The following is a 72,089-nucleotide window of genomic DNA, read 5'->3' on the forward strand; positions in this document are numbered from 1 at the left end:
TCAGTAGAGATTCGAGGTAGAAATACCTGAGCCAAGGCTTCTGCTTGTTGATGCATGTGCTTGCTCGCTGTGAGATGGCCTTGGACGCACGAGATCATCGGCCATTCGCTCGCCACGGGAGTTCGTTGCGCCGGCCGTCCGCGCACCACGGGAGCTCACCTCGCCGGCCGTCTGCGAGGTGGCTGCGCCTCAGGTCGCCAGCAGTACGAGAGGAGGCCGCGTCCGTCGTCGGCCGTTCGCGAGGGGGACCGCGCCCCAGGTCGTCGGGCGTCCGCAAGGTCGCCGCTCAAAGCCACCCGATCTGAATTTGGAGACTTCATCAGGACAGGAAGCTACAGATCCTAGTTCATGCAGTACTTGAGGAGCTGGACATGGAAGGGCATGGCCTGATTTGGTGGAAGGGGGGAGATCGGGGACGGAGATGACGGAGGCGGCGGCGGGCGGAGTTTTCCAGCAACTTGCGCGAAGGATACGAGAGGTTGAGGAGGACCGAGATTTTTAATCCATCATGGGACCCACTTCTATGGCCAGGTTGAGCCCTATACATTGTGGCGTTTGGAATAACTAGTGCCATCTGCTGTGGGACCCATTCATATAGACTGGTTGATCCCTGTATATTGTGGTTGCTCTAAAAGGGGTTGTAGATGCTCTCTCGGGAGTTAGTTGGAAATCATTAATTCATTCTCATTCCCAACACGTTTGCTCATCCTAGTATACAGCGATCTTTAATGTTGTTGTGTTGCGCCAGAAGGGGCTCCACCCGTTTCAAGCGGATCCTCTGCGTCCGTTGCGCTGAGGCTCCACATCTACCCATTGGCGATAGCTTCGCCAACAGGCAGAGTTGCCAAGCATGATTAAATGTGATAGATTGGTTCCCAGCACACTACATGACTTAGACGAAAGACAACTAGTGGTGAAGAATGCAAGCAGTTATGCAAAGTATCTCCCAAAAACGTTATTCACCCTCTCTCCCAATGCAGGATCACGAGAAATAATAAACTACAATTGCGGCTCATTATCCCCTACAGACATTTATTTAGAGAAATAAAACCAAAGTAAGTTGTGCTTTTAGTGGAGGCTGATAGGTCGTATATATAGAAGAAACCACATTATTCCATGCCGCGCGCAATCACATTCTAAGCTGATTAGATTTCCAATTTGCAGACCTAAAGCCCAAGTAACCAAAACTCCTTGTTTAGTTCGCAAAAAATTTTGGATTTCACTATTGTAGCACTTTCGGTTTTATTTGGCAATTATTATTTAATTATAGACTAACTAGACTCAAAAGATTCGTCTCGCAAATTACAAGTATGTTGTGCAATTAGCTGTCTTTTTTATCTATATTTAATACTTCATGTATGTGTCAGAAGATTTGATGTGACAAGGAATCTTGAAAAAATTTGGAAACTAAACAAGGCCTTAACTAAAAAGGAAGTTGTGCTCACGAATGAAAAGCCACATGTGTACGCCCATGCATTCCCTTTGTCTGTTCTGAGATTAAGATGGCAAGCGAACAAGTGTGCTTGTTCCTTTTTTCTATTCACACACATGACTTAGGCTAGTCTCAATGCATATTCCATAGGAGTGTCATGCACATTAAATAAGATGTCATATAAGTAAAATTGTTGACTTGACAGAGTCATTAAATGAAGGAGTTTCATCAAATAAGAGAGGAGTTTCATCCTTAGGCCAGTCTCAGTGGTCCGTTTCAATGCACTGTTTCCAAAACAAATCCGCTGACAGGACATCAATGAAACGAATAGTGAAACAACCTCCACCAATTCTAGTCGTGCCACCAAAGGGCCAATTTCTCACCACCAATTCTGACTCCTAACAAAGATCGACCACAATTCTCAAAAAAAAATTAAAGAAACAAAGATCGACCACGTAGAGAAGATGATGTTTCATGGTGGTACAGGACACATGTGTGAGGGGTGGGACGGCATATATGAGAAGACTCAAGACATCTAGGGTTCCGCCATATCATAGCTGCCATAAGAGCTAACAACATCAACCAATCCTACTGGAAGATGTGTTTAAGCATCGTGACAAGACACCTTGGCAAACACTTTCCCTGTAACACGTCTAGTCGCAGGAGTATGGTACGTAGATGTTTCCTGATGATTCTGGTATCCTAGACAGGAACACGTTTTGATCAAGTTTATAGTTCAGTTACTAATTAATTGAAGCCCACAGAATGCTGAAGTCATCAAAGCAATTCTAGGTTGGAATTGATTATCATAAAATTAATATTTAAATTTATGTAAATGAACTACCGTACACTTTCCTGACATTAATGTTTGATGTTTCAACTCAGCATAACTGTTTCTTTTGAAAACAGAAGTTTTATTTTAGTCTTCACTAACTTGCGTTCATCAAATCTTTATTACATTTCTAGCCTCCGAATGATAAAAACAAGCTAAAGAGGTCACAGGATGCAAATACAAAAACAACAATCTAAGTATGCAAATACAAAACAACAATCTAAGTATAAGTATATCAGAAGCTTGTCATCTATTTTTGGCGAACATCTCCAAAAATACATTAATATCACTTAATATTTACTAATCATAGATTAATATATTATTAATTATTTAACCCTACAACCCGCGAGCCTGGCCTGGCAGGAACAGCTGATTCGGACATTCTTGCCAAGCCTGGCCGCGCCCTTCCTGCATGGCCATAGCCTGGCCTGACGGCATCAGCAGCCAACCAAATAAGATTGCCATACATTCAGCTAGCCTAGTTCAGCCAGATGCAGGAAATCAGGTATGCAAATATATTAGAAGCCGGTCATCTATTTTTGGAAGAGCTCTCAGTATGCAAATATATTAGAAGTCGGTCATCTATTTGAAGAGCTCTCAGTATGCAAATATATTAGAAGCCGGTCATCTATTTTTGGTGAAGATCTCCCTTGGTGTTGTCTTTAAAATATGAGTTGCTCACTTAACTTCAATGTGTTCTATTTGTTCCGTAGGCTGCACTGAAACGTATCCGATGAGTGGCCCTGAAATAAAATATAGTATCTTTTCTGTCAAAAACCAAGTTATTTTGACTTAATAAATAGACGAGATAATTGTGTTTTTTTTCTCACACAAACTTGACACTGCAAATTATGATCTACTTATTGAAGCAAGAAGAAAAATATTTATATCAGCGGGGTCATCTGGCTGACGTAAACCAAAACAATTTAAAGCGCCATCCAAACAAATTATGGTACGTGGCAGACGTAAACTTAGTTGCTTTTCATCGAAATTATATCCATCATTTAGCAGTTTTTTTCTTTTCGCAGACAACTGGTGCTAGAATTTTACTGTTTGGTTGCACGAGTGAAATGAAACAGAGAAATAGACACAAAGAAAAAAAATAGCCATAAAAAGAAATAGCAGGAATGAAATGAAATGAAATAGAGAAATAGCAAAAAGCAGCAGGCAAAGAAAAGGAAAAAAATGCAAATGAAGCTGAGAAATGGACACAAAGAAAAAAATATATCCATCAAAAGAAATAGCAGGAATGAAATGAAATAGAGAAATAGCAAAAAGCAGCAGAGAAAGAAATAGCCATCAAAAGAAATAGCAGGAATGAAATGAAATAGAGAAATAGCAAAAAGCAGCAGAGAAACAAAAAAGAAAAAAAATGCTTTCGTTGAGAGTCGAACTCAAGACCTCCCGCTTACTAAACGGGTGCTCTAATCAACTGAGCTACGAAAGATTTTTGATTTGAGGTTTAAAAAGTCTAATTTTAATAGTTTAGACCTTCAATGCTTAAGATCCCCAATAGAAAGCATAGGCAGGCACCAATTGGCATGCCATTTATGCTCAGTGTTGCGAGCTCTAAATAAAACCCGTACTTCAATCAACTAGTCAAATTTCTACACAACGATTACTTTCAATATTACAATCCAACCATGTTCGTTAAGTCTTTTCTTGCAAGTTTAAACATGTTTGGATGGCTGTTATTTGACTCTCTAGGTAGTGATCGGTTGCCAGGCTAATTCTTAGCACTACGATTGACGCAAGTTTGAACATGGGCTTGTTTGGTTATTGGTCGACTAAGAAGGTACTCGGTGAAGCCTAGAATAATTCTTGGTTACCCCAAGGAAGCGCTTCTAGTCAATAAATTGCCTTATAGGGCTTTTACCACTTCTTCCACTTTGTATAACCCACACCACTTCGGCTTCACCTTAGTCTCTATCCCCCCTTCAGTTCACCCACCCTTGATTCTTGAACTTTTGACTCCCTCGCCCTCTTCACTATAGCCTCTATCACCGTCTCCCCTCACCTCTGGCGCCATGCTCACGATGAGCCTATCCCTTTTCATCCCTTTCTCATCAACACGAGTGCATGACAACACTTGACTGCATTGTTGGAGTCATGGTCACAACCAGCAAGTGAGACAAAGGGTAGTGCACTAGGGTGATAGCTATTTCAATGATCACGTTCGCCATTGTCATCCAGGAGTTTCAGTCCCCTATCATTGGGGACCATCAGATGCGATAGGTACATGGTGTAGTAGACAAGCTCCAGCGACAAGTTCTCACAACACATTGGGGCTAGTTTCAAGGAAACTCTACTTATGTTGTTCTTGTCCTATTGTTCTTTTTGTCTTCATTGAAGATGTGATTCATGTTGCATGTCATGATGTAGCACAAATCTATATCATATTGATGCGTTCATTGCAGATCTGGTAAGGGTTTATTCACATTCACTATCATTCACATACCATCTTCGATCATATGTGGTACTAGTATGATGTCCTAATATCCATGTCGTTGGTGATCAAAGCATCAATGCCATGTTGAATTGGATTAATTTTGGTTAGGTTGTTTTATTATATTCCAATTTGTTATGTTCATGATCTAAAATTACTTTTGTTGTCTATGGATGAAAGCATGATATTGTTGAGGTAGTAGGACTAGATTCTGGTACTCGATTGAGCTCTCTTGTGGTCACTGTTCATTTTTTTGTAAATGGTTTCAGTTAGATTATTTGTAGTTTGCCAAATTTATTCTGTTCATGTTCTGCCTTCCTCAAAATGGTAAATGAGCCACATAACCCACATGGAAAAAATTTTAGATCTACCATGTCTGAACCATGATGCAACAATAATTGAACAAAAATACACATAGACCAACAAGATGTATCAAAGGAAAGGTGGAGGGTGAGAGAATTAATGATGAGTGCCTGGAACACTCTATATCAAGCTTGAATTAAACACAACCATATTGGATCTGATGACCAAAGCTACAACCACTGGTTGGATTTGAGTTGGGATGCCAACTGGGGCTCAAGTTCATGTAAGAAATATAGGGAATAACTCAGGGAAGACTAGAGTGGTGGCAGCCAAATGGATCTAGTGGGTAACCCTTAGGAGGGTTTGGTAGGTCATTCAGTGCCCATGTGAGTTCTGCCACCTAGCATAGGACCAAGCTAGTCCGAGACTAGCTGAGCGGCGAGGAGGGCGATTTGAACACCCTAGTGGAGCCAGATTTGGGCATAGAATGGCCTTCGTCGGACTGACTCTAAGGCCATCCTCCGTGCAAGTTTTATGACACAGTTTCCAACACAACCATATTTTAGAAATGGTGCAAAAGAGTTTCATGAGGATGAAACTCTCTCTACTCCCATGATACTCTTATCATCTCTCTCTTTATTAATATAGTGTCATATCAGTATATTTAATGTGCATGAAACTTCATTGAGACTGGCCTAACGCCCCTAGCCAAGCATCTAATCAATGCGAGGGTGGCCCCATGGAGATGAGCTAGGGCCTAGGGCCACAAGGGGTCAGCCAGACATCCAATCTCTGTACCATATTGACATGTGGTAGAAAGTGGCCGCCAATGCACAGGCATAAATCCCATAAAAATTATAGGTCTATCACCGCTAAAAATGATTTTGCTTGGATAGTTTGCCTCTAACAATAGCCATATTTTCATATGCTGATTTTTAATAGATCCACTTCTAAAGTCAATTTCTATAGAAAGGGTTATGGCCATTGTGCCTGTTGACTATTTTTAGAAGACACATGTTTTGTTCTACTACGTACCTCCGAAAATAAAATAGGGGTTCTTTAAATTCTTTATTTTTGTATTAGTGAGTAGTGTGTATCTGGTCTCCACCACCTGGCAGGCCGCTATCATACGTGCGCGCGTGCTTGATGGTAACAGCTCCCATGATATTTGCTCATCATTGAACGCCTCCCAGATAGTCAGATTTTCTACATATATGTTTTGGCAAGCAATTCGGCCGGAGTCGTCCACTCTTATGCTGACTATGTACAAGAAGTTTATGTGGCAATCATATATATATCTGTGCAGAAAAAATAGCTAGCCTGATTATTGGATCGTGTCGTGAGTGATGCACGTGCGTCTCCAATTTGAGCTGTTGAAAAAGGGCAAATAATAGGTGGCCATTATTTTAGCGCAAGTATCATGCTTTACACGCTAAAACATGCACTCCTAATTTCACTCAATTCTAGTAGCTTAGCTAACTTCCAAGCTGTGGCACCCATCCAGATCCAACACGGACAAATTCTCTTCATCAAAAGCGTTATCCATGGCAAATTTTTCATGTACATCCACATCACAAGAGTGACACGTTACACGTAGATCGAAAGGCCTCCGCGCGGCTATATATCAACCACTGTTTTTTTTAAAAAATATTAGCCACTGTTTTTGAGTGGATGCATGACTCACATGGTCAAACACATTTCCTGCATGGAGACTAACCCAATTATTTGTTTTGCTTTGTTTTCCCTTTTGGTGTGATACATCACATGAATGACAATCTCCAGATTTGCCGGTCTAATTCAATTTTTTGGATGCTTATAGGGGTAAGGTGTGTGTGCGTGCGTTTATAAGGATAAGTGTGCGCTTGCGTATGTGAATGTCTGCGTCTGTAACTGGGTCTTGCAAAAAAAAGAATGACAAAGATATGCTCAAATAAAATGTCCTCTTGTTGTATCCTCATCTTCATGATCAACTTTGAACTACTAGCTACATTCGGTTTTAGGACACAAGTGTACTCAGTTCTCTTCTACATAAACAAATACTTATTTTGTTTTTTAAAAAATAAATACTATAAATGGCATGCATATATACCTAGTTCAAAAGGTGTATTTTTTCCTTAGTAATTAACATGTTCCCCAATAGATTTTTTTGAAGCGCCACTGATTTGTTTAATAAGACCATCTCCAAGAATACCCTATTTCCCTTCCCAATTCTTGGTTTTTAGCAACATGAGAAAAATCCCCTCTCCAACAACTCCTAATCCTTGCTACTAAATTTTACACACTTGGAAAATCCTCCGGTCGCGCATAACTTTACATGTAATCGAGGTTGCACGGATACTGCTTTACCGTGTGTAATAGTCCGGTCAATCTAGAGGTGAAAGGGAGTGAAAAAGAATGTTTCTGAAGCAAATTTACAAGAAAGAGAATATATAAAAATAGTTACAATAATTTAGAAATAGTATAAGATTGGTGACGTAAAATTGTCTTCTATATTTTAGGAGTGGATTATTGGGAACTCTTGGAGATGACATCCTTTTTTCTCTCAATATCTTTTTAGGAGTTGTAAAATTATATATTTTTGGAGAAAAAATAGGATACTATTAGAGATGCTCAACCTTTTGGCTACCAGCACAAGATACCGGATCCTTTACTTGTCACGTGCACGTTAGCACATGAATCCTCTTCTCATATCATCTTCCACCTCTAGTATGCATCTTTCCCAACTTCTCCATCCTCCATAGGCCGCCCCTACCATCTAGGTCGCCGGCGACCTCGCCACCCACCTTCCCCACCATCGCTACAACCCCACCATTCACAAACACTACACTTGGTCGCCCTAGCCGCCGACCTTACCCACCGGTTGTCCTCCGCCGCCCTTGAACTGCCACCACCGCCGGGCCGCCCACCGCCCCAGCCATCCCTGTAGGGCCGGAGGAGATTTCTTCAGAGCTCCAACCCTAACCCTAAGCTCGTCTTCCCCGCCACCGCCCTCCTCATTCACAGCCCTGCCCTTCTGCCACTCGCCCCGCGCACTCTCCTAACCAAGAGGAAGACGACATGCGTCAGTAACAGTACCAGCGCATGCACATCCAATAAGAATTTAGCAAGATATCCATGCTGATAGAAACAACAGCCATCACCGAATTTATGCCGCCGTCAATGTCAATAAGTAGCATAACATCAAAACTATCCAAATAAAAAAATTCCAGAGAAAATTTTGTTGGCTCCATCTTAGAATCAGCACAGGTGTGTCTATTTTTTTTATTTGCACCGACACGGATGGTCGGATAGTTAGTATCCATGCCGCACATTAGGCCCTGCCAAGTGCCAACCCCACGAGACCACGACCCTGTGTCGGCTGGCGGATCGCCGCCGATGGGCCTGCAGAATTACTGATCCATGCTAGAGTAACATCGATGGGCCACTACTGCTTTAGCGAGAGGTACTGAAGATATCTCTCCTGCTCGGCCAAAGTTTCGACAATAGTCAACTTAAAGTATCATCCTCTTTCATGATCTTGGGCCTACTTCTTTATCTCTTCAATCTATATATACTTATTAGCTTCCATTTATTTGTCAATTGGGAAGTAGTTCAAACATTGAACAACTTGTCGTTTACATATATTCAAAATATCATACACTCATTGCCCCATAATTAGCTTTATTTTGAGAAGGCTAAGAATGTTAGGTGCGTTCAAATCATTGAAAGGAGACCAATGATGCTATGGGACTTGCTAGTGTATATATATTTGGTCAATGTGGAAAATATGTACAAACATACACATCCCTTTCAATTACATGACATGACATGGAACCAAACAGTAAGCTAGAGTACTATCATTGCTCCCTGTTGACAATAATAGGGAGTGCAAACTAGTGGCAGGTGCACTAGCACAAAATGCGAGTGGTAGGCACACTATTGCACGCGGCAAAAATGGTGCACGAGTGCCTTTCTAACCTGGATCAGTGCTTATCCACAAAAGCAGAAGCAAGAAGTTGCAAACTCTACTAGCTTTTTGGTAAAGTTGTAGGGTCAGGTTCCCCATTTTTATTTTCAACTATAGTATGACTTTCCACTTGGTAAGGATGGATATATACATGCACCAAAAGCAGCCATCCATTGGCGGATTAAGGGGGGGCTGGGGTGGCTGCAGCCCCCCTCTTGGACTCAAAATTTTGTTAACATATTTTCTTTTTAGCAAAAGACTCCATGTATTTGGTATTTTTTCTATGTTTATTTTATGAATCTTTGCTTTTGAGCACTTTAAATTATTAATCTTAGCTATATCTATTAGTATACTGGATTGAGCAAGAAAAAAAAATTTAGCTATGTTATTTAGTCCCCCTCTTAGTCCGTTTCTGGATCCGCCACTGCAGCCATGTATACTACTATATGGTGGGTTGCCTTTTGGTGTACGTGCATGAATGCATGATGATCACTATATAAAATATTTTCCACTAACTAGCACTTTAGCAGTCACGTTAATTAAGCTTAACTTTTTATATATATATATATGATCCAAATGGAAGAACAAATTACACGAGCACGACGCATGCAGTCGACATCTATTTAGGCCTTGTTTAGTTCACCCCGAAAATCAAAAAGTTTTCAAGATTTCCCGTCACATCGAATCTTTCGGCACATGCATGAAGCATTAAATATAGACGAAAATAAAAACTAATTGCACAGTAAATCACAAGACGAATCTTTTGATCCTAGTTAGTCCATAATTGGACAATATTTGCCACAAACAAACGAAAATGATACATGCGAAATTCAAAATCTTTTCGCATCTAAACAAGGCCTTAGATAACTTGAAGGCGTTTCTTTTTTTTTGAAGAGATTAGAAAACTGGATGGTAATGGACTTTCTGACTCTCTTAACTTGTCGACAAGGAGTTGAGAGTGTATACATCTCCGTTCACGGACATTATTGACGAGTAACTTTTTTTAGTGTTAAAAGTTTCAGAACGAAAGGATATTATTATTAAGAGTAGCATCTTCAAGAGTTTTTTCTAAAATTTACTCTCTATAAATTATTATTTGGAAAGTCATCGTCTATAGGTTACAATACACATAAGTTGGTTTGAATATTAACCAATACAAACAGTTAGACCGGGACACCTACAAATACATCCGTACAACGTCGATTCAGTTTTTGATCTCACGTATGCATGCATGTTCTTTTTCGGCTCTTAGGGACATCATCATCTATAGATAACTTTTTGGCATTAGTGACTATGGTGATGCGGTGTCGCTAAAAAAACAGATATATGTACTCTTATCCTTTTTTTTGTTTAGATTATATTAGAATTTATACTCAGATTACTCAGGCAGATCGAGGGATGTATTGGATATAGAATTCCTAGTTATGCAGTTTACCGCAAGAAGTCCTTGTTATTATATATAAAATAGGAGAGTTGTAAATAAATAAACGGAGATAATTTTCAATTTTTACATTCACAAAGTTAGTTTTTGGGGAAGGCCACCGGACGGAAAATAAAAGAGAGAAATTTTTCTTGTCAATATAATGTATAAATATAGATTAATTTACTAAGTGATTTTACAGAAACAATTTTTTAAGTGAGCGTCGTTTTTCATTTGTGTAGTCTGCATGAGTGAGCATCATGTTTTAGCAGGAATTCACGTGCGTGCGTGTGTACACGGACGTGTGCATATATACGTATATGTGCTCGAGGGCAAGTAGCTGGTGGAGTGTGGACACTGATGACCTAAAGACACACACGGTGTCGTCGTCGTAATCAGCATCTCTCTCATCGTCCACAGGGTACGGTGTAGTTGAACATATGAGCAGAGTAAATTTTGGCTGGCGACAAAAGCTGCGGGCTTTGCACCTTTATTAGATTCCCAATTTTTTTATATTATATCAAATATTTAGACGTATGTATAGAGTATATTAAATATATATATATATATAATTATACAATTTGTATGTAATCTATTAGACGATTTTTTAAGCTTAATTAATCTATAATTGAATGTAAGTTATCAAATAAAATGAAAATATTATAATAACCAAAATTCAAAAAAAAAATCGTGAAAGAAGGCCTTAATTTGCTGCATCCGTAGGTCGTGGCTTGGGACATGCATGTGCAGTAGTGGCAGTGTTCGGCGCAGCGAGCTTTGACATTTGTCGAAAGCGATGTGTGGTTGAGGTCAACTCTGAGTGTGAGCGTTTTGTGCTCCCGCATCCTGGCTGAACTGTACCGCAACAAAATCCAGTTCAATCGCCCACGTCAAAAGGGGATAGTCTGTTTGGTTGCACGCCACTATTTGCCACGTCATAAACAGCTAGCAGCCTCAAAACAAAATTTGTTGTTCCGTTGGTGAAAAGGTTGAGACAAAGAAAAAAAGAGAGTAGAAACTTGCCACAGAGTGTGATGTTGGCTTTGGACGTCACTTCCGTGATGACGCCGCGGCGCTCATGGAGTGTGGTAAGTTATGTGGCCCCTAACCATACAACCTCTAGACTAAATGCATCCACCACACATATATACTTCATAATATTGTCATGATGTTGCTTTGCTTGCTTAGCATCATGCATATAGATACACAACTTTATTTTTTCCTTACAAATTTTGTGCACCAGCTTTGTCATCTTCATGTATATTCAATCTGATTGAGTATTAAATTCTTAATTTAGACTTATACCACTACTCTCGCAAATCCAAATTGTAAGATATTTGACTTTTCTAAATATAGTGTTTTTATTATGTATCAACAATTGTCAAAACTGACTTTCAGGTGTACGTACCACAATTTTCTTTAAGGCCTTGTTTAGTTCGCAAAAAAATTTGTTTTTGGCTACTGTAGCATTTCGTTTTTATTTGACAAACATTGTCCAATCACGGAGCAACTAGGCTCAAAAGATTCATCTCACAAATTACAGGTAAATTGTGCAGTTAGTTTTTTTATTTTCGTCTATATTTAATGCTCCATGCATGCGACCAAAGATTTGATGTGACGGGGAATCTTGAAAATTTTTGCTAACTAAACCAGGCCTAAGAATCTATTTAAGTATTTCTCAAAATAGGCGTGTGACTGCTCCTAAAAATTGATTTCTACAAAGGCGAGTACATTATCGACCACCCTAGAGGTTGTTGACCGTACTTGAAAATTGATTTCCATGTATCCCACTCATGTATATCACATTTTACATAAATAGTAAAAAATAGTAAAATAAAATTAATTATGCAACTACTAATGTGCCCCTGCGTAGCAAGTCAAATGATTTTTCATGTGAAATATATGTGTGTGCAATTCCTAGGATTCGAAACTAGTAACCTCAAGCATAAGGCCCTATTTCATCACACAACACTTTTGATCTCTTTATTAGAAATTAAATGCCTTTATTTTTTTGTGACGGTCTATATAATACCGCTTTAAGAAATAATATTTCTATGGTTGGTTTACAAAAACCATATGTGAAAACAGAGATATTTTTACATATTGTTGGTAACACCAATAATCTCATATTGTTTTTTATAGGTGATCAGACTTTGGAACCATTGCTAGGTTTTAGATCCTTGCGTGCCTCCAAAAATTCGTTTTCACTAGTGTACACGTGATCGACTTCATGTGACCCGGTTCTGGTCACCAACTCACTTAGGTTCGCTACCATAACATATCATCCCATAGTTTTTTTAGCAACTGTTTATTAGTTCAGTGATATAACTACGACGTGCCGCACTTTCTTAGCACCTTGTCTCAAATGTCATAGACTCATTTTTTCCGAACTTTGCCACAAGTGTGACTTTAATTTTTTCCACCAAATTTTGTGGTAGACAGTTTGACGAAGGTTTGACGTGGCAAACTGTGATACCAACCAATACCACTTCGACAAACCATGACACCTTTGCATTTTTGTTTAAGGCGGCGTCAAACCGAATTATGATTTCTAAACTATTGCTAGTGAAGATTCAATCTAACATAGAGCCCGTTCCGCTTGTGTCCTTAGCCAGCCAAGCAGAACACCTATGCACCATATGTATGGATTAATGGATACATGCCAATTTAATACCATGGTCTAAATATTACCCCCTTTATTTTAAATTATAAAACATTTTGTTTTTTCTAAATATATTATATTTACTATATATTTAGACATACTGTATATCTAAGTGCATAGCAAAAATTATATACCTAGAAAAGCTTAAACATCTTATAATTTGAAATAGAAAGAGCATTGGCTACCTAAAATTAGTCAAAAACTCATCTAAAGAGAGGAACAATGGTTATTTTTTATGAGCCTCAAGGGCTGGCTCTAGATGAAGGACAACCAGTACGACTTGGGACAGAGTAGCCATAAACATATATGTAATTAGTAGATAAATTAGACAGATTTAATTTGGAGGCCCAATAATTAGCCCATTTAAAAATTGACAAATATAAGACATCTAAATCTGTAAATGGATATATATAATAACTAGGCTGGAAATGTGTGCTCTGCCACACGTGCAGTTAAAAAGTTGGAAACACCGATTTTAAACAGGATATAACAATATTTTAAGTAGTTTTTAAGGCCCTATTTGGATGCAAAGTAACTTTTTTGGAGTTTTGGAAAATACAATAGTTTTGTAAAATACTTTGATTTTATAGTGCCATCAAATGTTTGGGTGCAACAAACTTTATGTTTTCAAATACCATGGTATTGCTGAAACTATAGTATTTTTAGGGTTTTCTCTAGATCTCTTTTTTTCTATATCACAGTTTTGCACATAAAATGGCTCTAAAACAACAGTTTTTTGATACTATGGTTTGTAATACTATAACAATCAAACAAGGCCTAAACAATATGTGAGTGAATAGTAAATAGCACGTGAACAATGTTTTCATGGGAACAGTAATTGACGTGACCTCAACGGTAGATTGCACATAGATAGGCGGGGAGGTTTTCTAGATACATAGCTTTTGTTATACATCTAGTTATATATACACTATTATCTAGTTACATTGTAAAAGTTATGTATCTAAAAAAAAGATAGAATGACTTATAATTTAGGATGGACAAAGTACGACATAAAACATAAACATATTGTATTCTTAATCTTATTTTTGAAATGTCACTATTCAAGAATTTTGGATAAACTAAAGGAGGAGAGAAATTGATTAATAACGGCATAAAAGTCAATGCAACCATTACTGTGCATAAAAGTGGCTACGGTTGGGAGGGAAAATTATGCCAAAGAAGATTCTTATGCTTATATAGAGTATTTTCAACATCCATAAATACTTGAAGGAATATTCTGGTGCATAAAGGCATTTAATCACATATGCTATTTTTGTGCCATCGGAGCAATTCCATTGTCTCCTCTCCGCCGCATCATCTATCACATTCTCCGAGTGTATCACAAATTTGCAAGTCAAAGTCCAACTCTCAACGCTGCAGGGTTCCTTTCAAACATTCTTCCCCTAGAGGCGGTTGTTCTTTGTCAAAACAGTACAAAGTTGGGAAATCAAGGAACTGAGCTAGCTACAAATTGATTCAGACAGAAACTACTAGTACTTATCGTCCCGTTTGGTTCAAAGTAAACTTTAACTTATATCATATTGGATATTTGGCACATGCATGAAGTATTAAATATAGACTATTTACGAAACAAAAAACACATTTAAAGAATAATTTGCGAGACGATCTTTTAAACCTATTTAGTCCATTATTGAACACTAGTTGTTATAGTTATAAATATGCTATAGTACTTGTTAAACTTTACTCCCTCCAACCAAACACGCCGCCAAAGATCTCTATCCCGTACATGTTTGCAAATTTTACGCCTTGAAGTAGAGAAACAACTATTCCCTCTTCCCTCGAAGAGATGTTGCATGTTTGTACCATTTCAATTTACTATCTTATTCTATGCAAAGATATGTTTCTCAAATGCACCAAAGCATCTTTCATTTTACGACAAACATATAATAATATATAGGATAAGCAAGTTTTGTATTACAATACTCCCATCGTTCCAAGTTGTAAGGTCCTATTTGGAACACAGGAATCACGTAAGAATTCACAGAAATCAGTTCAATTTCACGGGAAAACACATGAACATGATTTATGGTTCTGGTTTTTTAATACATAGCTTCAATCACGTACATAGACATAACATGTGTCTAGGTGCATAGCAAATGAGATTTAGAAAAAAGCTAAAACAAATTACAATTTGGTAGGAAGTGAGTACAAGTCACGCATGTATCTACTATCTACACGAGGATAATAAGATGACGGTTTTTGCTCAGTCCTGTGGGCAGCCGTAGAGAATCCGAGGAGCAGGAGTCCTGTGGGCCGTGCCGGTGCCGTGCTGTTGCTCCCCCTCCCTTCGTCTCGTCTATAAATACCCTCCCGCTCCCCTCCGCCTGCTTTGCTTCTTCTCCTCCCCCCCTCTCTCTCTCTTCACACTCGCCTCGCCATTAAACGCAAAGCTCCAAAAAGAAAAAGAAAAAAAAAGAAAACACTTTGTGCGGAAAAAAAAATTCATCTTCTCTCTGCTCCTATCCCCATCCCCTCCTAAAATCTTCCTCTCGAACCGTCCCTGTCCGCGAATTCCTTGCCCCCCGATCGCCGCCGATTTTTTTTCCTGGATTTTCTCCGATTTTTCGAGGTATTTTTCGGTGGGGAGCGGCGGTTCCATTGCCATTCCTCGACGGGGGTTAGGGTTAGGGTTTGCGGGGATGAGGGTGCACGGGGAGGTGTCGGACGATGAGGCTGGGGCCGCGGCGGCGGCTGTGACTGTGGTCGGGGAGACGGTGGTGCCTTCGTCCCCGCCGCCCGCCTCCGCTGCGGGGCAGCAGCAGCAGCAGCCGCAGCAGCTGGTGGTGGGGTACGCTCTCACCAAGAAGAAGGTCAAGAGCTTTCTGCAGCCCAAACTGCTCGCGCTCGCCAGGTAAAGAAAAGAAGAGACCTGCTGATCCCCCCCCGCGTCAAAGCCTGGAAATCTTTTGTGTGGTTCTCTCCCCCTCCCCATGAGAAGAGGCGTGTGGGGGTGCTGTGGACTGTGGTGCCCGATTTGGTTGACTGACTGAAAGTGATGTGGTTTCTGTTTCATTTAATTTTCCCTGGACCAACGCTAACGAAATGGAAATAGTGGTTAGGAGGCTTAAGACTTTGGGTCAGGTGGGTGGGGGATTTATTAATTGTTCAATCTGCATTCTGATCAGACTATGGTGTTAACCTTGTTGGACAAATCCTCCTAAGGGAAGTGAATTTTGTTGATTCAGCAGGGTACGAATTGGGGTTGTTGGGGGGGGGGGACTCATTTTATTGTTAACTACTTTGATTTCTGTGGTTTTGGATGCAATGGAATTGACTGCGTAGTTTCTGTGGACAAGGAAAGATGATCTCGTGACACTTAAGTGCATGCCTAGTGGCTTCTACCTGAGTTTTCATAGCTTTGGACTTAAGTGTTGGGAGAGGGGGGACATATTATTTTACTAGTGCTGGAAGCAGTCTGGGAGGCTTCTTGTCAAATGTTAATTCTAATTCAAGCTTTCAGTATCCACCTAATTTTATATATACAAGTTACATTTGGATGGCATCTTGGATTCTCATATTGGAATATTCTTGTGGATAACTACATCACATGTCTTGGATATGTGTTTAAATTGACCAGATGACCAAAATAATCTGCCTGACTGTTTGCCAAAGTCTAAAACTTCCTTGAATTAAGATTCACCCCAAATTATACTACAATGTGGATATTAATTATGACTTGACAAAGACTTGGTACATGCTCACATCGATAAAAGATGGTGGAAAAAGGAAATGAAATAATTGGAACAGGGACATCTTTGTTTTCTCTGTGAGAAGAGAATATTTTCATATTTCTTTTGTAGCATAGTTTGTATAGATTTTGCGTGTTTCAATAGTCTCTGAAGCATTTAACTTCTGAATCAACTATGTTTGTTGTTGTAGATTTTTTTATTGCAATTATGATGTCTCATGTAGTCATGTACTTGAAAATAGGAAAGGTTGGATGCTTATGGTGTACCTGTTAGCTTCCAGCGAATTAAATTGTTAGTATTAGTGTGTGTATAATGTGTAGGTGAAGCATATTAGTCATATTTTTACATCAGATAACATATATTCATGTTTCGATTAGTGCATTATCCTTTGTTATATTGGAAGAACATGAAGTTTCTGAACCAACAAAGCTTATGATGAAACTTTGATAATATGTCATATGTAGCCTGAGGTTGCTACAGGGATATATGATCATGCAAAAACAGGCTATATTAAGTTTACTTTGAATAGGTTTATATATTATTTCTTGGTTTCCTTGTTCAAAATCAAGTAGAGCCTACGTAACTCAGGAAATCTTAAAATTTGTTTCCAAGATGTGATTATCCTTTCTACTTCAGCTTCATAAATATTTATTTATTAATATTGAGGTGTTGGAGCTGCCAGAATTTTTTTTCATTTGTTGCTTTTAGATGATCCTGCTAGTTCATGCTTGTTAATATGATCATTATACTCTTACCTGCCGTGGTTTTATATCATTTGATGAGCCTTTTTGTAATTCTGCATTTGTTTAGGAAGAAAGGCATTCATTTCGTATCAATTGATGAAACGTGCCCTCTCTCTGAACAAGGTCCATTTGACATCATTTTGCACAAGGTCCATCCCTATGTCTTTCTCTTGAGGTTCATTAAATTAAATCTTGGATATTGTAGTTTTGGGTATCCTTTATTTCTTGCATAGGTTCTTTTGAACATCCAGATGCACTTCTCTGCTTTTGTACTCCCATGTTGATTTTGTTTGCTTTGACTGATTTTCATGCTTTCTTCTTGTCAGCTTACTAGTAAGGAGTGGCAGCAAGTTTTGGAGGTAAGCTCTGAGCACCAAAGTGGAAGCTTTTTTTTGTGCCATGGATAGTTGTGTACACCTGCTAACAGGGTGTGCATCCTGTGTAGCTACTATTATGTTTCTCGTGTAGTTGTTTCTGTTTGCAACATGCATTTAGGCATTATGTTTCAGTTAAAAGCATGGTTGCAACATTATGAGACTTACTGCAGTACTTTCGCATTAAACATTCTTAATGTAGACTATTGTGTTTTCCTCTGCAATTCAATTTTTTCATATTCTTGAAGGATTATCGTGAAGAGCACCCAGAAGTGACTGTCCTTGACCCACCAAATGCTATCCAACATTTGCACAATCGCCAATCAATGCTACAAGAAGTTGCTGATTTGAACTTGTCCGATGGTTATGGTAATATTTCTTACTGTGTTGGCATTCATGTATTAGCAAATATATTTATGTGATGAGCTATCTTTGCTCTTGATATTCTTTTAGTGTAAGTTAATTTGATATGTTGTGCTCTAGACTAGAGTAACATAGATCCTAAGAGAGGGAGAGGGGGCACTATTGCAAAGACACAATAATGAGGAAATGAACAGTGCAATTGTTTATGTGCTCTTAAATTTATCTGGCATTAGGTGAAATCCTAATTAGACAATATTTAAATTAAATTATTGGTATTCTTTCGCAAACTATAATTGTATTGGCTTGGGATCAGAGACACTGCTTAGTTGGATAGCTCTACTTTTGAATATTCATAATTGTTTTCTAGCTTGCTTAAAATGTAAAATTACAATTCTAATATTGCCATGTAGCTGGATGAGTTATGTACCTTTTATTCTGGGGAAATAATGTCTCGATCTTCTCTTTATTATTTCTTGTGATAATTATTATAGGTGAGGTTTGCGCTCCACGACAACTAGTCATCATGAAAGATCCATCTTCTATACCTGATGCAGTTGCTAAGGCTGGACTAAGCTTGCCTTTGGGTGAGTAATTCACACCTTCCAGTTATGATCATGTTATTTGTCAAAGAAACAACTTGAAAATTTTATATATAGAAAAAAAATATGAACTCCGAAAATGTACTACACATAGAATTTTTTGCATTGAGCTTACCAGGCCATCTCAACTTTACAACAGGGGCACAAATAGTTGTTTCTTGAAGTGAGTTGTTGACAGAAATTTATGTGTTTTGAGTAAAATATGACCTAATGTTACGATGATCCTTGTACAGATGTACAGTTATTATTTGTTATTACCTTTGTTTATAGCAATGAAAAAAGAAAAAATATAGGTAGGGGGACTTCCCTGCCGTTTCCTCAAAAAAAAAAATGTTACGATGATCTAGAATTAGTGGCTTTCATTTTTTTGTTATGAATTTATTAGAGTTAGTCTTCCTTTGGTGATTTGCTATTAGATATACAAATATCTTTCTGTTTGTTTTTGAATTAGGCCTGTTCCTGTAGTTTTCTTTGTGTGCTTCATTGCTGTATACAAAGTGTACCTTTCATGGAAAAGACGCAATTATCAAACTAATTAAGGGTTTCAATCTCTAGGGTTTTTTCGAGTCAAGGACATGTAGAATTATTTCAAATCTTTTGTTGAAATTGGTTTACATACTAGCTTGTTAATGTTTACCAGGTGAGTAATTAAATGGGAATGTAGGTGAGGCTTGTCTGGGTATAGAGTGTAACAGGGATATTTGCTGTTACAAAATTGCTCTTGTCCATATTCTTTCCAATTCAACTAACTAAGAATGCGGCAACTTATGGTTTCAAGAATTCTCTTAAGCATTTAAGTTTTACCTCCATTTCCAAGTTGACTAATTATGAAGGCTGTTTGAATGATTCTCTTGTAATGCTTAAGTTTCACCCCCATTTATTTTTGGTTCTAGCTTGCCTATGTTCATCTGTTATTGTTCATAAGCTGTATCAATTCAAAACATTACAGGGTAAAGTTTCTGGTGTAAATAATAGTCCTTGTTTTGCAGTTGCCAAACCATTGGTCGCTGATGGAACATCAAAATCTCATGAGCTATCCCTTGCGTATGTGGAAGCATCGTTGCCTTTGCTTGATCCTCCTTTGGTTCTCCAGGAATTTGTCAATCATGGTAAATATTTATTTCCTCTCCTGTTTGTATTTGCAAAATATTTGATCTATGCTGCAACTGACATTGCTATCTGTACAGGTGGGATCCTATTTAAGGTATATATTGTTGGTGAAACAATACAGGTTGTCCGCAGGTTTTCACTTCCTGATGTCAACACATATGACTTGGGAAACAATGATGGCATCTTTAGATTCCCAAGAGTTTCATGTGCTACAAATAATGCAGAAGATGCAGATGTTGACCCTTGTATTGCAGGTAATATTTCTGTGCCAGTAAAATCAATTTAAAATCTGCATTGGTTTAAGCTATTGCAACCTGCTTCACCTAATGATTGATGTCTATGATTTTTTGTTTCTGTTAAAAATGTTGTACTGAAGCTGTTCAGTCTCTTAGAAGTGTGTACTTGTTAATTTCCCTGTTAATTATATGGTTTTAACTGATGACACTAATTTCTCTTGTGACAGAACTTCCTCCAAAGCCACTTCTAGAGAAACTTGGCAAGGAGCTTCGACGCCGACTGGTATGAATAAATCTCATTCATATTGGCCCTATGCAACTCTTGACATTGATTAGCTCACCTGACACTGTAAAATTTATCAGGGTCTTAGACTGTTTAACATAGATATTATTAGAGAACATGGAAGAAAGGATCGGTACTATGTCATTGACATCAACTATTTTCCTGGTAAGTTATTATTTTCAATATTGTTTGTTGCCTCTACTTCCCCTCCTGTGTGTTTTTGTGCATGCACAGGCTAGTTATAATGGGTGCAATTTGTGGGGTCTCTAGCTTTCTTAATGATTGCTCTCTTGTTAGATGGAATTTATTTCCCTTCAATGTATGTCTTGGTTGTAAATGTTTATTTTGTAAGGTTTATGGACATCATATAGCTATTATATAATCGTAGCTGGGAATACTGCTATGGCTGCATTTGTATAAGGCATGGTTAGATGGGTGGCGTAAGCTTAGCCAGGCTAGGACCATTGGCCAGGCCAGTGAAGACCTGGTTACTCACATGCAAAATGGGTGTGTTTGGTTGGGTTATGGATAGACATCCTGGACTGCATTGCTTGAGGTAGTGTTTGGTGGGTTGTTTTGTGGGCTGGTCAGGCATCTGTACAGGCAGTGGAGCCAGGGGTGAAGGCCCAAGTTGCACAAGCTGGAGTGCTGAACCAGGCCCCAGATGAATAAATGGTCAATTTTCACATTCTGATAGAGCCAGGTTATCAGATCTCTGTTGCGCAACTCAGACCTGGCTTAGGGGCTGGCCCAGCTAACCAAACATGCTGGCCTTTCATTGTTCTAGCCTGGGTAGCCTCCTTAGTATCCAACCCACAGATACATGGACATGTTTAGCTTCATATGTGCTTCTGGGTGAAATTTAAAGATACATTGAACATGATGATTTAGAATTCACATATTTGGCTTTACTTGACATGAGATTATAGCAACCTCTTTGGGATAAAGCTGTACATTTCAAGATCAGTTTCACAAATCTGTTGTTGCGTAAGCTTGTTTACCATTTCAGAATTGCTCCCAAAGCATGTATGTTGCGAAATAAAGCGTGATATTGTTGCAGTGTTGTGTTTCCTGACTGTTATAGCTTAAATTCTGCAGGGTATGGCAAGATGCCAGGATATGAGCACATATTTACTGACTTCCTGCTAAGCCTCGTGCAAAGCAAATACAAGAGGCATCTAAGTGGGAGCTGAAGCGTGGAGAAGATTCTACTTTTGAGATGGAGGCTATCAACAGATGCCAGCCAGGCCATGTAACAGTGGCAACTAGATAGGTTTTCCAGTTTGTACATAGCAAGGGGATGGGATGGGTCTTAGCATGAATGAGGTGCCGATGCCTTAACTGAAGGCACATACCAGAAATCATGGAAAAATGCAGTGTTTGGGCCGGGGCAGTATCTGAAGAAAGGTTTTGGCTCCGCACCCAGCCTGTGTAAAATCGGTTTTAACTCAGTGCCCAACCTGTGGAAATCGTTTTACTGAGTGCCAACCTTGGCTTCTTTGCAGCAAGGTGTCGTAGCTAGTCCTTAGAGTTTTTGCTTTCATCTTTTTGTTACCTAACCGATGCCTCGTTCTTGAATCTTGATGATTGAGAGGTCAGCAAATTTTGCATAGGACTCAAAACATCTGACTGAACTTGTAATGTGAAGGCCAACTGAAAACTGATGCATCCAGTTAGCAATGTCCGCTGACAGTCCCCTTGAGAGTTTTGGCATCATTTAGCTTGACAGTCCCCTTGAGAGCTGACACTTTCCTGAAGCTTTTGGTGAGATCGCAAGTCACGCGTAAAAATTGACTTGTGAGTTGTGAACAGAGAGAGGTCATCATTTAGCTTTCACTCTTATTTTCAACACATACCAATGCAGCCAACGGCCTGCGACCTCCCATACTCCAGTTACCTGTCTCGTTCATAGCAGCCTGGCCGCACATAGGAAAAACTCCTTCAGTATGATGATCACCTTTCGTCACCTGTCAGGCTGTTACATGTCATTATGTCAAGTAAATGCTGTGGACGCGACCTACTGGAAAATCTATTCTCTTCGTCAGATTTTTTTACAAAAGGTTGTAAAAGCTTTTAGGCCTTGTTTGGATGTTATCGGATTCACCTCAATCCACATGTGTTGGAGTGGATTGGGGTGAAATTTAGTTCAAGTTCCACTCAAATCCACCCCAACACATGTATATTGATGCGAATCCGACTACATCCAAACAAGACCTTTAAGTTCGAGGGCGCATATATTAGCCTGGGCGCATATATTAGCCTGATGACGTCACCCCACTGATCGATCAGCGTTATTTTCAGCTAATTCGGCCTGAATGCTCGACCAAACCATTTTCGTTAGTTCGTCCCTTAAGTTAAGGCTTTGGATCCACCAGAACTTTAGCTGCGAGGGATCCAAGCCGAGACAGCTAAAACTTAGCTAAATTTAAATCCCTTTAGCTGTTCCAACCTTGTTAAACCCAACTTAAACATGGTTAAAGACAAAATTACCCTTCCTTTCTTCCGTGTCCATATCGGGGTCAATAAAAGTATAGGCAGCATGGTAAATAAACACTAGTTAGCTAGAGGATCCAAATTGTCCCAGCTAAACTTTAGCCATCTAAGATCACTGCCTAACTGATTCACCTGGGCTATTTCAATGTCCTGAATTCTAAGAAGCGATGTCTCTGTCCTTTCTTGTTCTTTAATTTCTTGCTGCCCGTCATTCATTTGATCAATACAGTACCACAATGTGAAATTGCTCAGGCTTGACTGCTTGAGACTGACAGGAGTATGAACAGAGATTCTATAGAGATGACAAGCTTGCTGACTGCATCTGTGAATACGATCAGAAACTTGAAAATAGAGAGTAAATTCCTGCGTCTGCATAGAATACAGGTGAATCTAGACTGTTCTATTTACACACGTATACAGTGATGGGTACTCTAACTACGAATTGAGTGATGTATCATTCATTCATTCATTCATTCATTCATTCATTCATTCATTCATTCATTCATTTGTAGACACTGAAACACGGAAACATATATGGGTGTCAAACACAGATTAGCCAGGATCAACTATCTCTCATCAGTGATTACGTTTGTTGTGATGATCGGAACATACTAGTAATATATCACAATTATCGTATGGTGAAGCGTCAAGCCATGATTTGTCCACCCATACTTTTCACATTTAATAACTACATGATGATGGCTCTTTGAAAATTATCCTCATCGGTCAGGATCACTTACTTTATCTCACATTACGCAATGAACAAACTGCATACTAATCAAGTTAATCAACAAAACTTTAATTTTTTTGGTTACTAGTACCTACTTCATCATCCAATCATCAGGTTTGATGCACCTCACAAATCCACAACCAAGTCAACACATAGCCCTTTGCAAAGGAGGATTGGTACACATCAACTATTTTTTAATTTCAACGCCTCCAATAAGCAAGTGCTAGCTAGGTCATGAAATCTTTTAGGTATTGAGCGTGTGATGTTGCATCCTTATGTCAGGGTGTTCTGTTTTGTTTTTTAAAGAAATAGTTGAAACAAACACATCAACTCTATCCAAAGTCCCTTTCTGAAAGCAACATATTTTAGGAGTACTTCCAGCATGCCCCATATGATTGGTCCTAGTCATATGCTATGGCGCAAAATGAACTACTACTTAATTGTGGAGGTTGGTTTGCCCTGCTTTCTGGGCTCCTCAATTTGGACCTGACGATAGTTTGGCCACAGCAACTAGCAAACACAAGGCAAACAGCAAGATTTGGTCCTAATGATAGGTTGCTATTAGCAATCATTGCCCTGCTTGCTTCGTCCACGACATAAGGAATCTGATGCCACTTAACTAACGGCTCATGTTTAATTCAGATAATGAACATAAAGTGATTTTGTTCCATGGAGAATAGGACATGATTTCAAGATGCAGATGCTTATTCTTTGAGATAAATGAACTAACTATTACACAGTAAAGTTAGTAGTCACAGAACAAAAAATTTCTAACCGGGTATAATGATTCTAGTGAATTGCTATCTTTTTTCTTTTGCACTCAATCTCTTGGGTTTGGGTAGGTGCTCAAGCACTGACAAATTGCATACCATATTTCTGATATGTCCCTTTCTCTCTGACACAATATCTGGAATTTTCGCTCTTCCTCGTTATGATGCTCGATCGTGTAGTATATATCTGAAAAACTATTCGTCGGCAAGGGATTCTTCAGGGCCCCATGCGATTATGTGTTTCGGTGGTAGGATTATTGCGTTAATCAATGCACTTTAGGCACATGGAGAAAGAAAGAATTTGGGGGGAAAAGCATCTGTCATTTTTCGATTTGATGCCTTACCACCATATGGCATACTTCTTAGGTTGGCGAAAGAATTCAGAGAATTTTGTGTATATGTCTGTCAATGTGTGTGGTGGTGGGGTATTGTGTTTCTTTTTTAATTTCATGAGTTATCACCGTACTATACCTTTGTGGACTTCATGGCACAAGTTTATTTATTGATGACTATTTATCAATGTCAAATCTTGCTTCCAGGATAAAGTTTATGGACAAGCTTAATTAATGGGGCTTTCTCAGTTTAGATAAAGAAAACAAACAGGAGCGTCAAGAGACAAACAAATAAACAAAGAAAATGAAAAAAGTACAGCAATCTACGTTAAACTTAGAATTCATTGGTCAAACTTTCTGGAGATACTTGTGTAACATCCAGATTTTTACGAAAACTAAAAATACGAGCTTTTTAAAATTTTTTTCCTATTATCATGTGAACCATATAGTTTTAGATCTAACTCGATCCTAACCCGCTAACAAATCGTGGCACACATATAGATTTGTTTGTGGGCAAGTGCTTCTATTCGTGAGTCATCTTAAGTTGGGTCTTGTTTAGGGTTTTGAGTTTCTTTTGGAGTGCACAATCCGTAACAAGTCTTCTTGAATCTTCGTTGAGCCTATCTCAAAGACGAAGCGAATCCCTTCTCAACCTTTTCTCTTGTTGATCTCATCTCTAAATCTCCGCCGCTAAATCTATCTTGAATTTTTGGCGACTCATCTCAATCTCTTTTTCCTTTTCCTCTCAACCATTTTAGCAAAATGGAAAAGCCTTCCTTCTTCTCTTGGGCTCCAACTCCTTCTCTTTCTCTCGCTGTAGCCCAGCTCGCCCTTCTCCTGCTGGACCAACCTCCCTGCCTCCTCTCCTTAGCCCATCCCGCGCACCAGGCCCGGCCAACCTTCTCCCCTTCCGGCCTGCTATCACCACCAGCCCAGCCAGGCCGGCCCGCTCCCCTCCCCTGCCTCGGCCCAGCCTGGGCGCCCTTCAGGCGAGCACCCACGCGCGGCCCAGCACCCCAACCGGCCTGCTAGGCCCAGGACGCGACGCACCCTCCCTGGCCAACCCTAGCCGCGCGCCCAGCTCTCCCAGGCCGCCGCCGCCGCCGCCTAGGGTGGACAGAGCCGCACCCGCGCCCCTCCTGCTCCGTGCGCGCGCCCGCATCCACTGCCGCGTGTCCCGCTGCGGACACGGACGCCGAGGATCGACGCCTCCACCCCGAAGCCCTAACGCTCGTGTATAAAAGCAGCAGCAGCCGCTCGCCCTTCTTCTTCCGCGCACCCGCCACCGCCATAGCCGACTCGGAGCTCCGTCCCTCGCCACCGTCGGCCGTGCGAAGCCTCGCCCTGACGCGTCCGCGCCCTCGACCTCGTCGCGCCCAAGACGCCGTGCACCCTCGCCGCGCCGAGCCCCGACCCCACGACGCCGTCGACAGAGCCACCGATACCGCGCGCCGGGCACCAGTGCGAGCCCCTTCGCCGAGCACCCGATGCGCCCCGTCGCCGCGGTGCCACGTCCCTGGTTCGTCAAGTCGGAGCCTTGCTCCTCTCCGAACATCGCCGACGACCAAGACGCCGAGCAGCAGCAACGTCGGCCGCGACCCCGACGAAGCTCCCCTCGACGTCGCGCACGGACCCTGTCGTGGCCACGCCGAGCCCTGGCCGAACCCCGACGACCACGGCCGGCTGCGCGGACGCCCCAGCGCTGCCAAGCCCCCCCTCGGTGCCCCGCGACGTCAGGCACCGCTTGGCGCCCCCGCAACCCACGACACCGAGCAGCAGCAGAACCGCGGCTTTGAGCTCGCCGCGGTCATCACCCTGTCCGCGAGCTGCGACGTCGCCCGAGCACCTGGCCGCGTGCTCGCCGCGGTGACCACGTCGTGCCCATGCCGCCGAGCTGTTCCAGAGCTACGCCACCGCGACCGGTACCTCGACGCGCCCTCGCCAAGCCTGCCCCTGCCGTCGTGAAGCCGCAACTGGAACGCTCAGCAGCAGCACTTCCCTTTGCCGGAGCCGAGAACGCAGCGAACCACCATGCCGTGAGTCTCAAGCCCCAAAACTCTGCCTATTCCATCTCCATCCATCAACCTCGTCATTGTTGTGCTGAGATCGGCCTTCGTGCCGTGTTCTACACCTTGCAGGGAGGATGTGCCCCTTGGGGCACCATTGCTGCATGGCTGGACCACGCTGCTGCCCTCGGCTAACCCCTGGACTCGCTGCAGCAAACCGCAACCGTCTCCAACCAGCCGCAGCAAGCCACAGCTGGTCGGCGGCAGATCATAGCCGGATCAGAGTGGCAGCAGCAGGCCTCCGCCGCCTTCCTCGCGTTCGGCAAGGTCGAAACCCCCCCCAAAACCCTAGCCGACGTTGGAACTCCATATTGATTCATATCCGTTCATACATCATTTCGTTGTCTGTCGTTTGTACATGATCATTCATCTCATATCTTGTCTAATGCATGATCTATCTTCGTCTATATCCATGCCTGTGCCGTGCCTTCGTGCCGGTCTATTTATCTATTTATCTATTTATCTATCTCTCTCTCTCTCGTGCTATGGAAATGTGCTACTCCGAGATATCGTCGTGTTGGTGTTGTTTTTTAGTCATTTGTCAAGTTGTGGTTCTTGCGGGTTGTGTGGTTCTTGTCGCCTTGGATCGTGCCTTCGAGCCGGTCGGGGGATCGTAATACGTTTGATCATTTCGATCGTGGGTTCGTCCCACCGTGATCGCGATGCCGAGCGTAACTCGTTTCCCGTGTTCAGTTGACTCTGTCGCGCCACGGTCGTTAGCTCTTGTTCTTGTCCCGCAGACGTGGTCATCGTGGACTCGATGTCTTTATCGACGCGGTTCTTATCCGCACACTCGAGACCTAAGTGACCTAGTCTAGTGGGATACGAATTAGAGGACAACCTTCGTGGGACTTACGAAAGCCAACTCGTTAGGTGGAGCTCATGGCCGCGAGTCGCCTCGCCATGGTCATCGGGCTTTACCATGTTTCTCGCATGTTTATCTTATTCTATCTCGTATGCTTATGCCACCTAGACCCGAGCATTTCCCCTAGTTCCCACGATGACAACCGCATCGTCTGGAACTATAGGAATGACCTTGTGCCGATTCAGAAGCACCTAGGTCGTGAAGTGTTATGAGTTGGAGTAGATTGTGGGGTCGTATCCCTTTTAACCAACCGTTTTTCGTTCTATGGCATGTTGGTTGGAAGAGTGTGATTTCGTTCTTCTCTCTTGGTCTCAATCCCCGTCGATCCAGTTAGATGCGGATTGAGCCCTTCTGCTTGTTTAATGTTTTGTTTCCAATTCCGTGATTCCCGTTGTCGCTATGGCAAGTGGATCAATGGGAAGTGAAACCCGTGTCTTTTTCCACCTTTTTGGTTCTTTGTGTTTAAACTCTTGTATGCTTGTACCTATTCGACCGTAGCATTTCCTTGGTTCTCGTGGTGACAACCGCACCGCTAAGAACCCTGGTGATGTCTTAGTGCATTTAGTGCACCTAGGTTGTGGTACCCTACAAGTAGTTTGAGCACTCGTGTTCTTGTGTGTCACTCTTTCTAATCCCCCATCTCTTACCATGGCGAGTGGGTGGGAAGAAGTAGACCACTCCCCTTTTCTTCTCTCCTTGTTCCACCCCCTCTTGGCTCTCGCCAACTACAATGGCGTATGGGTTGAGAGAGACAGGAACTTCTCGTGCTCATAGTCTTTTCGATTCCTGTCAACCTCTATGACACTTGGATCGAGAGACCGTAAGCTGTGGTGGTTGCTTAGAATGAGTTAGAGTCTAAACCATTTATTAAAGCGGTACAGGTTGACTCAGTTGACCCAGGAAGTACTGGCTAGGCTAGGACTCTGACTCGTACTTAGTGAACAGCCAGTCCCGTTTCTTTTAGCCCAGGGATCGGATATCCACCGAGAGGGCTAAGTCGTTATCCTTTCGGTGCTCTCTTAGTGTAGTTGTTCTTCAGTGTTCTTCGTCTCTTTTCGCAGTCTTTCTAGGTCTAGTGGTCTGATTGTTTCGCCTTGTTTGTCACTTATGAGGTAGTCGCTTTGGGGTTAGCTTCGATCGGATCAGGACCCGTTGGAGGGAGGACATGCGGAAAGAAGGATCTTGGATGAGTACAACAACAAGTGAACTGAGGATTTTGGAAATGTCACTCGACAGGTGCCACGTCCCACCCAACCTCGTAGAATCCTATTAGACATGCAATATTATAGATGCTAGTGCTTTACTTTTATGCAAATGAACTATGATAGGTTGCATGGTAGAAATGCTTGTGAGCCATTGCCTTGTTGCAACCTATAACCCTCGCACACCCGCTGTTAGGTTAGATGCTTGCATACTACTTGCTACTGCTTCTACTACGCATTATATCTATGATGTGATGCAATGTGGAAGATTGGATGTGAGTGGATAAGGCACGTGGTGCCAATAAATGGATAATGAGATGGTAATGGATTTGGGGAGATCTTGGCATGTGTCTTGGGTGTGTGGTGAGGGTCGAGTCGACCGAGCAGGATCTACGATGAGTCTTGGGACAAGTCTTGCCGGGGGACGCTACCTGGGCGTTCTCCATGAGAGTTACCTGTGGCGGGTACATGTGATAGGGAGAGGTCCCGGAGTGGAGTGTCTTCGTGGGACGAAGCGCCGGGATGGGAGGTGCTGTTTAGCACGGGGTAGCCGGATGTCCCGTCGAGTGGGGCATCGGTTGGCCCCTCGTGAAGATGTCCTGTTTGGTCACCCTAAGGACTGAGATGTTCTGTGGACCGGGTCTTAGGAAGCCTTACACGCCACTCGCCTTATTATGGTGCGGGACGGATGTACGACCAGCTAGTGCGGTGCCACTACTACTAGGTTGATAGCAGATAGTGTAGGGAGGTACGGGCATGAGGACCCACACCCTCCTAAGACAGCGTAGTGACCTTGGGGGCCCGGTACTACGCCTCACAGTCTCAGCATGCCGGTGGTACTCCGGTATGGCCCCAGTTCTGAGTGGTAGTGTGGCATCGTGTTTAGTTGGGAGGCAGTTCGGAATCAGCCTAGACGGGGGCCACCGTCGATGATGGTGATCTTGTGGTTAGTGTAAACCTCTGCAGAGTTTTGGTTGATCGATCGATACATATGCCGATTCGTCGGCTATGGACCTTTCCTAAGTACAACTTCACTTGACTAGAGAGAGGAGTCCCTTCTACCTTCCCCTGGGTTTGTGTTGGATCCGGCGTTGGCCGTTGAGGCAAGGCACGAGCGGGAGTCGTACTTGCCGCCTAGAGAGTGAGAGTGTGGTGAGATGTGTGTGATGGGATGGATGGATGGATGTGTGGTTGAGATGGATTAAAACTTGATGAATTATTATTATAAAATACTGATGAACTTGCATAGGAGAAACTACAGCCATATATGTAGGCCTCTTGAATCACCCTTTGCATTCCACTTACCACAAAGCTTACGCAAAAGCATAGGGTGGGAGCCAGTGGCCAGTACAAATCGTACTGAAAGTTGTTTAGCAGGTTTTGAACGTGGTCTTTGACGATAACTACGGAGAATAGAAGGATTAGGTGGTCTCGTTTCTGCGCTCAAGTTTGGTTCGGAGATGAAGGCTACGCCCGCTGATAAACTACGCCGACTTTGATGATTGCCCGTGAAGGAGGAGCCTTCACCGCTGACGCGCTACATCAACTCTGATATAGACGGTGTGTGTTTTCGCTAGAAAAACGATGTAATAGGCTTGTTGACCAAGAGTTGTAAAGTAAATGTGTTGTAATCTTGTTTTTTTCACGATGTATGACTATGATAACAGCTGATATATGATAATGTGATGGCTCAATTTTTGAATTATCACATTATAATTCGAATCTGTGGATTTTCCCCTTTGTGGAAAAATCTAGGTTGTTTCAACTTGTCTTCACTAAAATAAAAAAATGCGCTGGAACAATAATTGAAATCTGGATCTTGTGCAATATATTGCAATAGGTACAAAGAAAATGACTGGTAGGCAAAATGGACAAAAAAAGAACAATATATATTCGCATGGTTATGTTCCAGCTCTCTCATTTATGCTAATGCTTATGTAGTTATGTGCTTTGGTGCGTGTAAAAGTGAACTCTGTGGTGAAGCCATGACTCATACATGCACCTAAAGCGTCAATAATTACTAGCACATATATAGTCATTATTGATCCAACATCCTCCAATTCATATGTTGTTGTCAGTTCTATTAAGTTTTCCTAGATCATTGGACAAAGCATACTCTAGTGGCAACGTATGGAGCCAGACCTCACACAATAACAATTGATCTTAGCCTCTAATAGGTTCTTGCAAACCGAATTTTCTGCTGCACCTCAAAAGTTAAGATTCGGTCATGAAAGTTTATTGTTGTGTGTACGTGGGTCATACAGGAGATCTAGTTGTGGAAAATTTTGGTTCCACCATTTTCCTCACCAGTCATATTGGCTAGCATGGTTTGTGCTGCAAACAAGATGTGTGTTGACCACAAGAGCTGGAGACATGCATGGTGCTGAAAAAGGAGAGGTGGTTGCTTTGTCAGTTGGGTGGATCATTCGTTACATTACGTTCAGGGTGTTGGACTGTAAAGACGTTTTGCAAGGTGGGCAAGAGGTCCCCATCACAGATTTGTGGAGGATTTGGTGATGGTGATTGCAGCGTAATTCAGATCCCATCTGAACATAGATTAGAAATTGAGTACAACCCTTGTCCTTGTCCTCTCAAACTACTAGATTGATGATTTTTACAATTATTTATCTTTTTTTTTCTAGGGCAGCTCACTTAATCCGACCACCCCTAGAAACAAGAGCTTTCTAAGGGCGTCAAGCTTAAGTAAACTGTGCTTGAATATGGATTTACAAGGCGGATTATTAAGGGAAACGCCGCTCAAAATACTTTCTATAAATCCTTTCTTCCTCTTCAGATCGTTGACTCATAATCCGAGCCCCTTCATTTCTTGGAGAAGCTAAAGAATTGCAAAAATAGAGGGGGAAGGTTTTGCCCCTAGAATCTTTGAATGAGTTTGCTTTAAAAGGTGAGATTATGCCACCTCTAATATCTTTTTTGAAGTTTGCTCATAGATTTCTTTCTAACTAGGGTTCCCATCTAGAGAGAGACATTATGGTTAATTCTCCATTGATATCAATTTAGATAACTAGTGCTATCTGTCTCTCTAATCATTGTAAACATAATGTACACAATATGTGAAGTGTGGTTAATATTTTAGTTTTAATACATCTAACATCATTACTAACCATGGCGTACTTTGAAGTGGTGAATTAGTGGATCATGATATATATGTATATTAAATGTGGCGGTACATATATGTAAAAAATGGTGTGAGAATATGAAATCAAATATGGCAGGAAATTTCAAAAATCTAAAGTATTTCTAGGGGAGACTGTAAATGTTCATTTGCAGAGTCACTTGGTTAAAGCTCACCACCTTAGGAAATCTATTTCTAGGGGCAGTTACATTAAGCTAACCACCCTTACAAATCCATTTGAGCAAACCTGAAAATGTATTTCTAGTAGCGGTTGAATGCCTATCTCTATAAAGGCCACATCTTTACAATCAATACTGTAGTGTCGGTTTCGAAACCACCCATCGATACCGTTTACGACAGTCTCTGAAAATTGTTGTTGCAGTATTGTTAGCAATTTCTCATATCATTATTGGTACTTGTGGTTATCTCATAGAGTTTTTTTTGCGGTGGTGCGGCTGTTATTTTTGTTGTTGTGTGTGTGGATGGGGTGGTGGGTGGGGTGTTCGTGAAACAGCAACAACAGCACGTTAATGTTTAATCTGAAATTATTCACTAAGATGAAAATCCTGTCCCTGATAATATTGGCAGCGCAACTGTGTGATAATCATGCATGCCTACTCAGTCTTTGGTCATCAACTCTAGCACGCATCGTTAATCATCATAAAACTTATCAATAATTTTCATGTAACAATCTCAATAGTTGTTGTCAAATTAATATCTATTATATTTTTTAATCATCAAATTGTGTATATAGGTCCCAGGGGCTGAGGGGCCCAGAGTCATTGCACCCTGCATGCGCGTTGATGTTGAAGGCTACGTGCGAGAAGGCTGACGTGACTGCTTCAATAAAAAAGGCAACTAATGTATAGGAGAGCCACTTCATATCAATTTATCTTTATTAATTAACTGTTTTTGATTAGATGATAATCGTGCACATGCATGATAGACTATGAAATTGTCGGCAGATATGAATTCAGTGCTAGGAAAGAGTCATGGCATACAGATTTTACTAGAATGGTGAAAGTAATATTCCCTACAGACCAGGACATTTCTTTTTTTATAGCTTTCTCGTCACCAGGATATATATATAGCTGGCATATAATTCACTTAAATTTATATGCTACTTTTGCAGGAGGTTTTTAAGCTAAGATAGCACATGTCATTATTATATTCCTTTTTATGTCACTCAGAAAAGAATTCTTTAGTATGCCATAAAACTACCATAATTACAACAGGTAACACAACAATGTTTTGTAGTAGTAATAGTTTTGTTAAAGTGATGTTCCCTAAATGGCTGGCACAATAAAAAAATATGTTTGCAAGTGTTCACCAAAAAGGTTGCAACGCGCATCAAACCGAAGTTTTGCCACAATGGAATGTTGGGCGACAGCAAACTTTAGGCTTTAACAGGACACACATGTAAAGGTATTCAGCGAAACATCCACGATGCTTCCTCCAAAAAAGAGTTCTGCGTATTTAAGCGATAGCTCCACCTTCACAGAGGGCCCACCCTATCTAAAATCAATTTTGCTTCACATTCTTGCAGATAAAGACATTACCGTCTTGCTGTATTATTGGTTGGGCACCAAAATGTTTCACTCAAGCGGCTTGTGATATTAGTTGAGTATTATCAATGTCCTAACTGACTATATATTTTTTAAATGGCTGGGGAATATGGAAAAGAAAAAAAGTTTGACTTATTTTTGTTGCAAATTAAAACCAGTTCACATAATGAATTGTATTATATATTGATCTTACCAGGCAAAGTTGCAACAAATATGAAATAAATATAATGATGATGTCTTTATGGCTAACAAACAATTAAACCCCATATCTGTTCCAATATACACTTAATCTCCCTGAACCTTTATTTAGAACGTGGTAATAAAGCTTTACATTCCTTTCCTTTAATTTAGAGTTCATGACTTCCTACTAATACTCCCTCTGGCTAATAATTTCAAATGTAAGTCAGTTAGGACATTGAAACAGGGTTGAACTTTGACAAGCATGAACTCTACAAAACATTGACAAGCATTTCCCATAAAATAGTTTAATATTTCAACTATTTATGACCAATCTAGCTTTTAACACCAGCCATATTATTTGAAAATAATGCTCAACATAAAACAAATAACCTAATGGAATGAACCGGAGGTTGACACATATTGTTATCCACATAGTGATAATTTTAAGTTATCTACTTGTCCCATTTGATATATAGCTTGGTATCGATCTCATATGACGCAAACAGCGCACAACCATATATAGTTCCATGATAGAAAATGATTTTCTATCCCAACTCACCGGCATAATAATGAGAGAAAAAAAGTGATCAATTCCACAAACCAACCAAGAATGATAAAGGAAATTGTTGAATTGTAGATAGTGGCAGTACATGATATCGGCATGCATGGTCACACATAAAAGGTGAGGTGTCCATAGTGTTTGGACTTTTGGATAGGGATATATGCATGTGTGCATCATTAGGTGTGGGTTGGTGACAAGGAGAGCACGGTGGGAATGGCTTTTTCAGACAACATTGGTCGGCTGAGGTTTTTCTGTGGGAGAGAGAGAGCCAGATCCAGATGGAAGGAAGAATATAGCTAGGCAGCAGCTATATATTGAGGTAGACAAACATGCAAATACCTTATCTTATTTATTATTATTTTTTGTGTTGGTGGTGTTACCAAGATAACTTCAACGACCTGTCTCTTTCTTTCTCATCACCACACAGAAAGTTTCATGATTGCTAGCTTACTCTTTCACAATAATGCTGATTTTATGTGTCAGTTTTATTTTGCACATTTCAATGCATATTGCAGAAACATTAGTATATATCCCACTGCTACGATTTATTATGTCAGAACGAATTTCAGAAATATCATTATTGGCAACAGATTGTATGATTTTTTTTTGTTTTCACTTCTGTAATCACAAGCAAGAACATCCCTCAGTAATCACTTTTGAACTTTTTCGCTAGGACTACTTTTTCAGGTGGACATCAGGAAGAATGCTACTACTTTTGTTCTAGAACTTTTTTATGATATATACGTAATAAACACTAAAGCTTAGGCTGTTCAAAATAATAAAACTAAACGTAGAAATAAATAGGAAAAATAGTGCACACATAGCTGAAAAGCTATATACACATGGAGAACATAGAGAATAATGAAGGGTCGGCATGCTTGCATGCGTGCATAAAGAATCCAAGAGCTGAAGAGAGAGGTGAGGTCGTTGTGAGTCCAAGTCATCATCCACTATCGAATGTTGCCCAACTGAATGATGGCAAATCATTGGTAGGGCCAGACCAAATCCCCGTCAGCATGTGGACGTGTCAAAACAGCTATAAGAGACGTCGACGGTCGGCAGGATTTTCTTGCTTTGTTGAGAGGCAAACCCGCCTCTCACGCAGAATCAGCGGCGCTCTGCTCGCAACCGCCTCCCATAAAAAACCCACAATTCTCCTGCTCGTCTCCGTTAATCGTGTTAACGAAGACAGACACTATAAAGTCATTGTCTTTGTTAATACGATTAATAGAAGGCGGCAATAGAAGGCGGGCTTTATTAATCATCCGTCTCCATTAATACTTTAACGGAGGCGGCCGTTTTATAACGTCTGCCTCCATTTAAATTTTAGCATTTTAAAAAAACTTTTGTATTGTGATTTAAATTTGAATTTAAATTATATTTTCGCAAATCAAATGCATACACTACTAATGAGGCATTGGTCGATGTTCAAAATGGCCAAAAACCTCGGCCTTTTTGCGGCCCGAGGTTAAAGACCCCTTTAGCACCGGTTTATAACACGAACCGGTGCTAAAGGGTCCTGCCCAACGGCTACTGACAGGTACTGTCGGGGCAAAGACCCTTTAGCACCGGCCAGTGCCACGGGCCGAGGCAACACAAACCGGTGCTAAAGGATCACCCTTTAGCACCGGTTTTTGCCCTGAACCGGTGCTAAAGGTCCGGTTTATAGGCCGGATCCCTCCTCCTCTCTGCCCATTTGAAACCGAGAGCACCATTCACCATTGTTGTTCTTGAAGCTTCTTCTTGCTTGTTCTTCATTTGTTCTTCATCTCCGATGCCCATCGTTGATCTTCTTCGACTCCGTCATCGTCTCTTCGTGCTTGGAGGTGACTAACTTCAGTCTTTCTTGTCTTTTTCGTGTTATTTTTGGCTTGTGATGTTTCCATCATTTTTAGCTCAAATCCACTTTGTTATTTTGAATCATTCACATGAATTAGTATCCATATATATATATATATCATATTTTATGGTTTACCTAGTATTAATGTAGTTTGTAAGAATGAATTATAGTATCTTTTTATGATCTTAGAAAGTAGGATAGTTCAAATTAATTGGTTTGTTAATATCACTTGATTTATTTTTATTACTACATAATGTCTATTGTATAATTTAGAAGATTTGTTGAAGTAACTAGACAAATAAAGGATATTATTAGGTTCTTCTTTAATCATACATGTTTACTAGTAAATGTGGAATTTATAATCGTTTAAAAATTGAGTATGGATAGTAGATGGCAACCGTGACCGGGTCTTCGGTCTCTCAACGGGTTCAAAAGCGATACCGGCCGGAACTCCCTCTCATTACTTGTGGCAAGTGTGGGCAGAAGATTGTGATGGAGTACAAAGTGTCGAAAGAGGGAGTAAACAAGGGTCGTATATTGTACAAGTGTCCGGATCGTAATGTGAGTTATTTCCAGACATTTGCTTATATATGTGCTTATTTTTTTAAAATAATATTAATTAAACTTTTGATTCTCTCTTTTAATTTCAGTGGGACTGATGAGGACATCCCAACCAAGCATGCTCCCTCTAATTCCACGTCACCAAACAAGATGTCACAAGCTCCAAGTCAAGCTACATCCACTCAAGTTTCACCTACGCCGACACCAGCCCATGTCATCAATGGACCGATTACACGTAGTCGTGCAAAGAAGCTACAACAAGAGGTCCACGCGCTACTTTGTGAGATTCATTTTAATATTAATGAGAATTATATACTACCTAAGTGTTGTACCTTGGTTGTACTCAGGTATATAGAGGAAGAGAAGGATAAATTGGACCCTGAAGAACGGACCAGTGCAAGTTCCAGAAGAAGCCAAAAACGGACCAGTAGAAGTCAAAAACGGACCAGTGAAAGAAATCTTCATAACTTTTTACTCACAAAAGCTATAAAGGTCCATGAGCACTTGTTGGAAATCTTGACGAGTCTACTTTCCAATGAATCTAGTGGCGACCAGTTTGGATACTCCATATTGCCTGCAGACCAGAATTAGTACAGACTGCTCAGAAGGTCAACAGTCTGTCGTGACAGAATGTTGGTACAACTTGCCAAGTGAAACTGTACCAATATACAGCATTTCGTGGTGCATGGAATACATTGATGGAAAGCTCTTGGAGTCTAGTTTCACACCCAAGAAACGGTTCATCATTTGGACTTCCCAATAAAAATTTATGGTCAGTTTATTAGAAACTGCTCTGGAGGCCAACAGTCACACGAAGCCACTTCGGGAATCCATTTCGAGGGGACCTTTCACATTGCCTTCCCTCAGAAACTCTATTTCGTTTTCATACCTATCTAGCAGGGCTGTTGCTAGTATAAATACCCCCTAAGACTCATTGTAATCCAAGACTTATTATATTGAGAATACAAACCACTTTGTTCAGCTGTGTGCTAACAAATTCAGAGAGAGATCTCTACCCCTTTGCTCTTGTGTTTTCCTTCGCGGAGATTACAGAAGCGGCCGCGTCATCGGCACCCAATCCGTGCTCCTGATCCTCGAGTTCAGGTTGCGTAGGTTGGTTCTTTGAGAGTGTGGTTGGGCGAATCCTTGGTTCAGGCTACCGTATAGAGACGGTGGTTGGCTCCTTGTGCGTGTCGTCAGGTTGCACTAGTTATCCTCGCTGCTTGCAGCAAGTTATCGGCTGATCTTCAGCTAGTTATCCATCCTACGTCGTGAAGATCGGGACAACGACCTCACCAGGGACGGTACTGGCGGATGTACAATGAACACATTAAGAAAACTTTTGCACAGGTGGTTGAGGCTGAAGGTGGTGAGGCAGTGAGCCGACGAAAGGAGTTCAATGATGTTTAGCCATTTGGATAATTTTTAGCCCATCCTAATCACATTTCTATAAAATCCAAGACGGGTTTTGGTCAAACTTGGTCAAATGACAAACTAAATTACTTAAAATAAAAAATTTTGAATACCAAGTTGTTAGATATCATCAAGATCTAAACTTTTGATATACACAACTTTTCCATTTGAGAAAGTTTAAGTTAACAATACCCACCAATTCTTGAATCTCACACAAACTATATGAAACTATATGTGTCAATTGTGGATTTTCAACTACACCTTCCCAAACCTTTGTCAAATGCAAAAATGGTCTATATATTAAATGTAGATTTTGATGAGTGGAACAATATTGGTATTCATGACTTTTCCATTCGAGACCATCTAGGGTTCCAAAACCGCTGCGTGGCTATGAATTCTCTGAAAATTCAAAATTCAATGGTTCAAACTTTTCCAAAAGAAAAGTTGATCATTAGACAAAATGTAGAACTTGATGAGTGTAACAAGCTTTGTATTCATGACTTTTCCATTTGGGACAATCTAGGGTTCGGTCAAAGGGTGTTTTTGTAAAAACCAATGCTTTGACTTTGGTCAAACTTGATCAAATGGCCCATTTGATGACTTCAAATGAAAAAAATTTGAATATAAAGTTGTTAGAGATCATCAAGATCTACATTTTATATATTGTCCATTTTTCCATTTGGATAATGTTTAGCCAATCCTAATCACATTTCTATAAAATCCAAGACGGGTTTTGGTCAAACTTGGTCAAATGACAAACTAAATTACTTAAAATGAAAAATTTTTGAATACCAAGTTGTTAGTACACAACTTTTCCATTTGAGAAAGTTTAAGTTAACAATACCCGCAAGCACATATACAAACACTATTACACAACACAAGTATATGACATATTTATTGATATCATCCATTGTATGTCAACTATGCAACATCATTCAAAGTTAGATTACACAAACATATGTCAAATGTTTACACTTGTCAAATTAAGATCTACAACAATGACACACCCATTTTTCTTAAGTCTGACCAATCATAGCAATATGCATAAATCTATGACGTCAACACGAGAAACCAAGATTAATATCTCGTGAATTTAGCTTCTTGACAACCAACCAGACTTCGATACATATGCGGTAGAAATAAGAAGCAGTAGAGCCAAGAGTTCCCACGCTAATTATATTGACAAATAAAATAAGATATAACCTCCGCACAGGTCAAATAAATCTCACGAGATCAAACACAAGTAGCTTAACCCTAGATGAAACACTCACAAAATAAAATCCAATCTAATCCCTTTAACAAGGCGACCTTGGCCTTTTAAGTGCATGCAGGAAAGATACACCAAACCAGACATGGACTAGGATAGATTAAACCAAGCCTAACTCCACCCTTTTAGCAAAATAATGCGGCCACATTGCTAATCACCATATTTAGCTTTCAAATTAAATCAAGCCACTAGCAACTCGCATCAATAAAATTGGAGCCAATCGTCAACTTGCTTCGTATATCAGGTGGCTTCTTAAATTGGTATAATTCCTTTTCTTTGGATAAATTAGCTCCACAAAATATAATCAAGGTTGGCATAGTAGTAGTAAAATCTATATTTCCAGCCTTCATCATATTTTGCTTCACATCAAAAGAAAATGAACCAAACTGATTAACTTGACGAGCCATGGGATCATCATCCTCTCTTCCTTGAAACAAAGCCGTCCTCGGCTTTAGCATAATCTCAACTGGCCTCTCCATCTTTGTAGCTACTATATTTTCATCATCCTTGTTGTCTTTATGTTGCACAAAAATTAGACAGAGAATTGAACTATATTGGAGATTTATTAGTAACAACATTTGCATTTTTTCACTCCTTGCAATGACTTCCAGAAGCTTCACCCAAAGAATTAATAACCACAACAGAGTTCCCCTTCATGGTTATACCATGCTCTGATGGCTCATTAAGTTGAGCATTGATCTCAGGAACCTTCTTTGCAGCAAGAGTGCCTTTTATCACTGCCACATTGTTCCCAACAAAATTGTTGGAGATAGAATCAAATTGGATTGATGATTTAATTGGCTCCCTGCAAAGAATCTAGGACTCAGTAGCAGCAACAACAGTAGGAATATTCACATCAAAGTTGATCTTTCTCCTAAGGTCTCCCCTAAAAAAGAGGACACTCAATCTCTTCATCTAATTAGTTCAGAACTATATATAGTTGCTCATGATCTTTCCATCTATCCTACATATCCTCCCATGCCACAAGTCTCTATCGATTTCTACAAAAATAACTGCTATAGTGAGATACTCTAAGCTTTCATGATGGCCTAGGGCCATGAAGACATCATGAAAGGAAGACACACTTATGACTAATGAGCTCTATTTTGGATTAATTATGTATTCTCCTGAGGAATTATTTTGTCTACGATGCTAGAGTTGGTAGGTTGATATAGGTTAATTTTTCTTCACCTACTATGGCCTCACCTCACTTAGAGGAACATAAAGCTAATATGTCTAGAAATGTTCATTACGGACCATAATGGGCTGATTTGACCCTGAACTTGAATCTAGCCCCATGGCATCAAGGCCAATTTCAGGGGTCATAGGTCAATCCAATTGACCTAAAAGCTATGTCTTCTTTGATCCCATGGCATCATAATGGGATAATCTGACCCTGATCTTGAACCTAGATCCATTAGCTTTATGTAGTAGTGTGGCCCAAATATTTTTTGCTATCATGGTCATGTTACTTGTTGGTATAAGTTACATTCACATATTGACCCACAATAGCACGTTCAATTTTGCACTTCACTCGGGAATATTCCTAAGTATAATTATTTATTTAACCTTAGGGAAGGCTGTGGCAACTGTTGACGGTCCTTAATGCTCATATTTAACCATCAATTAATCATGGAAAAGGATCCAAATGCAACCAACACCCAAACTTAGGGTTTTATCTGACAGAATTCCACGAGTTTTGGTGTTTGTCTATTTCTACAGGGGGTTATCAGGAAATACGGAAGAAAGGCCCACACGTCGGGTTTACATAGAGATATTAACATGCCGCATAATTTTCTATCATCTAGAAGACTCCAGAAGCCACGGGAACGAAGCGGAGGCCGAGAGGGCTCAAGCACAGGGCGCCCGTCCGAGTCCTGAGGGCGCCCGCCCTGCTACAGTGCTCAATCAGAGTCCAATTCGGGGACAACGCTCCACCGACCTAAAGGATCAAGGAAAACCGTGCGATTAATGTCGGTTTGATCCAACGGCCCATATTCACTTGAAGGGACTATAAAACCAGACCCCCTGGCCCCTAGAGATCATACCTCTTCTACAGAATCAAAGTTAGGGTTTCAATTCTTCATCCAAGTAGAGAGGATCCCTAGTTCTTCTAGTTCTACCTCTAGTTCATCTAGTTCTAGTTCTAGTTCATCTAGTTCTAGTTCTAGTTCTAGTTCTAGTTAGTTCTAGTTGTAATCTAGAAAATAGGGAGAGAGAAGAGGAGAGTGGAGGAGGAGCCGGATCTGTCGGATCTTCCTCAACATTGTACTTTTACAACAACTGGTTCGTCCTTCATCGTTCTCCAAGTTCTTCAATTCATAATTCCTGAGTTCTTTAATTACTTTTATTTACATTCAAGTTATTTATTGGATTCCCGCTTGCATCAAGTGCTCTAGTGTTTATAACGCTAGAGTAGTAATTAATAGATTAGACGTGGTGTTTAGTCTTGCAATTACCTGGAATTGCACCCAATCATGCGGATTGTTGTGGTAGCCTTAGGGTAGTGACAGCCCTAACGGTCGACGTATTCCACCTCGTTCGGATCGGTGTTTGTAGGACCGTAGTCAGACCTTCCTAGCCCCCTTCTCATCTCTTTCTGTGGTTAGTGCTCTGATGTCCCGATATAGATAATCTTGAAGTAATTCTTGATTCTTAGATCAACTAGAGAACTCTCAAGAAACTTCCTCTCTTCCCACCAAAAACAATTATATAGTTATCCTTGGGCGATCTTGATTCTCAATTAGTACACTCACGTTCCCTGTGGAAAATCGATACTCTGGAATACTCCCGGGTGAAGGCTACATCGGTATCCGTGCGCTTGCGGATTTTTCTATTTGCGTTTAAAATACCCAACAAGCTTTCTGGCGCCGTTGCCGGGGAACGGTAGCTGTGCTAGTTTCGAACCAAGTCGTCCGTGTATCCTTTTTCTTTTCCTTTTTTACCACACTCACCTTATCATTTTCACCATACCACATGGATTTCACTCTAAGCATTAATGAGCATGGAATTTATTTCATAGCCACTTCATTTACTCCATGCTCATATGCAACATCTTCCCAATCCATTGGTTTTTCCAACATCACCACATTCGAGATCTCCAACCCCCTCATTCTTTCTATTTATAAAAACTTTAAAATGGCGGTTGTCGATGCATATGTCTATATTAAATATTGCAGATCTCGTTGTGTTGATCTTTATATAGGTCAGCGTTGGAGGGGAAACCACTTCGCCGACATAAATTAATGGTTTCCCAAGGACAAGCTTAGTGTCCTAAAACAAGCACTGATCGGATTGTAACATGAGCTTTTAATTATTTGCAACATTACCTTGTGTATTGAGCATATAAGGATAATTTTAAAAAAATTCCTTCGGGTATTCTTGTCACTAACCTTTTCTAGGATTGGAGCAAGAAGATCGGATGAATAACAAGCACAAGGTATGTCCAACCAATCATCATACAACATTGAATTAAATTCATCCAAACTTGAATTTTGCAAAATTCAAGCATGGGGGAGTACTATACATAAAATCATCCATTGCCATGTTGCTACGTTGGTTGTCTCTACCTTTGAGACATGCTCAATGTGTTAAATACTAATCACATTACTTCATCTCCACTTGAGTAGATCTCTATAAATGCTCTCATGCTACCTTTATTTGCTTTAGTATATGTCTAGGTTTGGAGTAGTTTCATTTATCTCTTAATTAAGCATGGTGCTTAGTTTAGGGCTGATGATCTTACTTCCAAGGGAGTTTAAATTAAGCATGATGCTTAGGTTAAAATGCCCTCCTAAATCAAATTAGACATGGTGTCTAGGTTGATTTTTGAGCCGATAGTATGCTATAGTAGATATTGGATATTTTGTTGGACTAACCCCTACAGGAAAACTTTCAATATCGACCTGGGAAGTCCTGAGACAAACTCACATTGGAGACAAAGAGAGAGGTACATGAAGTTTAACAATTTACACAAGGAAGGCATAGCTCACAAGAGATGATCCGTGGAGGGTGCCACAAACACGATGCACAACCGCTGAGAAAGGAAAGCTTCCACAAGGAGATATCATACCATCACTCTTCAAGTAAGGTAAGATCTTAAGGTACTTGACTATCACTTTTATAAGCTTCTCCTTGGTTCTAGCGTTCACATGAATAAAAGAGACAAACATGTATGATTTACAACTCTAGATTAACCAACCCAATCGGTTCAACATGTTTAGTCCTTCCACCTTTGTGATCCCACAATCCTAATCATATGAGCTAAAATGTTGCACACGCAATCTTTGGAAGATATATATAAAAAGAAAACATAAGCATAGATAGATTATCTTTCCATTAGGTTGAGCGATCTGATCTGACAAATGCTTTAAATGCTACACTCATAATCTTATTATCTATCAACTTTGTATTGCTCCCTATGCTTAAGGTTAGAGAAGAACAAATACACTTTTGGTTCTGTTGGTGTTTTCCACCAACAGGGCCCATGCACTTGATCTCTGCCTTGTCTATGAGCAGGTACACTTCTAGCGAAATATGAAGGACTTTTACAACTCCCAGACTACACCAAGTGAAGAACCTAGATCTACAAGCACAAACACACTAGAGATACTGGTTACTCAGGCAATCACTGCCCTGAGATGCTTGAGGACGTAACTACTAGAGTAACCCCATTGTGGAAGTAATTACTGACCTTCTGCCGGTCAAGAGAGACAATCCAGGACGCCCCGTCATCCCGATCTCCATCGGCATGGTGGACTTCCTAGAAGCACTCTACAACTTTGGCTCCAGTGTCAACATTATGCCCAGGGTACTCTATGGAAAATTCTTTACACATCCTTTCCTAGAAACAACCATGTGTTTGCAGCTTGTAGATCAGACACTAAGTTTCCCAAAGGGAATATTGAAGAACCTCTACGTCCGAGTTGGTACCTTATACGCTCCAGCAGACTTCGTGGTGATAGAGACTGATACTGATGAGAGGGCATCCATCATCCTAGGGAGGCCATTCCTGAACACCTCGGGAGCTGTCATCTACGCTAGTGCTGCTAAAATCCATTTCTACATCAAGGGGAGGAAGGAGACGTTTTCCTTCAAGAACAAGACTACACAAATCTCAGAGCAATCCCGACATGAACCAAGGAAGAGGACCAACATGAGGAATAGAAACAAGCAAATGTGGACTGAGTCAGCTAAGATGGTCACTGCAGCTCAAGAAGGTCAAGATCGTCAACTCAAGTCACCTTTCTTGATCAAGAAGGACGACCTTGGTGTTCCAAGCATCAAGTGCACAATCAACAGATATTCTTTTTAGAAGACACTCTATGACACCGGATCTGACATCAACATAATGGCCGCAGTCACTTATCAGCTCCTGTATGGAACCATGCCCCTACAACCAACATACATTCAACTCCAGATGATTTTAAGGTTATTGACATGGGAGAAGACTAGTACATTCCACCCATTACCATTGGGAGACTGTTCCTCAGTACCGTTAAAGCAATCATCTACATTGGAACCGGAGAAGTCCACATGCACTTCCCCTCAGAGAAGGTACGCCGCTATTTCACTGACCCTAACTATATAGTTGAAGACCCTAAGCAGGTCAGGACAAGAAGAAGACGACGCAACCGCAACCAGAGGAGGCAAATCATCAAGGACGGATGGGCAGACTACGAAGGAGAAGTAGTAAGATCTGAAGACATACAGCTTGAACAGAACTGTTCTGAGGAGACCGTAGCACCGAGTCAGGTGTGGAGAGAGAAGATAGTTATACATGAAGAGTATGCGCCGCCGGAACCACCGACTACGCCATCCAGCAAATCCCAGGACGACTGAGAAAATGGAGAGTCCCGTTCGGAGAACTTAAAAACACCGAACGCCTTGCCAAGAGTTCCACAAAGCTTTGTTGTCTATTTGAGCTACACAGAATTCAAGGATCAAAGAAAACTAGCAGACGAAAGACATCCTAATCGCTGTCAGAGTGCTGCCGACATTCAAATACACCTCCGCCAGCTTCTAGCTACATCAGAAGAAATTACGCCAAAATCCAGCTTGGGGGAGAGCACCCCCATTTATCCAGCTAAGTATTCTACTCACGTTTATACTTTACTCTAATAATAAAATGATGCATAATCATAAAAACCCAAATAAAGATTTTGTGCTTATATATATATATCTTTGCTTAGCTTGCTAAATAAATAAATAAATAAAGTTTGCTATGAACCCTCATGATAAGCTCTCACATGGAAATGATGAATAGTTGCTCTACCATGATTAGTTCTAAAAATTGAAATCTCTCTTAAGTTTAGGCATGACTATTATTAATTAAGATTTGCTCTGAACCTGAACTTGTGGGAAGAGTACTTGATCTAAACTCTAAGTCGTTAACGGATACGATATGGGAAGGTTGAGCTGCTGTTTATCTGTTCCTAGAGATGCTAGAATTCTGGAGAATTTTATCTTTGAAAATCTTTAAAATGTTGCATGATGAGTTCCTGTATGATGAGAGTTTAAAATCCTACCACAGCTATATATACATGCTTGCTAGACTTTGAACCATACATTTACTTTGTACTGCTTATGAGCATTGAGTGTGGTCAAGCTGTGTAGACCCTTAGGAGCTTGTCATGTGGTTAAAATCAAGATTCACTTGCACATTCACTCACACATGCTGCTTCTACTCAGGAAGTACCATCCACATATATCCATTTCCATCTCCAGAACCACCCAAAAATATTCTACTCCTAATCCGGGAGAGAATAGCCAAAAATATTTCTGTTTTTCCCCTGTGAAATAAATGCTCAAGTTATCATGTTACTACCACTTGCTATATTATCTCATGAGATGAGTGCTCTAAAAAAAGAGAGAAAAAAAGTATACGAGGAAATAAAAAGGGGCAAGTGCCCGGAACCTCGAAAGAAAGAAAAAGTGAGACGAGAGGTAAAAATAGACAAGTGTCCGACAGTAGAATTAGGGGTACAAGATACCCACCTGAGAGAAAAGAAAAAGAAAATATAGAGCATCTCATTCTCCTCAAAAAGTTTCAAAAGAGCAAGAAAGGTATGTATCCCCTCAAAAGAGCAAAAGTAGAATTAGACTTTCACCATTGTTATCACCATCATACACCATTCATTCGCCACACATGCACATCTTGATTTGACTTATTGACTTGTTCTTCTGGATCCATGGTTTGACTATGTAATAAATGTCTTGTAAGTATGTATTAGCTGTCTCCCATCTATGAGCTCCAGATATCAAAAGCCTTATTAGAGTAGGGTGAGAGAGAAAGCAATGCCACTATGTCTTATACCACAAATACCACATACTTTGAGAGAAGGCATATACCATTACTACCTTGGTAAGGATCCAGAAATACCACAAAAGAGAGACTAGAGAGAGTCATACAAGGAATCTCTGAGTTTTATTTGAAAATCTGCAAAAACTCCAGAGCTATAGTTGATCAAGAACATGAGACATGGCGCTTGATTAGACCGTTCTATCTTTTAACTGCTCAAGACACAAGTGACGGTTGCAAGCCCCACGGTGGAAGGTAAAATGAGTAAGTTTAAATCTTAACAGTTTACCCTAACCCAGAAATGATATCTTGTTTGAACGCATGTGTATCTTTAAGGCATGAAACCATTGCAGAAGCTCTTGAGTTCATCTTTGCTCAGGGACGAGCAAAGGTTAAGCTTGGGGGAGCTTGTTGACGGTCCTTAATGATCATATTTAACCATCAATTAATCATGGAAAAGGATCCAAATGCAACCAACACCCAAACTTAGGGTTTTATCTGACAGAATTCCATGAGTTTTGGTGTTTGTCTATTTCTGTAGGGGGTTATCAGGAAATACGGAAGAAAGGCCCACACGTCGGGTTTACATAGAGATATTAACATGCCGCGCAATTGTCTATCATCTAGAAGACTCCAGAAGCCACAGGAACGAAGCGGAGGCCGAGAGGGCTCAAGCACAGGGCGCCCGTCCTAGTCCTGAGGGCGCCCGCCCTGCTATAGTGCTCAATCAGAGCAATTCGGGGACAACGCTCCACCGACCTAAAGGATCAAGGAAAACCATGCGATTAATGTCGGTTTGATCCAACGGCCCATGTTCACTTGAAGGGACTATAAAACCAGATCCCCTGGCCCCTAGAGATCATACCTCTTCTACAGAATCAAAGTTAGGGTTTCAATTCTTCAACCAAGTAGAGAGGATCCCTCTAGTTCTTCTAGTTCTACCTCTAGTTCATATAGTTCTAGTTCTAGTTCATCTAGTTCTAGTTCTAGTTCTAGTTCCTCTAGTTCTAGTTCTAGTTCTAGTTAGTTCTAGTTGTAATCTAGAAAATAGGGAGAGAGAAGAGGAGAGCGGAGGAGGAGCCGGATCTGTCGGATCTTCCTCAACATTGTACTTTTGCAGCAACTGGTTCGTCCTTCATCGTTCTCTAGGTTCTTCAATTCATAATTCCTATATTCTTTAATTACTTTTATTTACATTCAAGTTATTTATTGGATTCCCGCTTGCATCAAGTGCTCTAGTCTTTATAACGCTAGAGTAGTAATTAATAGATTAGACGTGGTGTTTAGTCTTGCAATTACCTGGAATTGCACCCAATCATGTGGATTGTTGTGGTAGCCTTAGGGTAGTGACAGCCCTAACGGTCGACGTATTCCACCTCGTTCGGATCGGTGTTTGTAGGACCGTAGTCAGACCTTCCTAGCCCCCTTCTCATCTCTTTCTGTGGTTAGTGCTCTGATGTCCCGATATAGATAATCTTGAAGTAATTCTTGATTCTTAGATCAACTAGAGAACTCTCAGGAAACTTCCTCTCTTCCCACCAAAAACAATTATATAGTTATCCTTGGGCGATCTTGATTATCAATTAGTACACTCACGTTCCCTGTGAAAAATCGATACTCTGGAATACTCCCGGGTGAAGGCTATATCGGTATCCGTGCGCTTGCAGATTTTTCTGTTTGCGTTTAAAATACCCAACAGCAACAATAATAGATAATTTTACATACTCACGATCATATCATAACCAAACATCAAAGTCTAAATAGGGGTGAATGGTAGATTGAAGGTAGTGTGACACACACACAAAGCTTCTACTCTACAAAGAATAGGACTAAGCTTGGTGGAGATCGGCAAAAGAAAGCTAAGGTTCCTATGATACATCTCTACTTATGCTCTATTGTCTACATATATGCACATATACAACATTTATCATTAGGATTTAGTTCCATGTCCCTAGGCACTACCAGGGTATCATCACTGTTCTAGTGGTAGCTAGAATAGGGAGATTTAACATGCCCTACATGATACCCAGACGTGGTGGATTACAAAGGATGAACATGGCTATCACCACCTCTACAATCGATAGGGTCACCCTGTATTCAATGACATTTACTAGTCTAAGGACCATGTTCACACTAATAAACACTACTCTTACTCTCCCAGAAAGAATAAAAGCAAACTAGAGGTACCCTAAACTGATGTCATAGCATGGATCAACTATCCTAAACATGCTTTTGCATACAACATTGAAACGCCCTAGTTTGGTTTTTGTAATGGAGTGACAACCTAGGTGGACTAATATGTATTTATGTGAGATACATAGGTAATACTTAGTCCATAGGTACACTAGTGTGAGCAACTTGAGCCACGGTGGTGAAGTGGCTTTGGATTTGTTGCAATGCTCAACTAGTGTTGTTGAAGGAGCTCATTGCGTATGAAACATGACATGGTGTCATGTGGCTAGGTGTAGAAGATCAATAGATATGGATTGGCTATGAAGGACAGGATTGCTATTGTGGTGGGCAAGTCAAAGGCATGGGTGTGATGGACCGTGTGGCGATGAAGTTAGAGCAGGGATTAGCATTGGTGCACCAGACACAACAATGAAGAGCAAGCTTTGCGTTCAATGAACCAATAAGGCCGCATGGTGACATGAAGTAGATCATATCATCTATGAGATATCAAGCCATGCTAAACTTTGAATGCCCTAGTTTAGTTTTGATGAATTGATGAATCCCTAAGTGCTAAATTTTGCTCTGAGTGAATATGAGATAGGCTAAGCACATTCCAAGTGGTAAGCAAGTGAATGAAGATCATGATGGTGGTGATGGCCATGGTGATGATCAAATGCTTAGGCTTGGAAAAGAAGAAAGAGAAAACAAAAAGGCTCAAGACAAATGTATATTTGATAGGGGCCTTTTGTTTTAGCACTCAAGACACTAAGTGGATGTGACTACATTTAGGATTGATAGCCGTACTAATAAGAGGGAGAAAGTTGATGAAATGCAGTTATCAAAATGCCACTAGATGTTCTAATGCATTGCATATGAATTTAGATTCTAGTGAGTGCTACCACCCTTGAAATGTTTATGAAAATTGTTGACACCGTTTTTGGACACGTATCTTTGGATACGCACCTGGAATTAATGAAGTGTAAATCGGCAGGTGGAGAGATGGTGGCTAGTCTATAGGAGAGTTGCCGATGAGGGTTGATGCCGATGGAAAAACAGCCGAATATGACCAAGTCCAGGAGTGGTGATGCGTTCATGCCGATGGCCAGTGCTGATGGTTGCCGATGGCGGTGAAAGGCAGTCTGCCGATGGTCATAGAGGAAGATGCGGGGGTAGCCGATTGGCTCATAACAGTGTACCGATCGGTTGTGGAGGACAGTTTAATGTTTTCCTTAGTTATTAGAGTTCATTTTGTATACGGATTCCGTTTAATTTGGAATTCGAGTTCTAGTCGTGTCTGGTTGTAGTTCTTTGGGACAGGGTATAAATCTAGATCCCGTGGCAATGTAACGAGACATATATCAACCAATCAATCACAAGTTTTTACACATATTCTAGCATCTACTTTTCGACGACTTCGTCATATTTCCGTTTACTACGAGTTCTTAGGAATTCGTCGAGTCAAACTCGGCGTGTTCTCGAGTTCCGCGTGAGCACCTCTTGGCCGTGATATCCTGGCGCATCGCTGTTGTCGGGACCAAAGTGTTCGAGTTACCACCTTTGTCGATTGCAATGTCAAATCGGCTGGCACGCCTTAACGTTTGAATCGGGTATTAGCCCTTTGTGTTTGCAGATTAGCTTTTGCACCAACACATATTTTGGCACACCCGGTGGGACAGGAGATTCAAGATCAAGATCAACATGTCGAACACCGATTTCGACTTGGAGAACGTCATCCCCGTGACGGAAGCCAATCTTAGAGATGAGCCGAAGCAAGCTATGGCAAAAGCCATGGAGGACTACAAGCAGCTATGCTTGAAATCCTTCAGTATCAATAGGAGTGGCGAGGTAATCCAGAAGGAAGCATTGCCGATGCCTCGGCAAATTACTTTTGAAGCCAATCCTGGTAAACTTCAAGACATGGTTGACAGTGCTATTAACCGTGCCTTGATCAATTAGTCTGGTGTACTGTCCAACACGGTTTTCAACGCTGTGGCTAGAACTTTCAAAGAAGGGCAAGTACCACCATCTTATGTGGGTCCTGCCTATCATCAGCCTGGGTCATCGGTGGTTACGGCTCCATCGGCTACTACAGCCGTTGCGGGTGCAGAAGTTACTTCCCCTCCAAGCACATTAGGGATGACTAATGCACAATCTACACCGATGACAACTAATCCATCAGCATCGGATGGGCAAATTAAACTCGCTATAGATCTATTAGCGTCAGCGATGTCAGGGACTGTTCCTCCCAACTGGTGGGGTTATGGTATGCCCCCAGAATTGATGGCAAAAGGCCCTGGAACATCTCAGGTGGCTGACATGACAGGCAAGGCTCCTATGGCATCGGCACCTCCAAGCTCAGCGATGACTCAGAATCCCCAGTATTCTACAACTACTACTGCAAGACCTTTCACTGGGAATTCTCAAACACCAACGTTCCAGTTGTCTAATGCATCAGCAGATCCAATGCCGACGCAGCAAAGGTTTATGACACAGCCAGGGTGTGTCAGTTCAATGATGATGCCCACTTACCAGTCATCGGCAGGACCCACGCCGATGAATGTTAATGGTGGATGGACAGGGCAGTTTGTCTTTCCACAGATGCCTTAGCAGAATCATCAAGCTGTGGGATTTCAACAAGGACCAGTCCAACCTGGATTTCAGAACCAAAGGTTGATCAATCAGCCGATGAATCTAGGCCGGCAACTTGGTGGTCAGTAGACAATGGTTAATCCAATGTTCCATGGAGATCGTGCACCTCAGAGACATGTGGAGGCTTATTAGCAGGTGCCAGATCCACAACCACCTCATCGGCAAGATGCCGATGCTTATTGAGCTGATAAGATAGCTGAAGTAATGAGAGACCAATTTGGGATAAAACCCAAAGTCAACACTTACTCTTATCGGACACCGTATCCTCCTGCATATGACTTAATGCCACTTCCAAATTGGTACAAGGTACCAGATTTCACCAAGTTTTCTGGGCAGGATGATACATCAACTATGGAGCATGTTAACAGGTTCATCATCCAGTGTGGAGAAGCTGCTAACAGAGATGAGTTAAGGGTTCGCCTATTCTCATCATCCTTGTCTCGATCGGCTTTTACTTGGTTTATTTCGCTACCTCCCAACTCAGTTATTACTTGGGCTGATCTAGAGAAACAATTCCATAAATACTTCTTTTTTGGAGTTCATGAGAAGAAGATTACCGATTTAGTCAGGCTAAAACAACGCAATAATGAATTGGTTGAATGTTTTGTGCAAAGGTTGCGAGAGGTTAAGAATAAGTGCTATAGTCTAGTTCTGGACGATCGGCAGCTAGCCGATTTGGCTTTCCAGGGGTTGTTGCCACATATCAGAGACAAATATGCTTCTCAAGAGTTCGAAAGTCTAAGTCATTTGGTGCAGAGGATTTCTGACCAAGATATTAAAACTTTTGAACCTAAGAGAGCATGGAATAAAAAGGTGTCATTTGTCGATGAGGCAGCAAGCTCAGATTCTGATGAAGAACCAGTCATCGGCTTGGCAGAATGGGTGAAGAATAAGAAGCCGATGTCTTGTCCTTTTGGGCATAAGAAACCAGAGAAGTTTGCATTTGATATCACCAAAGCCGATAGGATATTTGACTTTTTACTTCAAGAAGGGCAAATTAAGTTTTCACCCAATCATGTGATTCCATCGGCAGAGGAATTGAAGAAGATGAAATACTGCAAGTGGCATAATGCAACATCTCACAGCACAAATGAGTGCAAGGTTTTCAGGCAATAGCTGCAATCGGCTATAGAATCTGGGAGAATTAAATTTGATAATTCCAAAGCTCAGAAGCCGATGAAGATCGATCAGCATCCTTTCCCTACAAATATGTTGGATGCTAAGGGAAAAACTAAAGTCTTGACGTCAGAAGTAGCTGAAAGAAGCGCATCGGTGGATCCTCAACATCAGATTACTGCCGATGATGCTAAAGGCAAGGGTTTGATTCAGGAAGGAACCAGTTCAGGAAGGCCTCCCCGATCTGGCATTGTGATAACTTATAGAAGGCATCAGGAGACCTGGCAGCAACATGAAGATCGGTATCGGCGCCAACAAGAGGATCGTCATTAGGAAGAGGAAAGACGCCGACAAGAGTGGAATCGGCATAAAGATCATTGGAACTGCCCGTTCTTTATCCACTGTTGGGAACAAGACATCAAATTTCCCAATGTTAGAGACTGCCCTGAGTGCAATGATTATGATCGGTATGATAGACCTAATCGGCAGTATCAAAACAATGATCGGCGATTTAATGGGCCAATTAGGGGAGAGCTTCAGTTCATGATCGGCTGGGGGGCAGGCTCAGTGTACATGACAGACTTGGTTTTCGTGTCGGGTATTTTCCCAGAAATCAAGAGGAGCTTGAAGAGATGGCAGATGCGCGAGTTCCCGATGAGTTCATATTTTGCAGGAATGCTAATACCTATCAAATGGAGTCAAGGGGAGATCGTCGTCAATCGGCAAGACAGCCACAACTTCCTCCATGGTGTCTAGAGGGGTTGACTAGGACACAGAAAAGAAGGCTACAGCGCGAAAGACGAGAAGAGCTGAGCAAAGGTGAGAATTCTGCTAAGTCTGAAGATCGGCAACAGCCAGATCCCAAGGGGAAAGGGCCATCGGCAGATGTTAATATGGTGTTTATGTTGCCGATGGAGTTCCTTGCGCCTGCCAGTGATGATGAGATGGATTTTTCTGACCAAATAGCTCAGTTGGCTCTAGATCTGATGACGGCTGTCTTTGAAAAGCCTGCCGACAATGAAAGACAGCATCTTAAAGCTCTGTTTGTAAGGGGACGAGATTTGAAAGACGGCATCTTAAAGTTCCTTGTAAGCCTTGAGGGTTGATGGGCAGCCGATGACCAAGATACTTGTTGATGGTGGGGCTGCTATCAATATTATGCCATATGCAGTCTATCAGAAGCTTGGGAAAGGAGATCAAGATTTGACCAAGACAGATACGATGCTGAAGGACTTTGAAGGGAATGTGTCTCCGGTTAAGGGGGCAATATGCATCGATTTGACCATCGGCAGCAAAACCTTTCCGACAACTTTCTTCGTTATCAGTGGAAAGGGTGCTTATAATCTGCTATTGGGGAGAGATTGGATCCATGCCAATTGTTGCATCCCGTCTACAATGCACCAATGTTTGGTTCAGTGGGTAGGTGACAAGATTGAGATTGTCCCAGGAGATTCTTCATATGTCATTGCATCGGCAGAGGCAGATACTTATGAGAGGACCAGGTGCATCTCAGGAGAAATTTGGGAGATGGATTTCCTCAAGGTTGCCAATTACGAAATTCCACCGATCCAAGCAGTCGGTTCTAATGAGGAGTTTTAATGGATAGGTTCGCCGATGATGGAAAATTAGGCCAAGGGTTTACATCGGCCGATGATTTAGTAGATGTAGATAGAGGTAATGGTGATAGGCCAATGCCTACTTTTATTAGTGCTAAGTTAAATTCTGAGTGTAAGCAATAGTTAATCGATTTGCTAAAGGAATATAAAGATTGCTTTGCTTGGGATTATACCGAGATGCCTAGTTTGGACCGATCTATTGTTGAACATCGGTTGCCTATCAAATCTGGATTTCGGCCACATCAGCAGCCAGCTCGCTGATGTAATCCTAATATTCTTCCTGATATTAAGGCTGAAATAACTAAACTTATCGAAGCTAAATTTATTCGATAGTGTCGGTATGCCGAGTGGATTTCCAATGTCGTTCCAGTTTACAAGAAAAATGGGAAGCTTCGAGTTTGCATTGATTTCAGGAATCTTAACAAGGCTACGCCGATGGATAGTTATCCAATGCCAGTTGCCGATTTGCTAGTTGATACTGCCGCTGGACATCGGATCATAAGCTTTATGGATGACAATGCAGGATATAATCAGATATTCATGGCTGAAGAAGATATTTCAAAGACCGCATTTAGATGTCCTAGTCATGTTGGGCTGTTTGAATGGATAGTCATGACCTTTGGCTTAAAAAATGCTGGTGCTATTTATCAGAGGGCTATAAATTTTATCTTTCATGAGTTCATCGGCAAGCTGGTAGAAATTTACATCGATGATGTAGTGGTTAAGTCTGGGGATTTCACAAAGCATCTTGCCGATCTGCGAAAGGTGTTGGAGTGCACAAGGAAACATGGTTTAAAGATGAATCCTAACAAGTGCGCGTTCGGTGTATCGGCAGGGCAATTTCTTGGTTTCATGGTGCATTAGAGAGGAATTGAAATTAGTAGGAGATCTATCGATGCCATCAACAAAATAGTTGCTCCTACCAACAAAACGGAGCTCCAGTCTCCGATCGGCAAGATAAATTTTATCAGGCGATTTATTTCCAATTTGTCTGGTAAAATTCGTGCTTTCAGTCCTTTACTTAAATTGAAAGCCGATCAAGAGTTTGTGTGGGGAAAAGAGCAACAATCAGCCTTGGATGAAATCAAGAATTATTTAACAAATCCTCCAGTCCTGATTCCACGTCAGCAAGGAAGGCCTTTCAAATTATATTTGTCTACCGATGGAATGGTCATCGATTCAGCTTTGATTCAAGAATTTGAATGGAAGGAGCGTGTGATTTATTATTTAAGTAGAAGGCTGATTGATGCTGAGACCAGGTATTCAGCGATTGAAAAATTATTTTTATGCTTATACTTTTCATGCATTAAGTTGAGACACTATTTGCTATCGGCCGAATGCACTGTTATATGCAAAGATGATGTAGTCCGATACATGCTGTCTATGCCGATTATGAGTGGTACAATCGGCAAATGGATTTTGGCGCTGTCAGAATTCGATCTGCGTTACGAATCGGCTAAGGCGGTTAAAGGACAGATCATGGCCGATTTTGTGACTCAACATTGCAGTGTAGTGGAGACTTTAGAAATTGTTCCTTGGACGTTCTTCTTTGATGGATCTACGTGTGACCGGGGGGCAGGAATCGACATAGTACTAATTTCCCCTCAGGGAAGGAAGTATGAGTTCTCCTTGCCGATTGTCGCCACGTCAACGAATAATCAAGCTGAATATCAAGCTTTGATCAAAGGGTTGGAATTGTTAAAAGAGGTTCGTGCTGATGCTGTTGAAATCTTCGGTGATTCTATGCTTGTCATAAATCAATTGGCTGGAATTTATGAATGACGAAGCGAGGTCCTGATAACCTATTATGAAAGAAGTGTGCAACTATTGAAGGAGTTCAAGGATTTCCGATTAGAGCATGTTCCTGGATTACATAATGAGGAGGCTAATCGGTTGGCTCAGCATGCCTCGGGATATCAACCCATATTTAACACGTTATCGGTGATCGGTGTCGATGATTGGAGAAAGGAGATCATTGATTATTTAAAAGATCCATCTAAAAAGGTTGAGAGGCGTATCAGGTTCCAAGCTACCAAGTATGTGCTCCTTGGGAATGAACTGTACTATCGAACAATAGATGGAGTTCTTCTCAAATGCTTGGGCAATGATGAAGCTAAAAGTTTGATGGGTGAAATCCATGAAGGAGTGTGTGGAGCACATAAGTCGGCTTTTAAGATGAAATGGATGATTAGGAGGAATGGGTATTATTGGTCAACTATACTCGAGGATTGTTTTAAATATTTCAAAGGATGTCAAGGATGTCAGAAATTTGGCAATATTCAAAGGGCACCCACATCGGCTATGAATCCTATTATTAAACCTTAGCCGTTCTGGGGATGGGCTATTGACTTAATTGGCTAGATTTATCCACCATCAAGCAAAGGGCATAAGTTCATCTTAGTTGCCACTGATTATTTCACTAAGTGGGTTGAAGCTATTCCTTTGAAGAAAGTCACATCGGCTAATATGATTGATTTTGTGAAGGAGCATATTGTTTACCGATTTGGTATTCCTCAAACAATTACTACCGATCAGGGTACCATGTTTACATCAGAAGAATTTGATGAATTTGCAATAGGTATGAGAATTAAAGTGTTGAATTCTTCTCCTTATTATGCTCAAGCCAATGGGCAGGTCGAGGCGTCTAACAAAGGAATTATTGAACTCATCAAACGAAAGATTGAAGAAAATCCTAGGAGGTGGCATGCATTGTTGAATGAAGCTTTATGGTCATATCGGATGGCGTGTCATGGGTCGACCAAAGTTTCACCTTATCAGTTGGTGTATGGGCACGATGCAGTACTACCATGGGAAATTAAGACTTGGTCTAGGCGACTATCTTTTCAAGACCAGTTGGCTGCCGATGACTATGCTACTTTGATGAAAGACGAGTTAGACGATTTAGCAGGGCATCGGCTGAGGGCTTTGATAAGTATAGAAGAAAATAAAAAGAGAGTTGCTAAGTGGTATGATAAAAAGGTAAAGGCTAAGGAGTTTGCCGATGGAGATTTGGTGTGGAAACTGATCTTACCAATTGGGACTAAAAGTTTGAAATTTGGGAAGTGGTCTCCTAATTGGGAGGGTCCTTATCGGATAAATCGGTCTGCTCCCGGTAATGCTTATATTTTGGAAACTCTTGAAGGAGTTGAATTTCCCAGAGCATTAAATGGAAAATATTTAAAGAAGTATTACCCAAGCATATGGGTCGATGCATAACAGTTTAAGTGCCGATAATACTCCTATCGGCTGGATTAAAATGTATCTGGGACTAAGTATGATGTTTTAAAAAGATGCCGATAACAGTCCTATCGGCTAGACCAAAATAGTCAGCAGTTTCTAAAGGCAGAACAAAACATGCCGCCGATGAGGAGCTCATACATTTAGCAGGGCTTGGATAGCCGATATAGCGCGCAGACAAATTTGATCTGCTTCTTCTATCTCTTTGATGTCCTCATCGGCAGAGCCCTCCACTGGCTTCAGCTTCTTCTTCATCTGCAGTGCCTTGCGGGCTTGAATGTTTCGCTCTTGTTCGAGGGTCTTAATCATTTCGGGCAGCTGACTTTCTTCTTGCTGGGCTTGAGAGAGGGCCTCTTCTACTTGCTTAAGCTCTGCCAGTAAGGCTTCCCTTTTTGCCGATAGATCGGAGATCTTCTGCCTTAATGTCTCCCCTGAGGACTGCATGATGCCGATGCTCTGGTGCTTCTCATCGGCAAGGCATTTCACTTGCATTACTTCCTCTGAGAGTTGGGCATGGGTGGCTCTATCGGCAAGGCATTGAGTGGCCTTTTGGTACTGGAGCTGGTGGCTCTCCAGGTGTGTATCCTTGAAAAGGATCTCTTCGGCATCGGCAGAGATTTGACCCCTAAGAGCTTTAAACAGAGCCTTGGCTGGATCGGAATCATCGATCAGTTGAGCAGTGTCCTGATGAAGCAGGGATAACAAATCTTCTAGCTTTGCTCTGATTTCTGCCGATGAAATCCCTACTGCTTGAGAAGAGCTTGCTTCCTTGCCTTCATCATCGAAAATTTCAATGGCAAAGGAAAACAAACTATCCGAAGAGTCTTGTTCCTGGAGAAGAATGAGATAAGTTATTTGGTGATCGAGTATTCGTGATATAAAGGATAGAAATCAGATGACTTACTTGTTTCAGAGCTATTTCTTGCCTCTGACTGATTGAGGCCGATGGTACCACAGGTTGATCGGCCGGAGTTGCCGATGGAATAATGTCAGCTAAAAAAAGGATATAATCGTTATAAAGTGAAAAATAGATCCGTCGACAATAATTTTATGGACAATACTTTACCTTGAGGGGGTGCGGTGCTTATCTGAATTGAGGAGACTACCGATGCTATGATTGAACCCACTGGATCGGCAGTCTGCTCACGTACATCGGCTGATGTCTCTTCTGGCTGAGGTGCTTCTTGCGGCTGAGGTGGAGACAGTGCTTGCTGTGTCTGAACTTCTGGCAAAGAAGAGGACGATTCCACATGAATCGGTGACCCTGGAGGAGGAGGAGGAGGCACTGCTGTCTTCTGACGCTTCGCTTATGACTTAGTACTTTTGGGGCCTTTTCTCTTGACTTTGCTAGACTGAGGGGCATCGGCACTCGTCTTGGTACTTCTGGTCTTTGCCGATTTGCCAGTTTGCTGATGCAACAACAAAAGTTTCATAAGTATAAATGTAACAGAGTATTGATGAGATTTTGGATGGAACAGTACCGATGAAGTTCCCATGGCAGCCGATGTATCCTGAAAAGGCTGTGTAAGTATAGAATGGAATCGGTATAAATTGAAGAAGTCAAGAATTTACCTTGAAAGCTTGTGCCAAAGCAGCAGCAGCGACCGATGGAGATGTCTTAGCTCGTTTGGTGGTGATCTTCTTGAAGCGCATGTTCCGGTGCATTAGAGCCGCCAGGCTTGGTGCGTTGTTGCCGATCAGGGAGATCGGGCCTGATGGAAGGAGTTCGATCGGCCTTCCGCTCCTACTGACTGTCGGTGGTGTATCGTCAACCTGTGTAAAACGGAGAAAGTAAGTTGCCGATAAGAATAAAAGTAATAGAAGAATTGAGGCATCGGTTGAAGACTTACAGTGTTCTCGGGGACTTTGTATTTGGAGTCGATCATACCACGGTATGCAAGGGCCGATCTGCAGAACAGGTGCTCTTTCCATTCCTCCCACTATTGTTTGTATACCTGAGTAATGAAGAGAGCGGGATCCAAGCCGATAAATCAATGTCTGATGTATCGGCGTTTGGTGGGAGTTGAGCTATTCTAATCCACTCAAGGCCGCTAGTTATGGTCTCCCTTGGCTTCACCACATCGGCGTAGCAGAGTGCAATTGGCAGCTGTCCAAAGGCTAATTCACGAGCCAAAGCCGATGGATTATAAAACTCATAGGTGAGATTGGAAGTTTTCCCACTGACGAAGAAGTTTACTGGTATAGCTCTCGGAGTGATAATTGCCATCATCAAATCATGGTCCTTGTTGAGGGCATTATCAAAGGGGTAGAAAGTGAGTGGGAATCTGGTCTCTATGTCCTCATAGGGCATCCATGCCCGCTGGTCTTTGGTCGAACCTTCATAAAGAGTCTGGATGAATCGGCTGACCTGGTCTTCATTCCCACCAGTACCAGGTAAAACTATGGCAGCTTCACCATAATTCAAAGGGGGGCGAGTTGCCGATTCTTCATCATCCAATTCGTAATCTTCGGTTATATCTGTGGGAAAGCGTTGCGAGAAGAGATTGAATCCGAGGCGCTTATGCATATGGACACTGAGCCACATGTTGATAAACCACCATGGTCCTCCTAAGTTGTCGATGGGTTGGCCTAGCAAAAGCTTCTCGGTCACTTGATGAAGAAGGTGATAAGCAGAGCCTAACAGGTATCGGCCAAGAGGAAAACGACCACCGCTAGCTAATCTTTCTGCTACCAATAAGTAAACAGAAGTTGGTCCTGTCGATCGACCGCAGAATACAAACTTATCGAGCCACATATTCAGAAAGATGGCATGTTCCCTTTCCCCAATAGCCCCTGTTTTTCGGTACTTCTGAATGTACCCAGACCAACCGCCGATGCTGCGAGTTTCTACCTTGGAACTAGGCTCATTATCGAACAGATCACTGTTATCGGCAGTTGATATATCTAAGCCGGTGAGCATGAGTACATCGGCAAGAGTAGGCGAAGCGAGACCATGGCCGAATACAAAAGCATTAAGGGTATCTAACCAAAAGTATGAAGCGGCTATCAGCAGCGACTCGTTCCTCTCCATATTGGCAATAGACAGTCTAATACACTGGTCCAATTTCCGCTCACCCCATTGGACTTCATTTGAATTGCCGATTCTCAGGAACCAGTCTTTCCATCCTTTGGTGGGGCTGGGCCAGGAACGGAAAGCATCTTTCCACAGATCTAAGGAGAAATTTTTGGCTCTAAAAGGGATCCTATTTGTCTCTGCATTTATCAGATCGGTGGGATCTGGGTTTCCCAATGGACCGAGGCACTGAAAGTGAGGTTGATCGGTAGGAATCACGATCTTATCGGCCAATTCCTAAAGGGTTTGGAGGATGAAGGAACAAAAAGGAGATAGAGAAAAGAAAAAAAGAGGAAAAAGGGTGCTCAGTAAATAGATTTGCAGATGAACAAGAGTACAACCAAAGTATAAAAAGAAGGGGGATGGTAAGTTGACCTCAGGGACGACGAAGTTGATGGCCATTTCTTCCTAAAGGAAGGAAGAGATCGAAGACTCAGAAGATTGTGAAGGAGATCCTTGCCGGAGTTCTTGAAGTTCTCGAACAGTGCCGCCGCCAAGGGGGTGGATTTGAGGCTGTAGAATGACAAGATGGAGGAAGAGTACCGGAGAAGGAGGTATTTATAGGACAAAAAGGGCAGGGGCAAATCTGACTTATCTCTTTGCCGCATCCGTGAAATCTGAGGGTGTTCAGGTGGATATGGTAACTGTTCGCACGATAATCAAGGGATTGTGCAGGTGATTTGACAGCAAGCGGTCGTTTTAAAGATATCTTACTGTGTAAGATCGCCTAGTCGGTTTATTGGCAGTCTTCTCTAACGGTAATATTGCCGATGAGCGCATTATGGGGAGATTCAGTTCGAGAAGTTGGGAAATTCGAGGTACATGCTGTAAGACTGAACTGAGGTTGTTAAGATTTGGTGATTAATTACCAATTAGAAGGAGTAATTGTGGAAAGGCGTCATTCCTGAGGAGAATTTCAGAGCATTAATGATTTTATACTCCGAAATTGGGGGGCATGTGTTGACACCGTTTTTGGACACGTATCTTTGGATACGCACTTGGAATTAATGAAGTGTAAATTGGCAGGTGGAGAGATGGTGGCTAGTCTACAGGAGAGTTGCCGATGAGGGTTGATGCCGATGGAAAAACAGCCGAATATGACCAAGCCCAGAAGTGGTGATGCGTTCATGCCGATGGCCAGTGCTGATGGTTGCCGATGGCGGTGAAAGGCGGTCTGCCGATGGTCATAGAGGAAGATGCGGGGGTAGCCGATTGGCTCATAACAGTGTACCGATCGGTTGTGGAGGACAGTTTAATGTTTTCCTTAGTTATTAGAGTTCGTTTTGTATACGAATTCTGTTTAATTTGGAATTTGAGTTCTAGTCGTGTCTGGTTGTAGTTCTTTGCGACATGATATAAATCTAGATCCCGTGGCAATGTAACGAGACATATATCAATCAATCAAACACAAGTTTTTACACATATTCTAGCATCTACTTTTCGACGACTTCGTCATATTTTCCTTTTACTACGAGTTCTTAGGAATTCGTCGAGTCAAACTCGGCGTGTTCTCGAGTTCCACGTGAGCACCTCTTGGCCGTGACATCCGGACGCATCGCTGTTGTCGGGACCAAAGTGTTCGAGTTACCACCTTTGTCGATTGCAAGGTCAAATCAGCTGGCACGCCTTAACGTTTGAATCGGGTATTAGCCCTTTGTGTTTGCAGATTAGCTTTTGCACCAACAAAAATATGCTAACACATGCACACAAGGAGATACACTTGGTGGTTAGCACATTTGAGCAAGGGTGAAGAAGTTGGAGTTAAGGAGGCAAAGTTTTTAGTGAACAAACTCTAGCCTTAGGGAGACTGGACTCTCCCCAGGTGCGTCCGGTCAGTAGACCAATGAAGGGCTAGCTTAGCCTTGTTCTTTGACTAGACTGATCAATAGAGTAATCAGACACACAGGGGGTGCGTCTCATCAATGGTGGCATATGTTGACATGTGGGTACGAGTTGCTCGGCTTGTTTCATAGAGGTGACTGGACTCGGTGGTGCATCTAGTCGTGGTTGATCTAACACATTAGGTCACTGAAAAACCTCTCTGTGTAGTTTTTGTTCTCAACCTGACTCCAGTGAGTGTAGCATTAGTGTCTCCTTTAGCGTGTTCAAATAGTGGTTCGAGGGTATAGGTGAATGCATGAGCGGATGCGGCTCTAGTGCATTAGCTTTCTTAGCCATACATCTGATCGTTACTTAACCCTTATGTGCATTTGATTAGCCATTGGAGATCAGCGGTGGTGGTTGAGAATTGGTGACATGTGGCCACTATTTGTGGACTAGACGCTGGGTGTCGCATGTCTAGTCCTTGTGTAGAGAACCCAATGTTGAGCCTAATGGATCTATTCTTTGGGGGCCTCTATAAATATTGTTTGGCCAGCTCTTGCTTACTCGCTTGGGCATTTGCCTTGACAATACACACTAGTGAGCATATCCAACACTCTGTAGCTCATATTGCTTGAGTGATTCATCATTTGGTGACATTTGAGATCATCCAAGTGCATTGCTTTGAGTGATTGCATCTAGAGGCACTTGGTGATTGTGTTTTACTTTGGGATTTGCTTGTTACTCTTGGTGTTTATAGACACCTAGATGGCTTGGTGTAGTGAGGATGGTTGAGTGGAGGGTGGTGTTTGTCTCCAGTTCTGATCATGGTGGGGTTCTTGAGCCTTACCCATGGAAGATCACGAAAGGCATCTCTATTAGATTTCTCGTGGCTTGTGGATCCCCATCTTGTGTTGGTTGTACGACACCTAGTTGCGGGTTAGGCATGTGAGGCCTATTAGACCTCCAAGTGGGTGAATCACCACAAGGGGGACTAGCTTGCCTACAAGCAAGTGAACTTCGAAAGAAAAACCATTGTGTCATTCTTTCTCCAAGGAATTAATTTGATATTCATTGATATATTGTAATGGATCATCTGTCACGGTGGTACAACCCTCTCTACCTCACTTGTATTTACATTCTATTGCAGCTAAGCTCTTTAGTGTAATTAGTTTTGAGAGCTAGCTTGTTTGTCTCTAGTTTAGTTAGTGAGGCTCTTTAGTTAGTCTTTGAGAGCTCACTGCTTTAGTGACATAGCCTCTTGTGTGATATAGATATCATAGCAACTAGAATCATGGATAGGTGTCTTGCATTTTTAGTAGGCTAGCACAAAACTTTCTATTTGCTATTTAGTTGCCTAACCACTTGCTTAAGTGTTGTTATAGAAATTTTTATAGGCTATTGACCCACCCTCTAGCCATTTAGGACCTTTTAGACTTGTGTTTATTATTACAAGTGACTTGATGGAGGTTGAATGCTTGTGTGGCATCACCGATGGAGGAGATGAAATGGAATGCACAAGGCATATGAATATTTGTAGGGAATTTCTTTCACCGTTCTTAGGTTTAGTAGAGAAGAGCTTGACCAGGGTTTAGGATAGTTGGTGATACTATTAAGAGGGGCAAACTTATTTGCATATTGGTCATCTAGTACCACTTGAGCAGTCTAACTTTGCATACATTGCTAGGATCAAGTGGGCGATTGAAAATGAGTTTAAAACCTTTGTGAAATGATTCAAAAAAACCTAACTCACCCAAAAGGTGGACGTTGTCTTATGTGACATTGGGGTTGGTGGATTTTCAAAAGGTTTGTAAACAATTGTTTTAGCTAGGAGTCAAAATTTCTGAGATTTTCCACTCTATTGGCTATTGGAGCCTAAACTAGAATTCCCAAGGTTCCACCCTAAAAAGTCTAGGCTAACTAGTTCATGTGAGAGGGACAAACAATGTTGTGTTGCATTGTACACCTTGAATATTCTGACCCTTGCTTGGAATATCTAGGCGCCCAAAATTTCCTTGCCATGACCGTATCTGTTTCAAATAGCCAAGAGGTGCTGCAATGGTCAAGTGGCACGGAGGCCTCCCCAAAATTTCTAGGCCTCCCCTAGAAACTCTAGTGTGGGCTTGTCTTTGTGTAGTAACGACTAGTTTTGGTGCCCTCTCTACAAATAGAGGGATGGTCAGTCCTTGGGTCTAGTTGAGCACCGTGGAGACTGGTGTCCAGCCCTAGAGAGTGCTTGAGAACCCTATAACTCATGTGCTTGTGAAGAGTGCATACTTACAAGATATAACCAACCATGCTTATTCGAAAAATAAGACCAACAAATTTAAAAAGGGTGTTATTTGATGATTGGGTCGATTCATATTATGCATTGGGTTAATAATTCCAACCCAATTAATCTACTTAGACTTTGAGGCTAGCCTATATGGACCATTGGCTTTGTATTTGTGGGTCAGGTCAACTACCGAATAGGTCGACCAACCCATTTCTATCCCTAATGTCCATCCTTCAAAAATGTCATAGTAATCATCCTTAGCCATGCTTAGAGATGGTAGAATTTGAATAGCGGCCACAGAACCCTATTCATGAGCTATATATAGGTGATCTCGGGTGAACATGTTAAACCTCAAACTAATATCTGCTAATGAGTGCAATTGGATAGGCTATGTTAAGCTATGAGGATGTTCTTAAGGTTGATAAAAAAATGGACAACAAATAGTGATGACTAGAGGCTAGGCTTGGGGTAGCGTCATGGTGACCGAATATCATAATGCCTTTGAACTCGTTAAGGACCATTGCATTTGTTGCATTATTCTTAAGCACATTTTGTACTTAGCATATACAATGAGTGGGATGATAAGCTAGATATCATGTTGTAGTTGCTAGCGAGACTAGTCCTCCTGCATCTCTTGGCCATCCATTCGATGACTTGGCCAAATGTGGGAAAGGTTGGGAGAATGAATCGACTAACGCTTCATGTGGGAAAAAAATTTGTACACTGTATAAGGATAACAACCATTTCAAAATGTCATGCTGTTGAATATGAGCAACTCCTTGACTTTCAGCTTTAGGGTAGTTTTATGATGTTGGCATGTGAAAGATAAAGCTTTGATTTTTGAATTTTAACTTACAGTAGTTTCCTCATGTACTTAATTAGCTGATGTTTCTTTAATACTCTCACATGCAATGTTTCTCCTATTACCCATTCCTACAATATTATATTGTGCCTTTTATGCATAATTCACATACATATGTTGTAAAGACTTGCATCCAGAGGCGAAGCTACATATTGATTAGGGGGTGCAAATGCACCCCCTAAAAATTATAAAAACAATGATTAGGTCTAAAATTTCACCATATATGCACCCTTCATAAAAGATGTTTGTGCACCCACAAGTTAAGTGCACTCCCTCTAATTTGCTCTAACTTCGCCACTGCTTGCATCCACCAAATATGGTAGATATGGATAAGCCCTAGCTATGAGTAACATCATACTCATGGTGCTACCGGTGGGTTATTTTGTAGGTTGTTGGAGACCATGGTGACCACTTGAGTAAGCTCCACGGACTGTCAGTGGGATATCTAGCAGAAGGCTGGGCACATTTGTTTTACTCGGTAAACTAAATAGGATAGTGAATTAAGCAAGCAACCAAGGGACGGTTGGCTTACGAAAACACAACTAGAGATATCTTATTTTTAGTTTATGAACCACTTCTAGAAATCTCTTATTTTTAGGGATGGTTAGTTTAAGTGAACCATCCTTGAAAATATGATTTGCAAAAGATTGTCATAGCCACTTGAGACAGTTCAAGTACGGTCGGTAAAATATTGAGTAGATGAGTTAGGCACATCTATTCGACTCGGTAAACTAAATAGGAGAATGATTTTAAGCAAGCATTTAAGGGGCAGTTAGCTTACGAGTCACCCCTAAAAATCTGTTATTTTTAGTTTTCGAAACACTTATTATGTCCTATTTTTGGGGGTGGTTGGTTCAAGTCAACTGTTCCTGAAAATTTGATTCTATAGCTAATTATCTGAACCTAACCATCCCTTAAAACACATACTCCCTCCATACCTATAAAGAAAGTCATTTAGGATAACGACACAGTCTCAAAAGTCTAACTTTGACTCCTTACTTTTATAAAAGTATTTATCAAAAAGTGGTATATGTATATTTTTATAAAAGTATTTTTGAAGACAAATCTATTCATATAGTTTTTACATTTTCAAACTCAACAACTAAAAAAGTTATTCATGATTTATATTTTCAATGTTTGACCCAAACCTTGTTCAAAACGACTTTCTTTAGTATGAAGGGAGTACATTCTGAGGGAAGTTTGCTTAAGAAAACTGCCCTGAAAAAATTGAGTGCAGGGATGGCTCGTATTGTTAAGCTACGACTACGATGCTGCTTGATCTAGGTAGAGGTTGTTTGCAGTATGATCTGCTTTTGAAAAAAAAATAGAAGGGACAGTTATAAAAAAAAATCTGTGTAGTACGGGCAGACACAAGGACTTAAATTATTGTTGTGAATCCTGGTCTGTTTTGGCCTTTCTTGTGAGTTGTGAAACCAGTGATGATTAGTAAGATGACACAGAGGGGACAATTAACTTATTATATTAAGGATAAAGAAGAGCCAGGAAGCATATGATTAGTTTGTTATAATATAATTGCATACATACATGCGGACTTTGATTCTATATTACAAAGAAGCTGATGGTGCATGGACGTGGAATTATATTATATTATATTTTTCTCTTGAACTTGAACTTATAAGCCGAATCTGTTAGTCATTCAGTAGTATTTTTCTCTCACAATAAATCAGCCTACCGTATTTTCTGCCATGACTTATCAGCCAAATGAACTCGTGGTCCGGAACTCGCGGACTGAAAAACAATAGCTCAAGTAGACAAGTACTTAGAAAAGTAAACTATTTCTATGATACCATGAATCAATTTTACAGCATACATTAGCACATTAGACGCGCGTGTGGCACATAGACTTGTCGTGTTTATACGGCAATCAATGATTGTGGCAAATCTAGAATACTTCAACCATATGATTTGTTTTGAATGATTGCATGTCCAACAAATGGACAAATTATTTGGACGTAAAGAGTCAACATTGTGATTATAGTTATGAGAAATGGTTAATCATTGCGCAAGTTTCAATTGATTACATCAATATTTAATTTTTAGGAGTAAAATAAATCAAAGTCCAATATAATCCTATTGCTTGCTTAAAGGAACAACTGGAGCACACTCAATCACAATGTTTGTGGTTGTTGCTTGACAATTATCATGATCACCACCTGATACTAGCTAATTAGTATCCCTTCATACATCTCTGGATACGCCAAACATGTATCATTGCCAAAAGTGAGGGGACACGACCAAACGCTCAAATGATATGTTCTTTCCAAAATCCTCAGCAGTGCATCTGCCTTTTTGAGTATTGTGGCAGCTCATTGTGAGACATCAAATCCTCGCTGCATGATTACACAACATCATCACTCCTGCCCATATAGCCAAGACAATGAGGTCATCTATCAGTGATCACAATATATATACCATCATGACCTCTATCTCCCCATCCACTTGTAGTGTCCAAGAGATGGCCCGACAACGGATGCCGCCCATTCATCATCAGTGCCTTAGGCCTTGTTTAGATCCAAAAACTTTTTGGATTTTGACACTGTAACACTTTTATTTTTATTTGACAAACATTATCTAATCATAAAGCAACTAGGCTTAAAAGATTCGTCTCGTGATTTACATATAAACTGTGCAATTAGTTATCTTTTTTATCTATATTTAATGTTATATACACGTGCCACAAGATTCGATGTAATGGAGAATCTTGTAAAGTTTTGGAGTTTTGGGTGTATCTAAACAAGGCCTTAGTATTCCTTAGAGGACATGAAAATAACCAACTCGGAATTTATAATTTATTTCATCGAAAACATATTTCAGCCGCCCGGGGCCATATATTAACTATATAGCAATATCAAAATATGACCGATCCTGATTCCTTTAGAAAAACTAAAACTATTGCTCTCACCATCTTGCATACATCAGGTTATCGTTAGATACGTGGTATGTTGAAAACAATTCATTTTTATGAGTAATACTATATATGTAGAAATTGAAAAAACTTTAACCACTTGGTTTGCTTTCGACGCTTGAAATTTTTTACTGACGCTATTATATAATACCTGTACGTGAGGGAATAGCTTTTGTGATGATGAAAAGAGTCCACCTCACCCAACCATACCTACATACCCTAATTGAGGAATGTTGATTGGTGAGGTTGCAATTGTGACTTGTGAACCCCCATCATTAAAAAGGTTGTTACAATATGAGCTAACCACCAATGTCCCACATCAGACAGACCTTTCAACTGGCCCAATTTTTCAGAGTTCCATGTGGAAAGCAATTATATGGTGTGTAAAGAGGGCAAGCCTTACCAAGAACAAAAGGATGATGATGGAGCAATCTTGGCAGATATATGCTACTACTAGCAGTACTACCGAAAAAGAAAAGTTACTTTGGAGTCACCATGCACATCAGTGTGTCCGATCCAGTAAATGGGCGCATATATAGGTGACTGGCTGCAGCTGTGGGTGAGTGCACTTGGCACAATCTTCACCACTCCCCTAGGAGTAAAAGATTAATACAACATTTTGCAATGAAGAATATTTGGGATGGGTCAGAGGGGATTATTTTGTTTGTACAGAGACCCCACCCTGAATGAAAATAAAAGGAGATGCAAACCAAACTTTAAAATAGCGGGTTATTGAAAATAGCGGTAACTTTTTTTAGTAGCTATGCAGCTATAGCGGCGCTATAACATATAGCGTTTTTATAAAAAAAAATACATGAAAACACGAGTAATTGATAAAAAAATACATGGTAAATATGAATTTCGATGAATAAAAATATATTTTCATAAGTCTAGGCAATAATACAAAATACTAATATGACATTACAGCATGGTTCATGAAAGCTTTATTATCCAAAATACCAAATTAGTTGCAAATGATAAATGATAATCTAGTCTAAGATGAAGTTTTGAGAGTCAGACTGAGAAGATTTATCATAGCGGCGCTATAGCGCGTAATAGCGGTGAAATTTGTCATAGCAAATGCAACTTAGCAGCGCTATAGTGGGCAATAACGATGAAAGTTGTGATACCGTAAAAAATACAAATAGCTTAGCGGCAAGCCTGTCCAGCAGCTATAGATGCCGCATAGCCCACTATTTTTTCTTTGATGCAAACCCTACTTTACCATGCTAATAAGTGATGACAATTAACCAGCTGGTAAAGCCAGGAAGAGAGGTGGAAAAATGAAGAAGATTAGAAGAGTCAGTAGGTGCATGCATGTATTATAGGATAGTCATTGCAAAAGGGAGTACACGTACACTTAGAATAATATATATGGACATTTGCAATTCCTACCTTTTTCATTTTTGTCAACCTTAGCAAGTGTGAAGTGCATTATTGTGTTTTGGTTTGCCTGTTTTGGCTCATGTGGCCGGCCTGCTGAGTGCTGCCACCCCCTATATGTATGGGTGTCCATCCTCCTCGTCTCTCTCCCCCTCCTCTTCCTTCTCCCTCTTCACACATATTCTCTTGGCCTTCTTAGCTCAACCATTCTCCCTCCCTCTCTCTCCCTCTCCATCTCTCTCCACACATACACAACACACAAAGGAGCAGAAGCAGCTAGATAGCTAGGGAGACCAAACTTTCGCAAGAAATAAACCACTGCCTGAATCATCTCCTTTGATACAGACAACAACAGAAACTGTGTATGGAGCAAGAAGAGGTCGGGCTAGCCCTGGGCCTCTCCCTCGGCTCCGGTCATCACCAGCAGCTCAAGGAACAGCCACCGCCTTCTTCGCATCCATGTGCGCTGTTGGAGCCGACTCTGTCGCTGAGCAGCCTCCCGGCCAAAGATGGCCTGACGACCACACCGATGAGGAGGATCGCTGCCGTGAAAAGGGAGCTGCAGGTGGAGGAGGACGATGAGGCCACCGACAGGGCGCTTATTTACTCGGTGGCATCGTCGGCGGTGGTCACTGCCGACGACGACGAAGGGTGCAACAGCCGGAAGAAGCTGAGGCTGTCCAAGGAGCAGTCGGCGCTGCTGGAGGACCACTTCAAGGAGCACAGCACCCTCAACCCTGTAAGTCCTGCTAGGTTGAAGTACAACATATATATTAAAAGTTTAATTAGCACTTCTGAAACCATGCGTGTTAAAATATTTTTTTTTTAGTATTTTTTGGTCTGTGTGGATTCCTAATTTTTCCCCCCTTTGCTTGTGTTGTGCCATGGTGCATCTGAGCAGAAGCAAAAGGCTGCTTTGGCCAGGCAACTGAACCTGAGGCCAAGGCAAGTGGAGGTGTGGTTCCAAAACAGAAGAGCAAGGTCAGTCGTCAGTCATATTCATCACCTCAAAACTCATATCCATATCTCCTTTCTGATTTTTCGTTCCTTCCTGTTCCATCACATATATTCGTCAACAATTCTATTATATATTTAAAGAAGCAGCATTCAGAAATTGACTATTCAATATATATAAATGTTTTAGTCTTATCTTGTACTATATGATCTATTTGCATGCATATATAATTACTATCCTGCTGATGGTCCTCCATATATGCATGTATGTATTTGTTGCGTGCAGAACAAAGTTGAAGCAGACAGAAGTGGACTGCGAGCTTCTCAAGCGCTGCTGCGAGACGTTAACAGAGGAGAACCGGCGTCTCCACCGCGAGCTCCAGCAGCTCCGCGCCCTCAGCCACCCCCACCCGGCAGCTGCCTTTTTCATGCCCGCCGCCGCTGCTCTCTCCATCTGTCCCTCCTGCGAGCGCATCGCCACCGGAGCGTCTGCCGCCGCCACCACCACCGGTGCAGATCGCCCTAATAAGGCCGGTGGTGGCCCTGTCCGAGCACCGCACTTGTTCAGCCCTTTCACCAAATCTGCTGCCTGCTGAACAACGTTTGGTCCATCCATCATATTATTCACCCATGGTTTATTAGGCAATAGCAAATCATTCCATCACTATATATATGTATATACATACATATACATGCACACACATAAATCATCTTTAGCTAGCTAGCTAGTAGCAACTCTATCTATCTCTGCATCCATCACTCATCGATCGTCATCTACTAAATAGTAATTGGTTGACTAGCTAGATGGCATATATTCCTGTCCCCTCCCACCTTAATTCGTTAGCTTTGTTTTTTCACAAGCTAAATGAATTAATAGCGGCGTCGCGTGAGGTGGATGGAGCACCACGCATGCATGATTCTAGTCTAGTCTAGTAGGAATAACAAAGAAGTGTCTTGTTTGGTGTTAGTTGCTTCTGCTATAGTTAGTATAGTGGCTGCTGTTGCTGGTATAGCTAGCTTTATACTTAGTATTGCTGATTGTATTAATTAATTGTCAGTCAGGGGAAGAACCATCATTAGATGATGATGACATGACACCACGCATACACATCCCAGTTTATTTGGATGTGGATTCATGTATATATATATATATATATATATATATATATATATATATATATATATATATATATATATATACATGTGAGTAGATTGCTCTCAGAGAATATGTTTTTTTTTTATGTGGGTTTGGTTTCACACTCTC

General features: G+C 41.2%; 3 protein-coding genes and 1 non-coding gene across 4 annotated transcripts; 3 read left to right on the plus strand and 1 right to left on the minus strand.

Annotated features, from left to right (window-relative positions):
* On the minus strand, positions 3,638–3,711 carry TRNAT-AGU. Its single transcript has one exon. It is a non-coding gene; the product is annotated as a tRNA-Thr (tRNA).
* On the plus strand, positions 15,381–22,143 carry LOC8055098 (inositol-tetrakisphosphate 1-kinase 1). The gene is made up of 10 exons (XM_002464794.2): positions 15,381–15,913; positions 17,562–17,643; positions 17,821–17,853; positions 18,117–18,237; positions 18,723–18,815; positions 19,820–19,939; positions 20,018–20,194; positions 20,404–20,459; positions 20,540–20,624; positions 21,558–22,143. The coding sequence occupies exons 1-10, from the start codon at positions 15,702–15,704 to the stop codon at positions 21,650–21,652; spliced, it is 1,074 nt and encodes a 357-aa protein (XP_002464839.1). The 5' UTR covers positions 15,381–15,701; the 3' UTR covers positions 21,653–22,143.
* Positions 23,253–26,749, plus strand: LOC110432180 (microtubule-associated protein 1S-like). The gene is made up of 2 exons (XM_021452129.1): positions 23,253–23,336; positions 25,817–26,749. Exons 1-2 carry the CDS (start codon positions 23,253–23,255, stop codon positions 26,747–26,749), a joined length of 1,017 nt encoding a protein of 338 aa, XP_021307804.1.
* On the plus strand, positions 69,971–71,931 carry LOC8055099 (homeobox-leucine zipper protein HOX15). Its single transcript, XM_002464795.2, has 3 exons — positions 69,971–70,610; positions 70,773–70,852; positions 71,112–71,931. Exons 1-3 carry the CDS (start codon positions 70,236–70,238, stop codon positions 71,419–71,421), a joined length of 765 nt encoding a protein of 254 aa, XP_002464840.1. The 5' UTR covers positions 69,971–70,235; the 3' UTR covers positions 71,422–71,931.

The sequence above is a fragment of the Sorghum bicolor genome, chromosome 1 (assembly GCF_000003195.3).
Source record: "Sorghum bicolor cultivar BTx623 chromosome 1, Sorghum_bicolor_NCBIv3, whole genome shotgun sequence".
Taxonomy (NCBI): domain Eukaryota; kingdom Viridiplantae; phylum Streptophyta; class Magnoliopsida; order Poales; family Poaceae; genus Sorghum; species Sorghum bicolor.

What these genes read in the sequence shown, in the direction of transcription:
- LOC8055099 (XM_002464795.2), top strand. Translation starts at nt 70,236, where the DNA reads ATGGAGCAAGAAGAGGTCGGGCTAGCCCTGGGCCTCTCCCTCGGCTCC. An exon ending in AGCACAGCACCCTCAACCCT is followed by an intron (nt 70,611 to 70,772) that starts GTAAGTCCTGCT and finishes GCATCTGAGCAG; the next exon opens with AAGCAAAAGGCTGCTTTGGC. An exon ending in TTCCAAAACAGAAGAGCAAG is followed by an intron (nt 70,853 to 71,111) that starts GTCAGTCGTCAG and finishes TGTTGCGTGCAG; the next exon opens with AACAAAGTTGAAGCAGACAG.
- LOC8055098 (XM_002464794.2), top strand. Translation starts at nt 15,702, where the DNA reads ATGAGGGTGCACGGGGAGGTGTCGGACGATGAGGCTGGGGCCGCGGCG. An exon ending in CCAGGAATTTGTCAATCATG is followed by an intron (nt 19,940 to 20,017) that starts GTAAATATTTAT and finishes CTATCTGTACAG; the next exon opens with GTGGGATCCTATTTAAGGTA. An exon ending in TGACATCAACTATTTTCCTG is followed by an intron (nt 20,625 to 21,557) that starts GTAAGTTATTAT and finishes TAAATTCTGCAG; the next exon opens with GGTATGGCAAGATGCCAGGA.
- LOC110432180 (XM_021452129.1), top strand. Translation starts at nt 23,253, where the DNA reads ATGACAAGCTTGCTGACTGCATCTGTGAATACGATCAGAAACTTGAAA. An exon ending in TGCGTCTGCATAGAATACAG is followed by an intron (nt 23,337 to 25,816) that starts GTGAATCTAGAC and finishes CCGGCCTGCTAG; the next exon opens with GCCCAGGACGCGACGCACCC.